The sequence below is a fragment of the Setaria italica genome, chromosome I (assembly GCF_000263155.2).
Source record: "Setaria italica strain Yugu1 chromosome I, Setaria_italica_v2.0, whole genome shotgun sequence".
Lineage (NCBI taxonomy): Eukaryota > Viridiplantae > Streptophyta > Magnoliopsida > Poales > Poaceae > Setaria > Setaria italica.
Window position 1 is genome coordinate 26,758,856 of NC_028450.1, and position 72,089 is coordinate 26,830,944.

The 72,089-nt window shown below is 46.8% G+C and overlaps 2 protein-coding genes and 1 long non-coding RNA gene across 7 annotated transcripts; 1 reads left to right on the forward strand and 2 right to left on the reverse strand.

Annotated features, from left to right (window-relative positions):
* Positions 1-23,197: 23,197 nt before the first annotated feature.
* LOC101762740 (U-box domain-containing protein 27) lies at positions 23,198-24,906 on the forward strand. The gene has a single exon (XM_004952626.2). The coding sequence runs from the start codon at positions 23,335-23,337 to the stop codon at positions 24,655-24,657; it is 1,323 nt and encodes a 440-aa protein (XP_004952683.1). The 5' UTR covers positions 23,198-23,334; the 3' UTR covers positions 24,658-24,906.
* Positions 24,907-25,438: 532 nt separating this feature from the next.
* On the reverse strand, positions 25,439-49,282 carry LOC101763551. Of its 5 annotated transcripts, none has more exons than XR_002678394.1 (6): positions 48,804-49,282; positions 47,884-47,927; positions 46,876-46,993; positions 46,753-46,790; positions 46,466-46,629; positions 25,439-26,397 (listed from the first exon to the last, which is right to left on the reverse strand). It is a non-coding gene; the product is annotated as an uncharacterized LOC101763551 (long non-coding RNA). The 5 variants fall into 5 exon arrangements; XR_002678388.1 differs by lacking the exon at positions 25,439-26,397 and adding exons at positions 26,800-27,002; positions 43,260-43,427 and having other exon boundaries at positions 46,876-47,927; XR_002678386.1 differs by having other exon boundaries at positions 46,876-47,927.
* Positions 49,283-64,508: 15,226 nt separating this feature from the next.
* On the reverse strand, positions 64,509-66,173 carry LOC101763825 (E3 ubiquitin-protein ligase ATL31). The gene has a single exon (XM_004952628.4). The coding sequence runs from the start codon at positions 66,135-66,137 to the stop codon at positions 64,776-64,778; it is 1,362 nt and encodes a 453-aa protein (XP_004952685.1). The 5' UTR covers positions 66,138-66,173; the 3' UTR covers positions 64,509-64,775.
* Between the last annotated feature and the right edge of the window lie 5,916 nt (positions 66,174-72,089).

The following is a 72,089-nucleotide window of genomic DNA, read 5'->3' on the forward strand; positions in this document are numbered from 1 at the left end:
TACCCCCATCGGAATTAAGTAAATAGGAAGGCAACAGAAGGATTTCTAACTTAAAACGGGAGCCTGCATTAGGACGCAAATCAGCAAATGAGAAAACAGTTTCATCAAAAACAACGTCTTGAGATAGATAAACCCAATCACTAGATATGTGTAGGCACTTATAGCCTTTGTGAAGATTACTATAACCTAGAAAAGCACATCGCTTGGAATGAAACTGAAGCTTATGACAATTGTAAGGACATAGGTTGGGCCAACAAGCACAACCAAACACCCTTAGAAAAGAATAGTTCGATTGTTCATCAAAAGACAATGAAACGGAGTTTGGAAGTCTAGAACCCGACTAGGAGTACGATTAATGAGATAGGTAGCCATCAGAAAAAGCTTCGTCCCAAAATTTTAGGGGCTTCGAAGAATGAGCCAAGAGAGATAGACCTACTTCAACAATGTGTCTATGCTTTCATTTAGCAATACCATACTGTTGATGAGCATGAAGGCAAGAAACATGATGGCAATCCCAATTTTCTAAAAAAAGGAGTTCAATTTTTGATATTCCCCACCCACATCAGATTGGATAGTACGAATTTTTCTATTAGAGGTGTGTTCAACCAGTTGTTGAAAGTTAAGAAAAACTTGAAACACATCAGATCGATTTTGAAGAAGATAAATCCATGTAAACTTATGAAAATCATCAATGAAGCTTAAATAATACTGAAACTGCCCAACAAACTTATGAGTAGGACCCCAAACATCAGAAAAGATCAACTCTAAAGGTGTCAACGACACACTACTAGAATTAGGATAAGGTAATTGATGACTTTTTTCTTGTTGACAAGCATCACAGATGCTATTACTAGACTCAGAACTAAAAGGAAGCTTATTGCAATGAAGAACTTGATCAACAATCGTAGAAGATGGATGACCCAAGCGATAATGCCACTGAGTAGAAGTCGGGCAGGAAGCATGATGAACTTCAGCGGAGGAAGACATTAGCATAGGATAAAGCCTGTCACGACATCTACTGTGAAGAAGAGTGTTCACCGTGTCCTAATCCTTAACACAGAAAAAGGCTGGGTGAAACTCAAGAAAAAAATCATTATCAGTAGCAAACTGATGAACAGATAGAAGACTTTTAGAAGCATTGGGGACATGAAGGACACGATTGCAAACAAAATCATGTTGGGGCATATGAACAACAGAATTACCAACATGACAAATAGACATACCTGAGCCGTTAGCCGCTTGAACATGATCATGACTAGAATACCTCTCACTGTTCATGAGATTTTCCAGAGAAGATGTAATATTATCTATGGCCCGGAGTCCATATACCAATTGGTATCTACACCATAGGACGGGGTGACCGAAGATGCAGACTTCTTGGGCTGAAAACCATGCTGTCGTGATGAACCCTGACCACCATCTCGTGGGGCAACATATCTTTTATGAAACTTGTACCAGCAGTCATGTATAGTATGTCCTGTGTGCTCACAAAATTGGCAAACAATTTATTCTTTCTCATCAGATCCACGACCCGGACTTGGATAGGTACCCCGTCCTCTACCAGCGTTGTTGAAGCCGTGACCACGTCCATGATACGAGTCATGTCCATGACCACGTGAGGGTCCAGGCCGATCGGCCTGGCCTGTTTTCAGCCCCAATCGACCTCCCCTTTTACGAGGAGGAAGCCCACAACGTTCCTAGGGTTTTTCTCTAGATACTTCACCTCGAAGGCACCCCAACCGACACCACCAACTATAAATACCAAGGACATTCAACAAGGAGGAGAATCCTGACGAGTTTATACCTTGCCACTGCCACCACAAGATGAGAAATAAGGATTAGATCAAATCATCGCGATGACCAACGCCAGTGGAGGTCTAGAGGCGCGAAGAAGCCCTCAGGCCTATCAGCCTGAGGAGCCCTAAGCCGATCGGCCTAGGGTGTTCCTATGCCCTTTCAGCGCCATCTTCGATGATGACGTTCTCCAGAGTCTCCAACACCACTTTGTGCATCAATCTCTGTAAGATGATGGGGGTAAAGCTTCTGTTCATCCCTAGGGTTGTTTGGATCCTTGATATGTAACTGCTACATGTACATTATGCCTATCAATCCTTTATGGTCTTTGGCATTGCAATGCTTTATTGACATATGTGAGCGCTTTATATGTCCTTAGTAGATTTTGTGGTAATTAGCTTAACTCTGCGGATGCATTGATCTAGATGTGTGAGCGAGGTTTTTTATTATCCCTATGTAGTGATAGTATGCAGGAGGGAAAGAGCTAAGAGATTATGCAGGAGAGAAAGAGCCGAGCGAGCACATAATCTCTATGATAGCGAGTGAAGGCAGCACCCATTTGTATAGTAGATGCATATTCATGTGAACCTAGATCCTAGGGAGGGAACGCATATTTATCTAAGTTATCTATTTTTTATCAACATTTGCTTCTTGTTTAGTTTAGATTAGTTTGTGGCTACACATATCCATCACCTTAATTGACACTCTAACTACCGTCAACAAGCTTTTCTAGTGCTTTTACCGGGGAACAAGTCAGTTTGTTGTGTTTGATCTTTGTATTGATTTTGCTAACCCACTAATAATTAAATTTTGTGAAAATGTTTTTGTTTTTATTTTTCTTTTCAGTGTCTAGAAGGATCTATTCGTCCAACAAATTGATAACGAAGAAATGTCGCTAGGGGAGTTAGCAATACCATCATCAGAGGACTTTGAGATGCAAAAATCAGATTCAGCACTTGCTATAACCCACTATAAATTGAATCATGGAATCATCAAGTTCGTGGCGACAAACCCTTTCAGACGATTGGAGGATGACAACCCATATAGATATATTGAGCAATTCACGATGATATGAAACGTGGTGCAAAAAGAAGGAGTTCCGAACGAGTGGTTCAAGTGGAATCCTTTTCCATTCTCTCTTGCAGGTGAAGCACGAAGATGGTATACACTTGTTTCTGTTGAAGTGAAGGGAAATTGGGATGAGCTTGTGAAGAAATTTTGCTTAAAATATTTTCCCTTGGAGAAGATTCAAGATTTAAGGAAGCAAGTGATTTATTTCATGCAAGGAGAAGATGAAGGGATCGATGAAGCTTGGAACCAGTTTAATGGACTACTCGAACAAGGGTCAAACCTAGGAATTTCTGGTGATATGATGTTGCATTCATTTTATTTTTAACTAACCCCTAAATCTGCAGAATATGTAAGAATATGTGCAGGAGGTGATTTGATGGAGAAGATGCTAAGAGAAGCTGCACAGATCTTACAAAGGATAAGCAATGGGGTAGCAGTGAATCGAGACTAGGAAAAATGTTGTCAGAAGGAACAAAATGACAAAAGCAAGCCCGAGATTCTTTCTGAAATTTTTGAAAAAGATGAACCAAGGCTCAAGGAAGATGAACTGGTCACACTAAAAATCAAAGAACCACATGCTGAGGTAATGAGGTAACAGAAATCGTTACACATATTAAAACTGCTAAAACTACCATGAAAGCAGGCCGAAGTTTTGAGAATGCTAGACCATTGGCAGAATTCGAACAACTTGATTGGATTCCGATTGATTTTGGCCATTTAATCAGCAATGTACGACATGATAAATACCGAAGCAAAGCCAAAAGAATTGATGATATATTTGATCAAGAGATGAGTGGAGAATCGATCCAGAAAATGTTTGAAGAAGATGAAGGTTGGATCAATCGAGATGATATTTCAAAAATAGATGATGAAGCCCAAGAAAAATAGAATCGTGATGAGCCTAAAAGATCTCTCTCTACAGGATCATGCACACTAGTTGAAGAAGAAAAATTAGAATCACTAGAAGAACTTGATTGGTTGTTGTCTATGGAGAGAGAAAGAGAATGAAGAGAAGAGCTAATGAGATGGGAATTACTCATGTAACACCCCGTCCTCCAAAGCCGCACTGCCTAGCCCTTCCGAGGGGCGGGCACGCATACACATAGCACCCTACTTACACTTTCGTCCTTGCTTCGTGTAAAAAGGTTAACTTGAAGATGCTATTGTTGTTGGACAAAGCCTTATAAGTTGGTTCTACCCTTGCTCAACTAGCAAGGTGGTACTAAACATGCGCATCTGCGCTCATGAGCCACTATTGGGCTATCCAAATTGGGCTGGGTGTCACATACACCCGCCCTCAAAGAACCCGATGTCCTAGTCAGTCCAATTCACACACACTTGGGCAAATATCCAGGAATGTTCCCTCTTAGCAACCGTACGTCCAGTGCTGGCGCCATATGCCATGCCGTGTATCCCATCCAAAGCACCCACACGCCATGCGTCATATGCCCGCACACTGACCCGTACGCACAACCGCAAGGGTTAGCTCTAATACCACTCATGACACCCCGTCCTCCAAAGCCGTACTACCCAACCCTTTCGAGAGGCGGGCACACGTACACATAGCTCCTTACTTACACTTTAGTCCTCGCTTCGTGTAAATGGGTTAACCCGAAGGTGCTATGACTGTTGGACAAAGGCTTATAAGTTGGTTTCACACTTGCTCAACTAGCAAGGTAGTACTACACATGCGGACATGCGCTCATGGGCCACTAATGGGTCATCCAAATTGGGCTGGATGTCACAACTCCCGGCTTAAAGAAACTGCAAAAATATTTCAAGATCTCTCCTCTAATAATTCTGGTGATATGGCTAAAGTTTCAGGGGACATAATTCAGAAAACAAGAGCACGCAGTGTGAAGAATGAGTGGGAGAAAGATGACATAGAGAAGAGGCAGAAACAGGCCAGGCCGATCGACCTGGCGTGTTCATGCCGATCGGCCAGAGCACATTTTGCACACCTGGAATCCCCCTCTGCATAAGTTTATAGCTTGTGTGCTATTGAAGCTAGAACACCAGAGAATCAGGACATTGTAGTACTCAAAGATGAAGAAAAGAGTGAGTTTACAAAAATGATCTTAATGACATGTGGCACATGGAAGATAATGAAGGCAATACACAGGACTTTGAAGATGAAGATGTGGGTGAGATCCCAAATAATGAAGACTTTGAAGAAGAGATGACTGGTAATATTGCTAATGAATTGCATGTTCCGCATGATGGAGAGAAGATGGAATTGCAAGATGATGATGAAGAACCACCTCTAATTTTTGAGATCAATATGCTTTCAACTCCAGTAGATAAACCAAAAATTACTCTTGATTAAATAGCTCCAAGCTTAAGATACACATTAAACTCTCAAGGAACTATTGGTTTTGATGATGATATCTTGAAATGTCTATGTTCGACCAATAGTATGGATGATGGATTAAATTCTATGCCTTGCACCTATGTTTATCATGTTGATAGACTAGAGTTTCTTGAGAATGAAAACGAGGCAATGCTTTTATTTGAACCTATTGATTTTATACCTTCAGAACCTTTTCCTTGTGGAGATCTTAGTGTTATGCAAGAAACATACGCTATATTTAATTGTGCCATGATATTCTTTTGCAAATTAATTTTGGTTGTGATTATGGATCCTTATGTTTACAATAAGTTTTGCAAATCTCGATCTTGCTTTGCACTTGGTCAAGCTAATGACCTTAAATGAGCACTTCCCGGGTGATTGCTCGAATTTCCCTAACCATGTAGGAGCATGAGATCCAAATGATGTGGAGAAGCCATGACAAAATAGTTGTAAGTTGTGTCATCAACATCTCAGGATAAACATTGCTGTTGCTATCTATTTTCAGCCCATGAACAGAGATGTACAATAAAGGAAAATTGAATATTCAGAAGCTCCATCAAGTCTTATTTCCAATGCATCAAGAATTGTTAATTTTGGAGATCCGTATGAGGAGTTATGATAAAATATTTTAACACTGTACGTTCTGAAATCAGCTCGGGATAGAACATAGTGCCAGAGTAAAATGGGTGTAACTCTTTCATCCGGAATCCATTTTGGATGAATGACCATATGTTGGAAAGGGAATTTGATGCACTTTGTAATGGAGTGGAAACTTGGTACATATTCTGTTCTGGACGCAGAGGAACAGCTATGAAAAAGAGGCAGCAATGAAGATCCATAAAGAAGGGGATGATGATCTGAGAGAAAATAGCTTATGCAAGTCTTCCATTGAGGCTAAATGATCATGTATAGTATGGAAAGTAAATGAAAGCTGCATGAATGCCTTTAACTCTTGCATAAAGGACCATGGCTTTGCGACAATGAGAAGGTATGTGAGAAAGTCTAGCTCTATGACTTTAAAAAAACGCTTCTCGGGAGGCAAACCATTCATTAACTTTTTGTTTCTTTTAGAGAATAAAATGCATGACACCACCTTATGATGATTAACTTCTAGCTAATTATTCTAGGTTTGTTTAATCTTTAGACCATCATCATATTCATATTCATATTTACTTTTCTGCATGCATTGCATTTTCACCATAATGTGTACATCCTAAATGTTCTTTTGCACCTTCTTTGCATTCCAGTCATGCTTCGCATAAAGTTGGCTTGGTTGTTATATACGATTTATGATGAATTCTTTCATATCCATGTTAGTGCTTCATATGGGCATTTTCCTTTAGCAATCTTGTGTAAACATGGTGTTTAAACTTGTTTGCAGACCATCAACATTTAGTTTAATAAACCATGCTAGCTATTCATCTTGTTTTAATGCTGCATTGGTTGGTTCATAAGCTTTGCAATTCGCTTTTCTTTGTTGTGCTATAAGAATTATTGATCTTGGGATAGACATGGTGTTTTGACCTTGGTTAATTAATCTCTATAGCTATGGAGAAATTCAGCAACCTATTTGTAAATATGGTGTTTAGAACTATGCGTAAACATTGTCTTTGCTTATATGTCTTCCTCTCATATGCATATACACATTGCACTCACATACACCCATTAGGTTTTGATCTTTCTTTTCACTAGACTAATTATGCCACAAGTTAAGAATCTTAGGATGTGTTGTTGGTTTGTTGGCAATTGTTTCTACTCACAATCGTCACCCTAGGGTAGCATGTGCACTTGAATTGTTTTGCAGGCATGATGAGGATACTCTCACGATAAAAAGATGATAAATAAGAGGGATATAATTCAATGGTAATCAGATTTGGAGGCAACAAAATTCGAAGCACCGTGGCACCACCAATCTTTTCCTGCGAGATGTTCATGAAGTTCTATGGTGATTGAGAGGTGCAACCAAGGAAGAAAGCCATCCAGATCGTCGACACAAAGTGCAGAAGCCTACTATAATCCCATCACTTCGGTAAAAGCAAGAATTATGCAGAAGAAGCACATTTGCCACCATGCTAGTTGCTGGTGCAGCAACGGTGATGACCTTGAAGCTGAAGGATGCACGACATTGTGCCCTAAAAGATCACAAGATCAAGATCATCAACATCTCCACAGAGAAGCCCTCGAAGCTATCGTTGTCATGAAAATTTTGCATCACCTCAGAGGCAAACAATAAATTTTTAGATATTTAGAAGCCCTACAAAGTCTTATTTCCAACGAATCAAGCGGCAAGGCATTAGGAGGTTCCTAAAAGCGGTTATGGCCAAATCATCAAACATCGCATATCCTGAAATCAGTTCTGGATAGCACGCATTGCTGAAAAAAATGGGAATAACTCTCTCATTTGAACTCCATTTTTGATGAATGATTACTCATTGGAAAGATAATTTCAAACACATTTCAATAAATCTATACTTTGGTATATGTTTTGTTCTAGACGTAGGGAAGAATCCATGAAGAAAAGGTGGTTGCGATGATGATAGCTAAACAAAGGAGATGAAGATGGCGGCCATGAAGAGAAGCTTGGGCGATGGTTCCATTGAGCGTACACGATGAAATTTTGAAGCTTAGGACAGAATCACGCCCTCCGGAGCATTGTCACATGAAAACAAAGACATGAAACCTTTAATAGATGAAGTTGTTAGAAGGGAACCACAATGGACTATAAAAGACAGCATCAAGGATGATCACAAGATGCTCTATCTTCATCTTCCATGCCTAGCACAATGCTAAACATAGGGGAGGACTTGCTGGATAAAAATAAAAATGACACGTGAATTACATGGATTATGACTGCTAAAAGATGCTCATTATTCTTCTTCCATGCTAAGCACAACGCTTAAGCATGGGGGAGGCTTCGCCTACGCTTCATCACAAGCATCAACAAGATGGTAAATTTTTCTTGCACATTCTCTTTTCCATATCTTTCTATATGCCTGTATATATAAGCCTTCAACCTTCGACTTGGTGCAACCTTTGTGTGATAATAACATGGCTCCTAGGAGGACAACCTAGATTCGTTTTTATTTTCGATAAATAGGCATGACCATGTGCTCACCTTGATGTTCTATATTGTCTTTGCTTATGGAAAAATGATGAAGTTGTCGCTTTGTTTTACCCACACAATGTTGTATGTGCCTTGATTAATTGCTCTCTAAAAAATTGATCTTAAATTGATTTAAATACAAGCTCTTTTAATTGCAGAGTTTAAATGACTATATTCTAGACCCAAATTCATTCAGTTGCTCTCTAATTTAAGTTTGTTGATGCCTTGATAACTTGTGTTGCTTTTATTAAACTTAATTCTTATGCTATCTACATTCGTGAATCTCTTACAAAGTTCTACCCAACCAAAGCCTATATATATGCATGTCCTTTCATGATGAAACTCTTAGATTGCAAACTTATATTCTGATGAGATGGATTAGAATTGATTTCTGTGGTATGACACTTAGAAACTGACCATTTCTTTGTGTTACCTTTGCTTTGCTAGACTATACTATCCATGCGTTGTGATTTTATTCACTAGAAAATTTGCAAACCTCGCTGGATATCCACCAAAACCCATACATGTTTTTGTGATTATCTTCCTTATCCACAACCTATTAAGCTGACTATGATTAACTTTTTCGAAGGTCATTTCTATAAACACCAGCAGCAAAATTTTTACTCACTTTTCATGCTCAAGGGTGAGCATCGTTCAAGCATGGGGAAGAGTCGGTGCGCAATCTTTCCCTGACAGCTATTGGTTGGATCAAGATTTGTTGTGACACAATTTGAGAAGAAAAGAAAGAAAAAGAAAGAAGACTAAAGAAGAATAAATAATAGGGAAGAAAAATAATGAAAAAAAAGGGAGAAACAAAGAAGAAAAAAAGAAAAAAAAAGAGAAAGAAAGAAAAAAAAGCTCCTCGTCTTATGAAGCATCATTGATTGGCTCGACAAGATTACCATTGTTATATCATACTCATCATTTTCCAACCATATCCAATCCGATAATGAGGATTTCATTTATGCCTCGAGATCATTCATTTGCCACTTGCACATGTCCACCTATCTAAATGTGTGTGTTTCATCTCTCTCCCTCTCCAACATTATTTTCCATGGCCTTTTTGATAAGTCTCAGTCTTATACTAACCCGCCACATGGCATCTGAAACAACCCCATATTTGCATATGTGTTGTGTGTTTGGACCATATTGCAAAATCATAGAAAATACGACATAAATAAAGGATTTTTCTATAAGTTGGACTTGGGCCCGAGGCCCAAACATGAACATTGAATTGCAGGCCCGCTAGAGGAGCTGAACTTGCATAGGCCATATATTCCTCATCCGAACTCCAATTGGGGCGAATTTATAGGGAATATTGCGTGGCTTGACAAGATCTACAACTTTTGTATGAAGCACTCAGGCATTGAAGGTCAATATAGGGTAGGCCGATCGGCCCATAGGGATCCATGCTCGATCGACCTGGCCCGTTTTCAGCCCCGATTGACCTCCCATTTCACCAGGAGGAAGCCCACGACGTTCCTAGGGTTTTTCTCCAGATACTTCACCTTGAAGGTACCCCAACCGACACCGCCAACTATAAATACAAAAAAATATTCAATAAGAAGGAGAATCCCGACAAGTTTAGACCTAGCCATTGCCACCACAAGATGAGAAACAGGGATTAGGTCAGATCACCGAGACAACCAACGCCGGTGGAGGTCAGGAGGCGCGAAGAAGCCCTCAGGCCGATCGTCCTGAGGAGTCTCTGTGAGATGATGGGGCTTTGTTCATCCCTATTGTTGTTTGGATCCTTGATATGTAACTGCTACATGTACATTATGCCTATCAATGCTTCATGATCTATGTCATTGCAATGTTTTATTTACATATGTGAGTGCTTCATATGTCCTTAGTAGAGTTTTGATTATCCTGGTGTAGTGACGGTATGCAGGAGGGAAAGAGCCGAGCAAGCACATGATCTCGGTGATAGCTAGTGAAAGCATTTGTGTAGTAGATGCATATTCATGTGAACCTAGATCCTAGGGAGGGAACGCATATCTATCTTTGTTATCTATCTTATATCAACATTTGCTTCTTGTTTAGTTTAGATTAGTTTGTGTCTACACATATCCATCACCTCAGTTTTGTTAGTAAGATTAGTATAAAGTGAGAGCCAACATCCCACTTGTTCCACGGATTGATAAACCTTGGGGGAATACTCTAAGGGTCAGTTTGGATGTAGATATTGGAGACCTTGGTATTGAATTGAGTTCAATACCAAATCAGAGTAGTATTGGAAATGAGTTACAATACCAAATCTGTTGTTTGAGTGTAGATGGAATTCCTAGTTGAAATTGAATAGGGTGGCAAATACCAATTCAAGTTTGGACGTATATGATATGAAATTGAGAATTTACGTCTTCTCTGTCTCTTCACCCTAATTTGAGAGAGAGAGGCATCGAACAGGAAGGGGGATCTCAACGAGCGGGCAGGCATCCGCTGCCGGCAGCCGCTCCACCTAGACACGCGGGCCTCTGATAGAGAGGGAGTGGAGGGCGGCGCAGCTCGCCGGTAGATGGAAGGGAGCTAGCGCGGCCCATCGACGGAGGGAGGGAGGAAGGGAGGCCGGCACGGCCTGCCAATAGAGTGAGGGGGCAGCCTGCCCTGCCGACGGAGGGAGGTGAGAGGCCGGCGCGGCCCGCTGGCGAAGGGAGGAAGCGGTGGCGGCACGGCTCACCAGCTGAGGGAGGAGAGGCCGGAGCGGCCCGCCGGCGGAGGGCGGTCAGAAGGGAAAGGTCACAGTTACGGCATAGAGTGGAGCCACACCACCGCACGCGCTGCAAGCGAAGCACACGACGTCGACGCCTCTCTCGCAACGCAGGACGAGGGAGACAAACAAACAAAGCATCTTATATTTTCTTACTGCACGGAAGCGGAAACAGATACGTATAATGCAGGAGTAATCCTCTACTCCAAAAAAGTATCGATCGATTGGTTCATTCCTTCTTTAAACTTTTTGGGTTTAAGCCCATGATCAGATTAGTGAACGCCCATGCGTGAGAGACGATGGACGATAAAGATGCAAAGAGAGACATGTTTGTACGGACCGAGAGAACCATATATACGCGACCCAGCTGAGTGCCTGAATTCAGTAGCTAATGATACCTGCTTGTCAACGTATACTCCCTTTTGGTGCAGCGTGTAACATACTGTGTGTACATTATACAATTGATAAATGATGGGTACGAACTGAAGACATGATCATTTTGACGTGGTTGGCAATTGAGGTAGCTGCTTTCGACAACACTTTCAGGTCAAAGATTGCAAGAGGAAAAAAAAAGATTAGTTGGACCGAACTGCAATCGACAGGATGGATATCCTCAACCAACCAAAAGCAGTGCTGCCTGCGCTACTCCATCGCGCAGAGTCCATCACTTATTTTCTGCAGAGGAAGGTGAAGAAGATAGTAGCGTAGGTCAAAGTCAGAACCGAAATGATTAGTACAGGGTGCAAGCAGCTAGCGTCGCATTAACTGAAACGTGATATTACACGGAGTGCAAATGGGACTTGTGAATCATCAGGTCTCCCCGAGGTGTGGTGTGCAGCGCACTCCTGTCTGATCGTGTAATAGTAGAGCGTGATCAGCAGTGATAGCACTACCTAATTGCCTGTAGACGATGGAGACATCATGATTATTCATACAACATGCATAGCGTTGCGGCCATTTCTTTTTCGTTACGCTAATTAGCTGCAACAAGTAACCACAATTATAAGGGACTAGTCTATCGACCGTGATCGGGCTAATAATTTTAGAAATCATTGTATTAAAAAGCTATTAAAAATTAGACTCATAGTTAATAATCAAAATTGTTTATCTATAACCCTCTCATTTATTTAATATTCTTGTATTGTATAGATGGGTGTTGTAATTGACTTTTAATCAGTAATTACACTATACACCTTTTCATTTATATTTATACTTTTTTCACTTTGCATCTCACCTTCAAACATTGTACTTAACATGAAAATCAATATTTTTCATCACTTCATCCCATACATGTATAAATAGTCTACATGGTGATACACACCATGCGTATATAAATATTCTCAAAAAATCAGAAACATCCGAGCACCAATCATATAGACTCTAATAATCATAGCCATTGATTGATTATGTTTTCTAAAAAATATCCATCACTATCATTATAAAAATATTCTAAAGTAAACACATGAACTTATATCTAGATTACCAACCTATAGCATTATAAATAATCTATAGGATTTGATGCTAGAATGTTTTTGATTTTTGTGAGAATATTTAGGATTAATCTTTTTTCTTAGCATGTCTTATAAGAATTAATGCACAGTCTCACTCAAAAAATAAGGGCATATAGCTAACAATCAAAACTGATACCTTGAACTCTCTTTTATTTGTTAAATATTCTAACACAATACTTATATCGATATATACTTATTATCTTCATCTGATTATGATAGATTTTAATTAGTAATTACTCTATAACATTTTCATCCATGTCTATAATATCTTTTTGCACTTTGCATCACATGTATACTCTTAAATTTTTTAATGGACTCTAAGTTTAAGTTATATTTTTAACATGAAAATCTATATTCTCAACTCTTTTTATTTATATTTATAAATGGTGACGTACCTCATGCGTATATACCTTAATTATTATTTTCTACACCAAGATTTTAGTAAATAGATCATTAGAATCATAAATGATGTACTTCGGGTATATATTAATAATGGAACGAACGTGTGAGTAATTTAGATGAGTTATTTTATATGATGTTAGTAGTGGGCAATTTGGAAACAAATTTAGGAATTATTTTAAATTGACTTCTATAATGACATAAGTGGGTAATTTAGATCAAGATTAGGGGGTTATTTTAGTCTATTTTATGATGGCAGAGGTGGGTAATTTCGATATAGATTTAAAGAGTTACTTTAAGCTATTTTCATAATGGCATAAGTGGGTAATTTTTTAGAAAACATAATAAATCCAATGGCTATGATGATTTGAGTATGGGAATAGATGGCCAATTTTTTTTTGCTTTTTTAGAATTTTTAGGATTTCTCTCTTTTTCTAAAGTGTCCACCTAAGATCTCAACCTCCAGTTAGTAATAATAAGATTGTGGATATATTAGGAATCTTCACTCGGTTTCAAAAATACCATACTACCTCCATCCAAAAGAACAAGATGTGAATACTGGATATGACTATTCTACAATAAGATGAAAAATTAGAAGGAAACCACCAATAATGCCTATGTATATATTGTTGGGATAATCTCACTAACGCAGCGGGTTAGTGACAATGTAGGAGCAAGCACAGGATCTCAACTTATGCACGAAGGGAAACATATGCATCACATATATTTGGATGAAATCGCAGTAGGAACACATCAACTAAAGAAACATCAGATTTAATATGGAAAACCTCAAACTGGGAAAAATCACGGGACCAAGCTAACCAAATCTTCGTCCACATTATGCTTGTGGGATTATAACAAGTTCTTCTCTAGATTGCACTAGAGACTCACATACATCAAGATTTCACCATTTTAGACAGCAACAACAAGATTTAAGGCTACAAGTTAGGGTGGGTGTGGAAGGATCTCACCAAAGAGTGGTGGAACAACGGATTGGAGGTATCAAGGATGAGGATCTATGGTTTCTAAACCTTGAGGACGAATCCCTCTTGTTTTCTTGCAAATTCTCCTCGCTCTCCAATCTCCCATTCTTCTCCCACTCTTCTCTTCTCCTTACGGAGGTTCTGTTCTGAAATTTTCGTGGGTCTCCTCTCTAGTTCCAGAAGCTTCTACCTTCTCTTGTAAGGCAGCATAAATACTAAAACCACCTAAGGTTAATCCACACCCTGACTATATATCCCATACATATGAGGTCGCTTACTAGGAACAGTTACTCTACTCACTTGTCCATAGCATGAGAAGGATTACCCAACGTATATATGTCTGTTCAACTTGGTAGGAACTTCATTTGTCTTGTATTCACGTAGATGCCGAGTATGTATGTACTTATCCAGTGCAAAAATGAATCACTTGAGCTGGATGCCTAAGCCCAAACGATGCAGGGATTCATTGTTCTTTCAGGTGAGAATGTGAGATCGTTCTCCCAACTCCTAAGCAAACGATCGGCAGACGATAGGAGCCACGATAAAAACAGAGAAGCGAGGAAGGAGAACGTCTCCGGAGCTGCATATCACCACGCGCGCTCCGGTCCAGACGACGTCGACACCTCGCTCTCGTCCGCAACCTCGCTCATATAGAACTTTCTTTTTTCCACTACGATCTAGGACCTTCTTGCCGATCGAGGATCAGAGCGTCGGCATCACTATCTCACCGGTGTCCCAGCCGGTCTAGAACCTTCGTTTCAAAAATCGGAGGTCGTCGCGTGTGGTTCCCCTTCCTCGCGCGCGCAGTCCACACGTCGCGCGCGGCCGCTCGAGGCCAAGCAACGAGCGCGCGGTCGTCGCCGTCGGCCGATGGATTGTAGTGGAGGCGGAGCTAGCGCGCGCCTCGACGTCCGGCCGGCACTTACTATTTTACCGAGTCCGAGGCTCCGATCGGTGACGCGGCGGGCAAATACGCGCACGCGTGGCGAAGCTTTGTCGTCGCGAGGCCGGGTTGTAGCGTCCTTGCATTGGCTGCTTGCTGGGCAGGATCCTGGTGGCCGCCGCCGAGCAACGAGCCAACGAGAACACCCACCTCGGCGCCTCCGATACTCCAGCTAGGCTGCGGTTGATCACAAGGTCACGCCTTACGACCGACCTTTTGCCTAAGCCCCTCTTGCCGTGTGTGCCGACTGGCTTGCATGATTGCTATGTACTCCATATGTACCCTCTCAAAAAAAAAAAGCCAAATGTTTTTTTTTTTGGTGGTGGGAGTGAATTTTAGACGGAGCGCTTCTCATTACACTTCTTAACTAGGAAAACTTGTCAAGTTCCAAGGAGATGGCCAAAAGCAGCGTGGAAATTAAAGCGACCTCCCTCATGATGAGCCGGGTGGTTTGCATGATTTGGGAGACAAACGAACGACTGGTTCGTTGGACCAAACTAGCTGTACACACAAGCAGGGGATTCGTATGGTATATGGAGCTCCTCTACCAAAAAGTGCACTTGCAGCTGCAGGTCGAGTTGATACGATCACACGTACGATTATCACGCTATCCACTACTTTCTCTTAATTTTCGTCACAGAAAGCTCCGTAGTACCAGTAGCGTAGGTCAAAGCAAAAATCGAAATGATTGTAGTCGAAGAGGCGTATTAAGGGATACACCCTGCTAAATTTTAGCACCTATCACATCGGATGTTTGATACTAATTAGGAGTATTAAACATAGTCTAATCACAAAACTAATTACACAGATGGAGTCTAATTCGTGGGACGAATCTATTAAGCCTAATTAATCCATGATTTGACAATATGGTGCTACAGTAACCATTTGTTAATAATGGATTAATTAGCCTTAATAGATTCATCTCGCGAATTAGACTCCATCTGTGCAATTAGTTTTGTGATTAGACTATGTTTAATACTCCTAATTAGTATCCGAACATCCGATGTGACCCTGCTAAAGTTTAGTGTCTCATATCCAAATACCCCCTAAATACAAACGCAATACTTTTGACATGATTCAGGTTGCCCGGTAGACAAGTATGTTCGGTAGTGCTTGCTGCAACTGTGGCACCTGTGATCAGCAGTAATCCAACTACCTAATTTCCTATAGAGGATATATGGAGTCATGGTCATGGAGTTATAATGTATCTTTTATCTTTTCATGGAACCATATACCATTGTGTGTCTCTTGTACGCAGTGGCGGGCCCACTTAGATTCAATGGTATTCAATTGAATACCCATTATTTTTGAAAAAAATTCATATACGTAGTGTATTTTAGATATATGTATGAAAAAAACAAAAATACAGAAGCTAGCATAGATATTTCACTCAAAAAGGCCCACCGGAAGCCAACCTCGCTCTCCCTCGACTGGCCCATCCGGCCCATCCGGCCACTCGATTGCCCCCCCCACCCCCACGCGTGAGCACGCACACGCCAGAATCACGCACCACGGCCAGCGTGCTCGAACCCTAGGCGGCGTCCGGCGGCGGCAGCGGCGGATCGGCGATGGCGGCGCCCGGTGGCTGGCGGGCTGGGACTGGGAGGGCGCCCGGCGGTAAGCGGCGGCGGACGGCCTGCGCGACTGCGTGGTTGGCGCCTGCGCGGCGCGGTCGCGCGGAGCCGGAGCGGCGGCGGCCGACGGGCCGGCGGCAGCGGGCGGCCTGCGCGCTATTGGGCGGCGGTAAACGGTGGCGGGCGGCCTGCGCAGCGCGGAGCCGGAGCGGCGGCGCCGCGGCGGGCGCGCAACGCGCTATCGGCCGCCGTGGGCGGCTAGGCGCGCCAGGCTTCGGCGCCGCGACTCGCCGGCTCCGCCCTCCGCGAGTCCAGTCGGCCGACGCGGGCATGCGGCGACGGCCGGCCCCAAGCCCCCAAGGCCCCTACTGTCTACTGATTTGAGGATTTTGTGAGCTGTTATTCCTGATTGTTTGTGAAATTGAGGTGAAAATTTTCAATTGTTTGTCAAATTGGGATAGCACATCAACTTGCAAAATGTGGATGCTCATGAATTTAGTTCAATGTGAAATTGTAAATATTCGATAACTTGAAATTGTGTAACTTTTAGGTTTGAATCAGGAAGAGGAAGGGTAGTGCCGCTACTGATTTGAGGATTTTCATGGCGAGGGCTGCTGCAAAGAAGAGACAACCTGAACCGGAGAATGTTAATCAATCTTGCAATGAAAGCCAAATGCAACTAGTGTTATTCCAAGGACATCATCGCTCATTTTCAAAGCATTGCAGAACGGAAAGTTGTCCTATAGCTTGTAAGTTGTAATCTTTATTACCATTTTGCTGTTTTAGCCTCTATTTATTTCACATGTTGCCAGTTTGATATGTTGATCATTAGTAGCTGGACAATTTCAATTTATGATCAATTTTATTAATCAATGATGCTACCACTTTAATTCTGTGTTATAAAACTATAATTTATTCTGTCAAAAAAAATTTCTTGCCATCTCCAATTTTGAATACCCATACTCCAGATCCTGCGCCCGCCACTGCTTGTACGTACCCTGATACCCTGATACATCGTTGAGCAATTAATTTTAGGATTAACGTCCGGATGCAGATGCTGACGGATACATGGTTCACAAGCTTGAATGGCAGTTGCCATTTAATGGTTGACGGCTGATGCCGAGATGGAGGAAAATAAATAGAACAGAAGAGTAAAATACACCGGCAGTCCTAAAACTTGTCTTGTGGTTTTATCTGGGTCTCTAAACTCTTAAATGCATTTTCAAGTTTCCAAATTTATCTCAAGGTGTCACTATTTAGGCCCCCAAACTTGTACTCATTTTTCATATGGGTCCTAAATTCTCAAAACACATTTTCAAATCTTAAAACTTGTCACCTGTCGCTAATGGCTATACTTCCTCCTCATTCGTTGTTTTCACAACCACCTTATGCTAGTGTGTTGTTTGGCGCTTCATTGGAGATCTTAAAATGCACTTTGAGAGTTTAGAAACTTGAATAACACCCTGAGACAAGTTGGGTATCTAAAAATGTATTTTGAAGAGCTTAGGGACCTAGCTGGCATGTTGAGATAAGTTCATGGACCTGAAAATGCATTTTGAAAGTTTAGGACTAGATGACACCTCATGGCAAGTTTAGGGATCACCTGTGTATTTCACTCTAAATAGAATGATTTTTTTTTTTTGCGAGGAGCGTGATTGGGTATCATTGGTTATCAAGTAAGGTTAGTTCAGTGGTATACATGAATTTTTCCGATGAAAAAGAAACACACGACAAATGAGCATGGAAAATGGTGCTCGATCAGGCACAGAATAATGTTTTAAAAAAAAACACACATTTTTGAACGATTTCCAGTGAGTTGTGAACTTGTGATAGTTCAGCAAGTGGGGAAGGACAATGGCTAATTATATGACCACGTAGGTACAACCATCATCGTCCAGAATTATGATATTCTTTTTTTTATTTCAGGTGATCCCTTTCTCTTTTCGTTTTTCTTTCGCATGAAACGATGGGGTGGCAGCTGATCGCCAGCCACGACAAAACGGCAGTGAGAGAGAAAGTCATGGCGCAGAGCGGCGGCAGCCCTAGCACACGACGTCGACGCCTCTCGTCGGCGTCCCGCGTCCCTGCTGCACGTCTAGAACCTTCCTTTCCAGAACCCATCGTTTCGTGCTCGCTGACATCAGAAGCGAGCACGCGTCGCTCGCAGAAGCACGCACGCTGCACGCAGCTTAATTAACCCCCAGCGTTAGCTGTAAGTTTTTGTTGCGTAGCGCCGCCGGCAGGTTCCTCCCACGCGCGCGCCCACGCGTCGGCCGAGCCGGTTCGCGGCCGTCGCCGTCGACCGATGGAGCGGAGCTTGCGCCAGCGTCTCCGTCCGGGCGCCGCCGTACCAGGTACAGAGTCCGAGGCCGGGAACACGCGCAATCGTGGCGGACTCGCAGTCGCAGAGCTGAATGCCTGCTTGGCTGCTTGCGGCAGCGAACGGCGGAAAGGTCAGAGCAGGCTAAGGCAAGGCAATCCTAGCTGGCTAAGTGCGATCGAGTAAACGGCCGGTGGCGCGTGTGGCGAAGCCGCCGGCGCCACACGCCAGGCAACGAGAATACCCGCCACGCCGCTTGTCCGCCAGCTGGGCTGCGGTTGCCCACGCGGTCGTCACGCCGGCGGTGGCGTACGGGCTTTGTGGCGTCGCCTGTTGGCACGCGGGCCGAGTGCGGTTGCCTAGCTTGACTACTTCGAGGACGCCGCCGCACCGCCCCCCCGCCCCCCCACAAACACACACACCGAGATATGGGCTGGCTGCTCTGGCCGGTGATTTGTAAATTTGGAACATGTGCAGTGTGTTCCTATTTTTATTCTGTTTTAGGGGAAAATGGTTTGATCTGAATTTGAAGGCCATTGTAACGACCTGTTAGGATCAAGTCCAATGTACCAACACCTGACATCGTGTCTTGAGATTGTACCAAGACAATTGAGCAACGTCCAAGCCTTATTTAGAGTTAATTAAATATGAGTCACTATAAATTTAGTGGTTTTCAAATAAACCACTACGTTTCATGTAGTTGGAATCAATGCCATCCCAAATTTGATGATGGTTAGCTATGAACCGATGAGGGGTGGATCGTTTTGGTATGAATTGGAATCGGGATCAATTAAGTTAGCTACAAATTTTTTCAGGTTAAAATGGGCATCTCCACACGTACTGATATGTATGTGATGCGTATACCAAGGGGGTGACTGAACCGCAAAGATTGCCACTACATAATGCAGAGGCCCCCAACCGAAAATACAATTACAACACTATTTATTCCTTTTCTTAGTTTCTCCTGATAAGAAGATCTAAGAGTATGTCAAAGTCAAAATCCAAACAATTATGGTCCAAGCAAAGTGCGCATTATTAAACGAAACTAATATGGAGGGTACCTTGCGATAAGGTCGTCTAGCCTAATCCTAGTAGGTGTGTAGTGCACTTCTATCCCATGAGCGAATCCATTGGATTATGGGGAGGAGGGGCTCAAGCCCCCTTCCTCCCGACAAACAATGGATGGCACCTTGATGAAGGAAAGGAATTGGACGAGGAAGGGAAGGAAGAAAAAAAAATCCCTAAACTCTTAGGTTAGATCCACCACTACTCTCTATTGATCGTGTAATATATGAAAAGCACGGACATCATCCAGCCTGTTCAGATGGTGGATGCTACTGCTACCCACTGCCTGTTGCTGCTGCAGCTGCGCCACTCTCTGTCGAGCAGCAACAGGCAGCTGCAAAGCAGCGCTCCGAACAGGCTGATCAATTCATATGGCATGGAATTGTGACAATGAAATGGGCGATTAGTCCATGTCTGATCTATGCACCTATTTTATTTTCTGGCAAATGGTAATAAACCGAGAACTTTGTGCCTTGCAACCGTGGACGCGTGCAATTCAACGTGTGAAGGGGCATGTGAGCTCAGGTTTTTTTTTATCTCATGTGAGCTCAGGTTGCACCAACTTGGACGGAGATTTTTCTTCTTCTTCTTCGTTTCACTTTCAGGGAACAATAGTAACAGCAGGGGTCGTAGGGCTGCCTGGTGTGTGCCCTAGCCCATAGGCACGGCGGCTGAGAAAGGAAAAAATCTCGGAGCAGAGCGGCCCCTCCCGGCGCCCCGCACGCGATGCGGGCCAAGCAGAAGCAGGCGGACGTCGACGCTTCTCATCGGCGTCCCTGCCCGTCTCTAGAACCTTCGTTTCTAGAATCCTTCGTCTCGCTCGCAGACAACAGACGCCAGTGGCAGCAAGCGCGCGCGGCAGCGCCGCAGGCAGCATGACCCCAAGCGCTAGCTGTAGACCTTGTTGCCTAGCGGCGGTGCGCGGCGCCGGATGGTTCCCCGCGGGCGCGCGGCCACACATCCGCCGGGCCAGCCTCGGCCGCGGCCGTCGCCGTCGATCGACAACGGGTCGGAAGCCAGCCAGCGCGCGTCGCCGTCCTCCGGCGGGTGCAGCGTCCGAGGCCGCGACGGGAACACGCTTCCGTGGCCAAGTCCTACTCGCTCGGGGGTAGCGATATATTCCTAGGTGGCTTGTACAACGAGCGCGATCGGGTAAACGGTCGGTGCCGCGTGTGCAAGTGGCCAAGCCGCCGGGCAACGAGAATACCCGCCGCGCCCCTTGTCGTCTCCTCCAGCTAGCTAGGCTGCGCGGGCTCCGGGCGTGGTCGTCACGGCGGCGTGGCTCCGCCGAGTGGCAGCTGACACGCAGGCGGTGCCGACTGGCTTTGCTACCTTTGACTTCGTGAGCAAAAGTCACACCGTGGCATGTGCTGTCAGCTCTAGAACAGTGAAGTTTTTTTCCTCCTCCCCTTCCGGTGGTCCGTACGGGCGACTGGTGAACTGGCAGCTTAGACTTCCGTTGGCGTATTTTCGAGGGTGGTCGATCGTAATTCTGCTCTGGAGTACATTTTATTGGATTGTGCTAATTTCTTTATCTAGAAGAATTCAACTTGAGTTCACAATAAGAGTTCGAAAGGATTTTCCTTTTTAGACCGTAAAGGCCAGTGCTAGAATGAGATATCAAAATGGATAACTTGTCACGTAACGGTTGCCTACCTTCATGATTGTGCCATCGTGGTTCCCAAAAACTAATGCATGCCGAATTTGACTACACGTCAGAAAGCTGAAACCCAACAAACAATCGATCCATACAACAGATTGTTGACTGGGATACCGAAGCAAGCTGGTCATTTTAAAGGATGTTTGGAAGGAGGGGGTCAAACTTTAGTCCTATCACATCGGATGTTCGGATACTCATTAGGAGTACTTAACATAAGCTAATTACAAAACTAATTCCAAAACCCCTAGGCTAAATCGCGAGACGAATCTATTAAGCCTAATTAATCCATCATTAATGAATGGTTACTGTAGAACCACATTGTTAAATCATGGACTAATTAGGCTTAATAGATTCGTCTCGCGATTTAGCCTAGGAATTGTGTAATTAGTTTTGTAATTAGTCTAGGTTTAATACTCCTAATTAGTGTCCAAATATTCAATGTGACGGGGTTAAAATTTAACCCCCTCCTCTCAAACACCTCCTTAATCTACTCCGATGCTATGGAGGAATAAAGAGCGAAGAACTTGGGCACCTCGCCAATTGGCAACAAAAACAACTGGAAAGAGGAAAAAACAGGTCTGAAGGGGGCGACCAAAAGCAAAGCAGGGAGCAGCAGCATCGAGCGAAAGCGACCCGGCGCCCGGTCCATACGTCATCTCAATTCGCATCCTTTGACTCTCCTACCCTTTCCACGCCCCCTGCTTCTCTTCTTCCTCTTTGTGTGTTTTTTCCCTTATTTCGTTTCGCACCCTCGGAGACTGAATATTTGCACTTCCCATGGTGTTTGTGAGGTTTGAATTTAGCTTCAGCTCCGATCTTCTTCTATAGCTGTGTCCCCGGTGGCCACAGTCCCTGTCATTCCAGCAATGTCGTGTAGTTTCGCATTGACACTGGCTTGGCGTGGTGTGTTTGTTCAAACTTGTTGCGTGGCTTTCTATGCTTGTGGCACGTTTTGCTCAGAGTATGAAAATTGTGTCTATACTAATACTATGATTTAACAATGCCTTGTATGAACCCAGGAAAGGGTTGGTGCAAATTTGGCTGTTATCTGTATTGCATACCTTCGATGAGGAACACTAAAATGTTTTCTTTTGCTACTTTCCTATTTACAAGAATGACGAACTTTTATGCTATAGTTGAGAGATACATACACCTACTCATAATACAAGTAGTTGATTTAAGACCAAGTAGGGCCAATTTGGAAGAGCTTTTGCCAGCTCCGGCTAATCCTAACAAAACATTGTAGCGACGTTGTTCACGGGAACCGGTCTTCTCTCTCCTCTTCCTCCCTTTCACAGCTAAAGGAGGAGCCGGTGGAGCCACAAATTATGGCTCCTCCGGCTCTGGCTCCTCTGACGCTATAGTATCACGTAAGTAGGAGGAGCCGGAGCCCCTGAAGTATGACCAAACTGGCCCGTAGAGTGGGCTAAGTTGGAAGGGAGAAAGTATATATTAAGGCACACTTGGTTATTGTGTTTGTTGCAAGGGGATTTATTTTCTTTTTTAATGTTGATGAACTGTACAAGTCATTCGTAGCTTAAATTTTTTTCCAAATCACCAAGGCTTGAAATAGGCAAATGGTAGTATGGTGTTATGGACTGGTACTGGTACAGAGGGAGGAGGCCACCAATGACCAATGGGGCCCTTTATAGAATAGATCCGTAATCCAGGGTGTAAAACGAAAAGGCCACCGCTGCCTATAATACCAGACTCCCCCTTTCCCTGCTTTCCTCAACTCTTTCCCTTCAATTCTTCTCCATTCTCTCGCCTCCACTTCTCCCTGCATCCAACGCTATTGCGGACAGCACCAAGGCAAGGAAGCTAATCAAATCAAAGAACACCGATTGATCCATGGGAAGGCGGGAGATGAGCGGGCGGCTGTCGGCCGAGTACCAGGGCCTGGAGGTGAAGGTGCCCAGCCTCTTCCGGTGCCCCATCTCGCTGGACGTCATGCGGTCGCCGGTGAGCCTCTGCACCGGCGTCACCTACGAGCGCACCTCCATCCAGCGCTGGCTCGACTCCGGGAACACCACCTGCCCGGCTACCATGCTCCCGCTCCCCTCCACCGACCTCGTCCCAAACCTCACCCTGCGCCGCCTCATCGCGCTCTGGGCGTCCACGGCCGCTCCCGCTTCTCCTTCATCGTCCTCGCCACCCGCGCCGTCAGCCGTCGGGCCCACGCCGGCCGCCGCCGCTTCCGAGCTCCTCCGCCGAGTCGCCGCGCCCGGCGCCGACCCCTGTCCCCCGCTCCGGAAGCTCGCGTCTTTCCTAAACGACGACGACGTGGACGAGTTCGACAAGAACGCGTTCGCGAGGGCCGCCGGCGCCGCGGAGACCGTGGCGTCCGTGCTCCGGCGGGCGGGGAAGGATGGGGAGGGCCTCGAGGCCGCGGAGGCCGCCGTGCGCGTGCTGGCCGCGATCGCGGCATCCGACTGCATCGAGGAGGAGAACAAGAAGCGCGTGGCCGCGGCGCTCGCCGCCGACGCGCCGTCCGCGGCTGCGTCCCTGGCGCGCGTGCTGCGGGGCGCGGCCGCGCTGGAGGCCCGCGTGGACGCGGCGAGGCTGGTGGAGTCACTGCTCCGCAATGCGGCGGCGCGCGCGGCGGTCGCCGAGTCCGAGCCGCTGCTCGCGGAGCTGATCCGCCTCGTGGGCCCCGCTGACGAGAAGGGCGGGCTGGACAGGAGCGCCGTGGCGGCGGGGCTCTCGTGCCTCGCGGCCATCGCGGCGACGCGGCGGGCGCGCGCCGAGATGGTCCGTCTGGGCGCCGTGCCCGCTGCCGTGCGCGTCCTGACCGCCGACGCCGGGTGCCCGGTGCAGGCGCTCCGCGTGCTGGAGGCCGCGGCGGGGTGCGCCGAGGGCCGCGCCGCGATCTGCGAGTCCGCGGAGACGGCCGTCCCGGCGGTGGTGTCCCGGATGATGAAGGGCGGGACGGGCGGCGGCGAGGCGGCCGTGTCGGTGCTGTGGGCGGTGTGCCACCGGTACCGCGACCGGCGCGCTGTGGCGGCCGCGGCGGGGTGCGAGGGCGGGCTGGCGCGGCTGCTGCTGCTGATGCAGAGCGGGTGCTCGGCGGCGGCGCGGCAGATGGCGTCGGAGCTGCTCAAGATCTTCAAGGTGAGCGGCAAGAGCTGCCTCGCCGGGTACGACTCCAAGAACAGCCACATCATGCCGTTCTGACCGCCCGGTGGGTGGAGTGACTATGCGAAGCGGTTGCATGGGTTGGGTAGGAATGGAACAGAGGAATTCCTCTGTTTTCCCTTCATTTTTAACAATGTTCATTTCTTGGTTGGGTGGAAAGTCGATAGAGGAGAAAAGAAATTGGTTCTCTGGGAGGAAGACAAACCTGTACATGGGTAGAGAATTTTGGTAGAAGAAAGAAATTAATTAACGGATGAGAGAAATTCAGCTCCATGGTAGTTCGATTCAGCCCAGTTCTTGTTTGTTGTTGGCCGAACAAATCACCTGTTTGTTGCTCATTCGAATTACGGTCAACGAAAATCTGCAAGATCACCGGGTCGGCAATGAAACTTGAAGACCACGACTGCATGTATCACGTCCGTGGCATAGCCGCCGTTGGAACTAGGAAAGCAACTACTACTACTTCCTAGTACTACGATTAGTCAAACAACGGGGAAACAAAACAATTGCAGACGGGGCACGGCGGTGCGTGGTTCTTGAGGCATGCATGTTCACTCCTACACCTACTCCGTACTAGACTACTACTACTTACCCAGTAGTTAGGATTAGGATAAGAGGGAATATGAGTCCAGCATGGCACATGGTATATGAGATTATGTTGCCGGTGGGGATCGGAGCATCGTATCCGAGTCCTAATGATCACCGATCCCAATCATCCATCAGAGTGCTCGACAAACCCCACCTCTCGAGGGCAGGTCAACTTCGCCATGCACAGGCTGCTGAACCTGCTGCACGCGATGCAGAAAACGGCGTGGCAGGAGCCTGTTTCAGGAACGGAGAGCGTCCTTGTCAACGTCTACTCTTCTAGCCAATTTGGTGGCAAGCACCGCTACTGAATGAAGAGTGAACCTAAAAGCGCAATACCTCGAGCACACCACCACTAGCTGCGTTAGCACGAACGAATATGAATGCTCCGTTTGTTTGATAAAAGAGGTGAGGATCCAGCTGCCGAGCACCTAACAAAGCGTGATGAAAAAAGCGGCAAATCAAGCGTGGCAGGTCACCCAACTCATGCGGCGGAATCACGCATGCGGCGCGCCTCCTCTTCCCCATTCCCTTTCACTGCTCCAATTCTTCTTCTCCAAATCTTCAATTTCTTTTTCATTTTCTCGTTCCAAATTACTACATGATCAAAGATTTGTGCTCCATGCATGCCATGCCATTCGGCAGAGCTACTGATCAAAGTATAGGACAGTAATCTGTGGATCGAGTGTGACTGGGTAGCCGATCTTTCTTGGCCAATTGTTTATCTGTACTGCCACGAGATACGGCTTCCGAGACGACTTGACCACGGCGATACGACGCTACCAGTGTACAGTTGAAAGGCAGGAAGGAAAGCAAGAATGGAAGTTGGGTGGAGGGGTGGTGGCACCTTACATTATTAATGGGGGCTTTTGACCGTCCCCTCCAATCCTTCTCGTGCAACTTGGCCACTGTTGTTTGCCCGCCGCCCGGATTCGGACCGAATCGGCGTCCTGCTCTCTGCCCGGCTCGCACGCTGGGCCTCCATCTTCTTCGCGTGGTGGTGACTCTGGTGGTGGTGTGACCAGACTTGATACTCCGAGGATGAACGCAACGCGCACTTGATCGGTGGAAAAGAAAACCATTCGATGGATGGGCCTATGGAATCTCTTGCGTTCCTATCAAAAGACCACACAGCAACGCACTTGATCCAACACGTACGGATGTATTATTAGAAGAACGTCGGGGCAGTGCAACCTGCAAGGGTAAAGGAAAAGTTGAGTTAGGCAATGCATGCTGCACTGAATGACGGGGCAATGCATAGTACTACGTGGACCTCAACGCCGTAACAGGAACCTACCACTAGAGGCAACTGAGAGGTGCATTATCGCGACGGCTCTAGCTGAGGCCCGTTTGGTCCCTTTGCTTATTTTAATCCCTATCCCATCGAATGTTTAGATACTAATTAGGATTATTAAATATAGACTAATTACAAAAATCATTGCACAGATGGAGGCTAATTCGTGAGACGAATCTATTAAGCCTAATTAGTTCATGATTTGACAATGTGCTGCTACAGTAACCATTTGCTAATCATGGATTAATTAGGCTTAATAGATTCGTCTCGCGAATTAGTCTCCATCTGTGTAATTAGTTTTATAATTAACTCATATTTAGTCCTCCTAATTAGCCTTCAAAGATTCGATGTGACATAGACTAAACTTTAGCTCAAGGATCCAAACACCCCCATGCTGCAACCCGCTTGCATGCCCCTAGCCTGACGCACGCCACGCCAGCAAGCCGGGTAGCGGGTCCGGGCTCATCAATCCCGGCCGCCGTTGAGATTGCCATTCGTTTAAGGCCTGGAAAGTAAAGGGGAGAGAAAAATGATAAGAGTGAAATCTCTATTTATTGCATCGATCTGTTTGTACATGTATATACAGAATGAATGGTCATGGTGAAAGGGTGTGTGGCCCTTTCGGTGAGTAACCGCCAGTGACAGTTATTGGTATTGATCACCAATAAATGGTTCACAACCCTCCCCCTTCATCAACTCCATCAATGAGATCAACGTATTGGTTAATTCCTCCAAAAATCCTATGGGAAAATATGAGGAATATACATATGGATATGCCATTAAAACTCCTTCAAAATTCAGTGGAAAAAATAAGGAGAAAATGATATGGCATATATGATCATTGCTCAATCACAAACCCATAAGAGTTTACGGAGCAATGCATGACTTTGATATCTTCTCAAAATCCCCTTCAAGGGAGAAGATATGAGATGATATGTCTTGGATACCACCTTTAAAAACCCCGATCGAGAAAATAGAAGATATGACATATATTTTTGTATTGATATTGCCTTATTAAAAACTTTTATATGAGAAACCTTGAGAGGAAAACTCATAAAAAGAAAAGAGTACAATATGATGCATGGATAGGTTATAATTCATGAGGAGACTCTGTCGGTGTTTAGACCCGGCAACCTATCGAGGGGAGTGCCCGAGATAGTGTTTGTGCGTGGGCTCGTCAGGATCAAGAACTCGAAGGTGAACTTAAACACATGATTTAGACAGGCTCGGACCGCTAGATTGCATAATACCCTACGTCCTGTCTGTTGGTTGGATTGAATTGATTTGGAGGGGGTCCCTACCTCGCCTTATATTGTCGGAAGCAGGGTTACAGGTCGGTTGTTTACAATAATACTAGTCGGATTTGACTAGATGAGTCCTACTCTAATTGCTACGAGTAGTTTTCCTAATCCTTGACTAGTTCCTGTCTTGCCACGTAGACTATACCGTCCTACACCATAGTCTCCATGTCTAACCCATCTCGGTGTCCAGCTCTGTATCTAGGACTGTCCAAACCTTTTGGTGGGTCCATAGATGTATGTACGACAAGCCCCCGAGAACTTTTTAGTCAAATGCAGCAGTTCCAAGTACTTTTGTAGATCTTTCCGACTTGTTTTGGTGCTATTCAAGTACTTCATCGTGTTGAGTCTTCAAACGTACTCGAGCACTGCCATGGGGTTAGAATGTGCTCAAATCTCATTTAACTTGGTTTTGAATCTTCAATCTTCAATTTTTTATATATTCCATAAGGAGTAGCCCCCGAGCCTTAGGTTGAATCGAAGAATCAGGCTGAGGGTCTGTAATTTGATCTCATTTTCCTTAAACCCAAAAAAACTTTTTAGCCGATGGGCACGTGACACACAGCCTCTGAGCCGTTACACGACTAGGTGGGTATAAGGGTCAACCTTCGGTCAACGTGACCACCCATCAACATTAACCTTATCTTTTCCGAAAATAATGGAAACTGCCAATCAGGTGCGAAATCTTCGGGCCATTAAACCAGAATATTCCCTTTAATCCTGCTGCTGTCACTGTGGTTACAAATAACGGAGGAAAATATCACTTTTGCTTACCCTTGCCATTTGCTCTTTCATCTTCTGCACTGTAGCCCTAGCGCCGCCGCTGCCCGATCCTCGAGCTTTAGCGCCGCCATCCCCCACCACTGAGCCCCCGAGTGAATGTGAAGGAAGACCCTCGTGGCAACAAGGATGGGGAAGAAAGCGACTGCATCCAAGGCAGTGGAAGGCGGGAAGAAGAAGGCGGACAAGAAGGAGATCCAACTATCGGCTCCCAAGTATGGAAAGACTGACCAGACCGCTCCACCGTTCCCTGCGTGTGTATGGAAGTGATCATCGCTCAAGGAAGAGGACATCAAGACACTTGTAGCGGCCAACCTCCTCTAGGAGAAAGATGTCATCAACTGGAGATCTGCATTCACCAACTCATGGCCACCGGAGACATACGTGGATGGGACGGTAATCTTCTCGCATTTTATGAGTGCGGACTTGCATTGCCTGCTTCCGACTTCTTTCGCAGCCTCTTGGACTACTACAAGATTGAACTTGTCCACCTCAACCCCAACAACATTTTGCATGCCGCTATTTTTGTGCATCTTTGCGAAGCATTCTTGGGGATCTAGCCACATTTCCAGCTCTTCTGTAAATTTTTCCGCGTCAAGCCTCAGCCCAAGAGAGAACACACGGAAGTAGTCGGAGGGGCTGGTATCTAGATAAGGGAGAAGGTGAAGGGTTTGTACTTAGACTACAAGTTGATTAACTCGCATATGGGATGGAAGGAGAAGTGGTGCTACATCGGCAACCACGAGCCCAAGCTCCCAAAGTTAAAAGGCTACCGCCCAACTTGGAACAATAAGTGGCTAGATGACCCTTCCCACGGAGGCTACCTGCAGCTACCTGAGCTCCTGGACAAAATTTCCCAACTCAAACAACAAGGGCTAACAGGAGTTGGGGTAGCCTTCAGCTTCATGAAGAGGCAAGTTCAACCCCTGTCACTTCGGTGTACATGGGGATATGACTACTCAAGCGTCAATGACCCGTCCAGGATGTTGCTGGAGGAGCTCAGTGTTGATGAAGTCATAGCATGGTTGAGGCTCCTATTCAAGAATGCAAGCGAAATCCCGACGATCGTGCGGGAATTCTGCGCCGCCAACCCGCCAAGCAGTGTAAGTACCCATGGAAGCAGCCCCCGAGTACTGATTGTGGTAATTTTTGATGTACTGACTTGTCTGCCTATGTTGGAAGACATACACTTGTACTATTTCGCTCCTCCTCCTCCCGGATCAGAAGATTCCAATGCAGCTCCTCACGTACATATGGCTGCGATCGTACAAAGTGAAGCTGAGGAGGGGGAAGAAGATGAAATTGAGTCCTTTAGCAGGTTGGACTCTGAAGCTGTGGAGGAATTCGTGCTCAAGGCCCGGTCATCCGACAAGGCTAGGTCATCCTTCGGGTCATCAAAGCGCGTGGCTGAAGATGATCTAGAGGCTGGACTAGTGCCACTGTCGAAGAAGAAATAGACCGTCGCAGGGAAGCATGCGGCGAAGAAGCCTCTCACTGTCGAAGACGTGCCTCCACCAGTAATAACCTTCAAAGAAGGGAAAGATCCTAAGGATCGAGTACTAGTAAGTCTACTCAATATGGCATTGGTGGTTTGCAGGTAGTCGAGGAGCTGACTGAGGTAGAGAGGACAACTACTGAAGTCGTGCTGCAGCAACTGCCAGCAATTGAGGAGGTCATCGAGATTGAAGATGACCTAGAACCCCTCGTTGCTAGGGCGAACCCTACCAGCGCACAGACTACTCGAGAGACAGGGATGGCAACGAAGGCTAGCGAGGATCGCACTGCGACCCAACAAGCCGCATCAAGGAAGCCGTCTCCGACCATCAAGCCAATGCGCTTGTCAAGGGAGCCCTCTTTGAAGCTGAGGAGATCCTCAAAGTAAGTACTGGTACTCCATTTGAGTACTAATTGTAGCTTGTTATTGACTTGTAGTATGTCTTCTAACAACTTGTCTTAGGTCCACGCTTGAAGCCAGTGACCGATGGCAATAGCCACTCGGCCCAGGACATCGTCCCGGCTCCAACAAGTCTGCCGCCAGAGGAACAACTTGCTCCGGCAACAAATCCAGGTGTCGTATCACTTGTAGCTGCATTGATGCAGGACGTGATTTCTTCATTAACTGATGTTGTAGTGCCAGCCCCCGAGCCACCAGTGCCTGAGGTTGCAGTAGTGACTACCTCTGGCGTCGTGGCTACACTTGTAGCCCCCGAGATAGAGGTAGAGACCAAAGCTGCTGAAGTGCTGGAAGTGTTGCAGCCATCCCACCTTTCGAGCGAGCCTGTCGACCAGCCGTGCCTTGGTTCCACTGGGCGCATCGGATGCTGAAGCGCACGAGGAGCCATTGCTGGCTAAACGAGTCAATCTTGAAGATATTCAGTTAATTGATGACCTTCTGCTCAATATAGAGTTGGAGATGGGGATGATGGAAATGTATTGCCGTGTAGGCAAATATGCAGTGGTAAGCTTTTGATCCCATTGATTCCATAACTTTGAAATTGGTACCCGTATCTTGACACAAGTACTTGCTCTATTTTCCAGGACGTAATCAAGCGCTCCCGCTGGAAGTCCCGGATGCTCCAGGGCTATGGAGACACAATAATCTGTGTTGAGGCCCTCGCCCAGGAGTTTGCCAAGGAGCAGGAGTACTCCTCCCAGCTACTGATGAAGTACGACAGTCAAGCCGCCGAGTATAGGAATACCGTCCAACAGTTCGAGGAGGAGAAGGGTTGCCTCCAGAAATGCAACAAATCTCTAAAGTAGCAACTGAAAGGTAATTGGTCTTCTCCCTTTGGTCTTTGAGTACTGATTCTATTTGGTGATACTAAATTCCTTTTGTGTTATTCCTGTAGTGCTCGAGAAAACAAAGGAAGATCTCCAAGGCCGAGCTGTTGACTGGCAGAACTCCTACTACCGGGTGACGGACCAGCATGACAAGATGTCTGCATTGTACGAGAACTTGGAGCATCACCTGGAGAAGGAGAAGAAGATGTGCATGGACGGGGAGGTCAACTTGGTCAACACCATGAAGACCCCCCAAGAGCGCGAGGCTGAGCTTGAGGCTACAAAGCTTGCTCTGAAGGAGCTAATCGAAGCAGCTCAGCCCGTTGCAAACATGGTGGAGCCCTTAGCTGAAGGAGTGGAGCCCCACCCTTTGTCTGAGGTACTTAAGGAGGTGCCAGCAAAGTTCATTGGCTACGTCCAGAACATAGCGGAGTTGGTCTCAAAGCAGCGGCTAGCCTTTGTGAAGTCCTTTTATCCGCAGGCGGACCTAGCTCCTGTTGCAGAAGTAGCTAGACATTTAGACCTTGAGTAGTCTCTGTAAAAAGTGAACATCAATCCTTTGTAATATAAATATGATATGAATGAAGTGTGAATAATTATAAGTCTTGTTGTTGTTGTTATTGCTATCGACTTGTTTTTTTGGTGCATCTTACGAACTACCCTGATAGTTGCTCGTACGGTAGTCGTAAGTGTCTACGCACAAGGCTACTCTGATGAGCCTCTTCAGATACACGGTTAGAATACTTTAGGATGTGACTCATTTCTATGGAGTGCGAGTACTCAGGGCATCTGGGTAGTCATACTTCTTAGGTGAGTAGACTCTTCAGGATTTCATTGACTAGAGCCTGTCTTTGCAACCTCTCTGAGTTGTTCAGATGTTGTGCTCTCGAAAAGCCTGGAACTGCCAGCTTCTTATTATAAGCCGCGACTAGACAAACTTGTTTAGGTAGGAACCCGGGTAGTTTAAATAACTTCAAAATTGCTAACGACTTCTTTTTCTGAAGGCCACCGAGGGACAGACTTTTCCAGGGAGTTGATTAACTCACGAATTTGATTGCGGACTTGTCTTTGCAAGCCGCTTTTGGATAATTTTGTCCGATGAGTTGAATAACTCAAAAAAATTTCTTTTGTGGACTTGTTATTACAAGCCATATGTAGGCAAATTTGCCCTAAAAGCTGAAGAGCTTGGTACAGACTTGTTATTACAAGCTGCGGATTGTGAGATATAGCCCAAAGAGCTGAATAGCTCCGCAAACTTGCTTTTGCAAGCCGTAATCACACAGAAATAAGTAGTTGTTTTATGATGAAAAATAAATCTGCTTTATTGAATTGTAATTATACACCTAAGGCTGAAGGCCAATTTACATGAATATGTAAACTAAGGATAAAATCGACAAAGTTGCTGGATGTTCCACGAGTTGTCGACGTCTTCACTAGAGAGATGTTGGAGCCTATGTGTCCTAGGTCCAATGACCTAACAGATGATGAACAGTCCCTCCCATGACGAATTTAGCTTGTGCAGACCCTTGGTGTCTTGGATACACTTGAGGATCATATCGCCTGTATTGAACGAACGTTATTTAATGTTGCGATCATGATATCGGCGGATTCCTTCAAGGTACCTTGCAGACTGGATGAGTGCTGCACAGCGAGATTCTTCGAGGTTGTCTAAGTCTATACGCCTTGTTTCTTCTGCTGCGCCTTCCTCGTACTGCTCAACTACTGGAGATTTCCACATGACGTCGGTGGGAAGGACAACTTCTGATTCATAGATCAGGAAGTAGGGAGAATGCCCTATAGGTTTGCACGGCTGGGTACGAAGCCCTGAGAAGACATTGGGTAGTTTCTTGAGCCACTTGCCCCCTTTAGTGTTTCCGATGTCACTTTTCTTGAGAGTTTCCAGTACAATCCCGTTGGCACGCTCAACCTGGCTGTTGGCCCTCGAATGAGCGATAGAGACGTACCGGACGTCAATCTCACTATTCTCGCAATATTCCCAGAACTCGTGGTTGTTGAAATTGGAGCCCAGGTCTGTTATAATATGATTGGGGAAGCCGTAGCGGTGGTCAATTTTTTCAAGGAAGTCAAGTACTCTATCTGCCTTTGGGCAGGTTACTAGCTTTACCTCAATCCACTTGGTAAACTTGTCGATCGCTACCAGTACTTGGTTGAATCCTCCAGGCATCGTAGGCAGTGGGGCAATCATGTCTAGCCCCCAGCATGCGAGGGGCCAAGAAGGTGGTATGGTGATCAGCTTGTAGGCAGGGACGTGTTGTTGCTTGGCGAAGAATTGACACCCTTTGCATTGGTGGACTAGTCCCTTGATGTCAGTGAGAGCTGTAGGCCAATAGAACCATGCTCTAAAAGTTTTGCCCACGATAGTTCATGAGGATGCGTGATTGCCGCAGATGCCTTTGTGAATTTCCTCCAGTATGTCCTTGCCGTCTTATCGTGAGACGCACTTCATGAGTACTCCTGATGATGCGCCTCTTCTGTAGAGCTTGTCTTCGACTAGAACATAGTTCTTGCCATGTTGTGAGACTTGTTTTGTTTCTGTTTTATCTGGAGGTAATTTGTGCTCTTTGATGTAGTCAATAAAGGGGGTTCTTCAGTCTACATTGATCATCATAACCTCCCAGTCTGGTGTGTCGTGACCTCGATCGGTGGTTTTTGATAGCGCCAGCTTTGTTATGGATGGCTTGTGTAGCTCATGGACGAAAACCCCAGCTGGAACCTGAGGACGAGTAGATCCAAGCTTTAATAAGATGGCTGAGGCTACGTTGTTGCGAGCCACGTGGTGGAACTCCAGACCGAAGAACTTGTTTTCTAACTTGCGTACTTTTAGGCAGTATGCATCCATGTTGTCTTTATGGCGATCCCATTTGTCGTTGACTTGATTGATTACCACCAGTGAGTCACCGTAAACCAACAATTGCTTGATTCCTAATGAAATTGCCAGGCGAAGCCCATGCAGAAGCGCCTCATATTAAGCTTCATTGTTAGATACCTCCCAAAAGATTTTGCAAGACATATTTGAGTTGTTCGCTCTTGATAGATATTAAGAGTACCCCTGCGCCGGCGCCCTCGAGCTTGAGTGATCCGTCAAAGTACATGACCCAATGCTCTGGACGCTCTGCTGGCGTTGGTAGTTGATTTTCTCGCCATTCTGCCAAGACTAGTGCCTAGGATTTGATGGCAGTCCTTGACTTGAATTCTAGGGATAGTACTCCGAGTTCTACTGCCCACTTAGATAGTCTTCCTGTTGCGTCCCGATTATGGAGAATTTCTCCTAAGGAGAAGTCTGTGACAACAGAGATTTTGTGCTCCTGAAAGTAGTGTCATAGTTTTCGCAAAGCGAGTAGTATTGCATATAGCAATTTCTGAATTGGTGGCTACCTAGCTTTAGAATCTGACAACACCTCGCTGATGAAGTAGACGGACCTCTGTACTTTGTATACATGGCCTGGTTCTAGTCTTTCAACCACGATCTTCGTACTGATGACATTAGTAGTCGTGGTGATGTAAAGCAGCAAGTCTTCATTAGGCTTTGGCGCCATGAGGACCGGTGGTTTTGATAAGAAGTCCTTTAGTTGTTGCAGGACTTGATCCGCCTCGTTGGTCCACTGGAATTTGTCTTGCCGCTTGAGTAGTTTGAAGAAAGGTAGTCCCCATTCTCCAAGCCTTGAGATGAATCTGTTGAGGGCTGACATGCATCCAGTCAGCTTCTGGACGTCCTTGATGCATGATGGAGCATGCATATCGGTGATGGCGGAGATCTTCTCGAGGTTGGCTTCAATTCCTTGGTGACTGATGATGAACCCGAGTAGTTTTTCGGAGGGTACGTCAAAAACACACTTTGTTGGGTTTAGCTTCCATTGGAATTCTCCCAAGCTTGCGAAGGTTCCTTTCAAATCTGCAATCAAGTCGTCGGGATTTCTGGTCTTTACAACCACGACATCCACGTACACCTCTACATTGTGGTGTAGCTGCTTCTTGAAGCACTCCTGGATTGCCCGTTGATTGGTAGCGCCTGCATTCTTCAACCCGAATGACATTGTAGTGTAGCAAAACGCTTCGTATGGGGTGATGAACATGGTCTTGATTTGGTCTTCTTCCTTGAGAGCTATCTAGTGATATACCGAGTAGCAATCGAGGAAGCAGAGTAGGGTGCATCAAGCTGTCGAGTCGATGACTTGATCAATCTTAGGGTGCCCGAAGGGATCCTTTGGACAGTGCTTGTTGAGATCCGTGTAGTCGACACACATCATCCACTCGTTGTTGTTTTTCTTTCGCACTAGGACGGGATTGGCCAGCCACTCTGTATGATAGACTTCTTTTATGAAGCATGCCACGAGCAGTTTGGCCAACTCTTTCTTGATGACTTCCCTTCTGTCTTAGGCGAAATGGCGTAAGCGTTGTCTTTTTGGTGTAGCTTTTGGATCCACATTCAATGAGTGCTCGATCAACTCCTTGGTCACCCCGGCATATTTGATGGCTTCCACGCGAAGATGTCATGGTTGGTCCGGAGGAAGCTGACGAGCGCGCTTTCCTATTTAGATCCAGCCCTAAACCAATCAAGGCTGCCTTGGAGTTATAACTAGTTTCAAGGTCAATGGCTTTGATGTCTACTTCACTTGCCGGCTTGACCTTGGTTGCCCCCGACTTCTTTTCTGGGATCTCGAGTTCTGACGGGGGCAGTTTCTTAGAAGCGGCGAAGATTTACATTATCGAATTTGGCACTTGAGTACTCGCTACTAGCTCCACGGCTTCCGTGTCGCAATCGTGTGATCTTTTCAAGTCTCCGCGCAAGGAGAGTACTCCCTTGGGTCCTGGCATCTTGAGTACTAGGTACACGTAGTGCGGGATGGCCATGAATTTGGCTAATGTAGGTTTTTCAAGGATAGCGTGATACGATGTTTCAAAGTCTGCCACCTAGAATCGGATGTACTCTGTCCGGTAGTGTTCTTTGATCCCAAAGGTAACTAGCAAAACCACTTGTCCAAGAGGTACAGTCGCGTTGTCGAGGACAATCCCATAGAACGGAGAGTTTGTTGGGGTGAGCATGTCAGTAATGTCGAGGCCCATCTTCCTCAAAGTCTTGGCAAAGAGTACATTGAGACCGCTACCGCCATCAATGAGTACTTTGGTGAGTCTGGAGCCCGCAACTACTAGATCCAGGACACGAGGATATCGTCCTAGGTCTGAGAAACTAGTCCATTGGTCCTTCCTGGAGAAGGTAATTGGCACCTCGGACCATTTGAGGAATGTTGGTGTTGCTGGTTCAATGGACATGATCTCTAGAAGGGCGAGCTTCTAGGACCGCTTAGTGGTGGTACCCAATGTGCCGCCAAAAGATGACGCTGATGGTGTTCAAAGGGTTCTAGAATTTGCCGTTGTCACCATTGTCATCATCTTCCTTGTCCTTGCCCTTGTCTTTAGTACCAGAAGGTTTCGGCAGGTCTTTCATTACTTTGTGTAGACTGTAGCAATCCATCGCAGAGTGCTTATGGTACGGATGCCATAGGCACTGCTTCTTCAAGAGCTTGCTGAACGGGATCCTATCTGGCTTTCTCTTGCGATTCTGACATCCCGAGTAGTTATTTCGGTTGTCATTGTTGGAGAGATCGTTGCGGTTCTTATCATTGCGCTGGCCATTATTTTGATTATTGTTGTTCTAGCCTTTGTTGCGGTTAGAGTCAAACCTCTCAATCTTCTTGTATTTTTCATCTACCCACGCCTGTATCATGATCTTAAGGGATTTGATATCATCGGGGTGCCGCCTGCCAAAATCCTAGAACATCTGACGGTCATAGAGACCGTTCTGGAAGCAATCTATGGAGTCGCGCTCCGTGATGTCCATGATTGTGGCCTTCTTGTCGAATAAACGACGTAGGTAACTGCGCAGGGTCTCGCCTTGTTGTTGTTTGACTTGAGACATGCCAATCCTGTTGCCAGAACGCTGCATTGCCCCTACAAAGTTGTTGGTGAATGCCACCTTGAGGTCCTTCCATGTGTCGATGGAGTTCTTGTCTAATGATTCGAGCCATGTAAATGGCGCCGCCTCCATGCAAATGGGGAAGTAGATGATCTTTGTGTCGTCGTTCCCTCCTGCCGCCTGTACTGACAGTGAGTGACACCGCAGCCATTGGACTGGGTCCTGCTTGCCATCGTACTTGGTGATTCCCGAAAGTTTGAATTTCTTGGGTTGAATTGTCCTCTTTACTCATCTTGAGAAGGTAGGGAATCCGTCAGAATCCTCTCCTGGGTACTCAACTTCTTGCTCGCGCTCGCGGCGGAGTCTGTCAATGATTGTACGGGAGTCACGGCCGGTGTTGATCTTGTGACAGAGATCCTATACTGTGCATTCAGGCTCTGGGTTGGGTCCACAGTGGTCACGGCCTCTCGAGGGTCCTGCCCAACTACCCTCTGCTCCAGCTTGGCTTGGTCTGGCGCCTCTAATTTGACTTGGTTTGGATGGAGTGCGCCTATGGCTACTGCCATGCTGGGATGGGGGTGTGTGGAATTGAATGTATTGAGTTTTTTGATCGAGTTGCTCGTACAGGTGCTCCGCCAGTTCAGCCAATTGCCTAGTGTACTTGTCTTGTGGTATTGCGCGGGTAATAAGATCAATGGATGCGATGGTGGCAACATGAGTATGATGTTGATGCGATTGAACTGCCTCAAACGCGCTGTCCAGGTTCATGATTGGCAGGTTTGCTACAAGGCGGTGGCGGCGCTCTGCCCTTGCGGCGTTTCTTGCTCTTTGTCGAGTTCTTTGAGCTTCAGTTTCTTCTCCGACAACGTTGGCGGTGAGCTCATCATGCGAGACATCATCCCGATGATGTTCGTGCCGCGGATTTCTCTCTGGTTGCTCTTCTTCTTCACCTTCTTGTGTAGCAATAAGAGCGAAGAGTTCTCATTCCGGAGAATAGCTTCCCGAACTTAAAGTGATGACCTCCGTGGAGCCGCCTTCTTCGTAGATGGGCGACAGAGGAGTTTCCTCCTGGTACGGGAGAGTATCAAGGTAGGCAATAAGGCGCGAGTCGTCGTTCTTGGTGAGAGCAGGTGGCTTCATGTTGGACCAATAGATGAATCTACCATGTGAAGTTGATGTAATTACAAGGCCCTGCTGTAGTCCTGATAAAGAGGTCTCCTCGCCCAGGTCCGAGTAGTAGTCGAGGTCCTCGATCATATCCATGTTGGATTGTGATCTGGACAGGGTAGCTTGGTAAATAGTGTTGGAGGTATGCCCTAGAGGCAATCATAGAGATGATGATATTCCATTGTATCCATGTTTTATATTGTGTTCCTTGAATATCCATTAAAGGCTACTTGAATAGATTTGCAATTATGTGAATTGTCTGTGAAACTCTTTACTTGTATGGTTATTCTAAAAGTTGTCCCTAGTCGGAGTTCATGTGAGGACACACATGAATATTAGACTAGCACATGTATTAGTTGATGACTATGTTTCACAAGTCATGGACATGGAGATGTCAAACTAATAATATGGGCACGTGTAGAGACATGTGCTAGGACTGACCCAACGCGAGTTACATAGTTCTCTCTTTACACAATGTGTACGCTTTGTCCTTAGACCTGATATTGTCGCATGTACTCAAGATGTGGATCGACTTACTTAGGGGCTATCAAACGCTACACCGTAACTGGGTAGTTATAAAGGTAGCTTTCGAGTTTGTTAAGAAGCATGTTGTGAGGCATGGTTAGTCAAGATGGAATTTGCCCCTCTCTATTTGAGAGAGATATCTCTGGGCCCCTCGAGTGATTGGATCTGGAAATGCATGGCCATGCTACGTGAGGTTAAGAGTTAACCTAGAAAGGGATTCCGAATCACAGCATCGAGAAAAGTGGTCGGCTTGGAGCTAGACCAAATATCGTGAGGCAAAGGGAATAGCATGTACATGATGTTGTGATGGTTCGTCTGATATGATCTTTGTGTGTGTGTAGGAGTTGGCACGTCTTGCTAGAGGTTGCTACCAACTATTGGGTGAGTAGGAGTACTCGCGCCATGTCTATACGTATACGAACCTATAGGGTGTCACACACTTAAGGGGTTGGAAGCCTAATGAGGATTTGATCCGAATGGACCAGGTTTAGGAGTACTAATGGGCCTCAGACCCAGAGGCCCATTAGGGACCCCTATATATATATTGAGGGGTGGGGGCGGCTTAGGGTTTCATCCCTTTTCGCACGAGCAGCAGCCGCGCCTCCCACGCCCTCGCCTTGTTGCACTCGTGGATCTAGCAATCCGGCTTGCAACGCTTCCTCCCCACACGTGTGGATACCTTGGAGGTGTTGCATCTGCAACACTTGGACGAGCTACCGCACGAGAGCCTGATGAGTTGACGAGGAGCTTGACGAGCCACCACGCGAGGAGGACGGCGCTGCACGTGGATGAGCTGCTGAGGAGCTGCTGGACGTGGACGTGTTCGACTACACTGCATCGACGTGTGATCGTTTACACTACCCCACGTGCTTCATCAACTTCCGCATCTGCGCGTCTAGTGGTAATCCCGTGATCCATATACGACAGTTTCCTGGTTTACGCGGTAATTTTTGTTTTGCGCTAGCGTAGCCTACCTCGTATCCCTTCAAATAGCACCCATGTTTCGGAGTCCGAATGGGAATCGACTTGATTTGTAGTTTGATTCGCATGATGGCTTAAGTGCCTGCTCGTGAAAACCAGTCCGACTAGTGGGAGAAGTCGAGTTGTACTCGGACTCATCCCCCCAGCCTCTGACTAAGTCAGAAATTGAAAATTCGCCGAATTTCTCGATGAGATCCTCCAGAGCTTAACGCTGGAGTTTCATGGGGTGCTGTTTCTTCTCCGGGGCTGGCGCAATATGGCGATGGAAGTATCCAGCGCCTTCTGCGACGCAAACCGAGGAGCCAAAGATGAACGTCATGCCCACTTCGAACGTGACGATTGGCTTGATGATGACTTGGGCCTTCGAGTTCACCAATGGATTCTTCGCGAGATCCCCCTACCTGGCGCGCCAGCTATTGGTGTTTAGACCTAGCAACCTACCGAGGGGCGTGCCCGAGGTAGTGTTTGTGCGTGGGGCTTGCCGAGATCAAGAACTCAAAGGTGAACTCGAAGACACTATTTAGACAGGTTCGAGCAGCTAGATTGCGTAATACCCTACGTCCTGTGTGTTGGTTGGGTTGAATTGATTTGGAGGGGTTCCTGCCTCGCTTTATATTGCAGGGGGTAGGGTTACAGATCGGTTGTTTACAAGAATACTAGTCGGATTCGACTAGATGAGTCCTACTCTAATTGCTACGAGAAGTTTTCCTAATCCTCGACTAGTTCCTGTTTTGCCACGTAGAACATGCCTTTCTACACCGTAGTCTCCATCTCTAACACATCCCAGTGTCCATCACTGTATCTAGGATTGTCCAAACCTTTTTGTGGGCCCATAGATGTATGTACGGCAGACTCCCCCTAAACCTTGCAAACCTCAAAGCCATCGCATACCAATCCAACAAACACTTTTGAACTGTGAAAGTTGGTAGAGACTTCGTGAGTAAACATGCAAAGTATTCGCATGTTGAATTTGCAATAGGGTTATTCCTCAAATGTATTACAATACATGAGGAAAAACCGTTTTGCGGACAATATAGTAATATTGCTCTCACATAACATGTTTGCATCCAAGCAATACAAGCACCATTATCTTGATAGATAATAGTTATGATTCAATGGAATCACAATTGATCACTCAACGAAGTCATACAAGTACATCTTAGATTTTGGAATGATATATGGGAATAATCATTAGAGTCTATGACGACTCCCATGAGAATTCTACCACAAAGGGATCGGTCTATGGTCTGGCATATAATATGGGGATGTTGGCTAGTTTCTTCATATCCCACTATGATCATATCTCAACTTATCTAATGACAAGTCAAGGTCCTTTAGTACAATATAGATATCAATGGATATCTTTCTCCAACCAAATGGTGTTATTAGAGATGCATTATTTTAAGCTAGCAAGTATCTGCAAATGCAATATCAGGCCTGTTGCGATTTGCAAGATACATATGCGCTTTGATAGCACAAAGGTTTAATCACAGGGTCGAAATGGATATCAATCCACTTTAGGGATTAAATGACCAGTGTTGATGGATACAATGTCCAATATCATTGGATATTGGTAGACCAATGTATATACTTAAGTTGCAGACTTAAGCATGATTTGGTTTTATCCAAATCATCATCTCATAATCTATCTTAAGATGACTACATGATTTATTGTGTGTGATTGGAGATGATAGAAAATCCAATTAAGATTTTGATGCAAACACACATATGCAATTATTGTGGTTGGGAGTAACCCTTCCAAGGAAGGAACTCACCCAGTCAGTGTACCACAATCAACTGACTGTTTGTTTCAAGTCATGTATTGACTTGAGTTGTACACAACGTATGTTGCAATTTTGATTCATAACACAAAGTCCATTGGGACTTGTATATTTGAATCTATCAGATTCACAAGATCTGCCAATGATCAAATATAGGAACATAATTTTCACACATACCGGAGGTATGCTAGCTAGGTCTCTATGTGAAACCATATGCTACAAGCTCTTGCTATCTCACCACCTTGCTTCCTTAGAGAAAGCATTATGAGAGTAAGATATTACTCAATCATTGTTTAGTGAGAGCAATTCTCCTCAATTGCCACCTTTGATTTGACCTAAAATGAGTGTAGAAACACTCTTTCCTAGGACTTTTGGTCTGGATCCAGTAGGTGTAGGGCAATATGAGATGGAGAAATGTGGACATTTGTAAACTTTGTATGATTGACTCAGTAGAACCAATATTGCTTGTGAAAATATTGACCCTTGAACTATATGTCAATTCCCACAATGACAGAGTTAGGACGTTCCAATGACCAGCGCTTGAATATGTGTACACATATGCTAGGCTTTTGGACGTAGAACATCCATAGGCTTTGGATAGTAAATATCCATGAGGTATCAATCAACTAGATGTAGATTTAGCATTTACTCTTCGTTTCCATATAAGCTTGCAAGAAGCTATAACCCTCATGACCATACTTCTCCCCCTCTTATTGGGAGTTAAGTGGTTTTGAAAAGGTACCTCCACTCTTTCTAGCACAATGAGAATGTAAATCAGATGACACATTTAGTGAGTAAATGCGTTTGGCAAATTATTTGCAATGATTTGCAAACATAAGATTCCGAACTAATAGTCCAAATTCTCTAGTACATGGATACTTGTGAGGGAGGAATGTCAACATGTAACATCCACTCCTGATTCTTGGCATTCTATGTGTGGTATAAATCTCCCCCCCTAATAACTGGAATCATCCTCAAAGTGATCAGCATACGAGCTATGAATAAATCCCCTATGAATGATCCGAGGTATGCTAGGAATGACGAATAATGATACCTCTAGGATCTTCAATGCCCATAAATGTATGCTAAGGTGGTGATATTGGTATGTGCAAGACATAACCAACATGCAGGTGGGATAAAAATTTTGACTGAAAGTTAAATATCCACGTACTTAGATTGCAACGGAGAGAGCCGTATGATTGCAGTTTGATGAATTTGAAATGAATGCGATGTGTACATCCACATTCCACCAACTGATGTTGGTAATTTGCAATTCTATTTTGGTCATGCAAATAGTAAGAATTCTCTTACTGAAGATTCAACTAGACCATTATGGACATAAGTACTTAATGGTATAGTTGCCAAAGGCCAAACCATTCCAAGTTAATGGATGTGATCCCGCGTCCAGGATCATTTGCTCCAAAATTGAATAATTTGAGCAAAGAGTTTGAAAAAAAATTGTATCACCTCAGGGGACACACATGGGTGTCGTACGTGCTTTTGTAATGGGTTACCTGTCGCAAACTCTGCAGTGCCTCCTGTGTACTACGCCCATCTTATGGCATCGCGGGGTCGCGTGTACATGGAATCCACGACACCTGAGACGAGAGGTGAAGGATATGCTCCCTCCTCTTCTGGAGCTTCAAGCAGTGGAGCCAATAGTGTCACAGTTAGGCGTATTCCTGTGGTGAAGGACAATGTGAAGCGCGTCATGTTTTATTGCTAAGTTTCAGCTCCAGGGCTTAGTAGGGATTGAAACAACTAATGCTGGTGTCTCGGGGACCTAACTGGCGAGACCTATCCGTCTCAATATGTAAAGTTGTTAATCGCCATTAAGTGTCCTTTGGATCGGTTTCGTTCAACGTTGTTCTTTTTTTTTCCGGCCGGCATCATCTCGTACCTTATGCAAATAATTCGCGTGATCTTCAGCGTGCCAGGGAGTGGAGTCTCATCGTTAACGAACGTGCCTGGGTGAATTGAACAGACCGGATCGGAGCAGCTCCAGCCTCCAGATCTCCATTTTCTTTCTTTATATCTACTGCTCCCTGAGCCCGAGGGGAACATAACAAGAGACTTGTGCTAGAGAGCTTTGCATAGCGGAAAATAAAGCAGGGTATCTACAGCAGGCTAAGTAGAGAAGTATACGAATTAAAATAGTGTCTTTGTTTTAACCAGCTATTGGGTCATGCGACATAATCTGCATGATACTAAGGCCCTGTTTGGTTATTCTTACTAAAGTTTAGCAGCTAAAATTTGCTAAACTTTACTTGCTAAACTTTAGCAAAAGCTGTTTGGATACTGTTGCTAAAAGGCATTTAATGAGCTGTAAAAAGACCTATCTACCCTTATTAATGGTACGCAGGAGGGGGGAGACAAGCAATAAATGAGAGGTATAGGTTGTCCAACCCACCTTTTAGCAAGTTTTAGCAACCAAAAACTTGCTAAAGTGCTAAACTTTAGCAACTCAACTTTAGCAAGTTTTAGCAAGGGTGTTTGACAGTTTAGCACCTAAAAGTTGCTAAACTTTAACAACTAAAGTTTAGCAAGCTGGAACCAAACACCCCCTAAGATTATTTTCTACGATCCGGACCCATGCATTTGAGGTTCAAAACTGAAAAGGTAAAAAATTTATCATGCCATTAAAAGCAGAGGGGGACCATCAATATTAGAGCTTAAAAACGGCAAGTATACTTCCCTCCGCATCTTTTTTTTTTCACTATGGACTATACTCGAATTTCATTACTCAGGAGCAACCAAATTAGAGAGTTTTAGAAGTCTTTCAAATTTAGTTTAAAACTACCACTACTGATAGCCAAATTTAACCAGAACCACTTATTTCAGGTGCCAAGTGGCGGGTTAGTATAAGAATATGTATGAAAATACCACTTAAATGGCACTAAAAGTATGTTAATAACGAGCGTCAACACACTAGCGGAGCGGCCCGTGAAAGATCCCGCCAAAACGACCGGCAGTGAATTCGAACATGGGATGGAGGCCGCCGCCGCCGCCTTGTCGGGGAAGAAGTGGACAACGCAGCGGCCCTGGTGAAGCTCGCCGAGGGTGACGATGAAGCCCGCCATGGACGGTCGCGAGACCATAACGTGGAATAGGAATGGCAAGACCTCCACCAGCGGGACCGCCGGAGTCGCGCCGTCCAGCCAGAAGTTCAGGGTGTTGCGCATCCAAGAAGAATCACAAGACGGATGACGCGAATAGGAGCAGACCCAAAGAGTGGAGGGGTCAGCAAGGGGGAAGGCTGAGAAACCTGGCTGAAGACGACGGTGTGGAAGTTCCTCAGAACATACTCACGGAAGGCTTCCCCCGGTGAGAGGCTAGGGAAGGAGAGGTCATCCCGTCGGGGCCTACGGGGAGAACCCGGCGGAGAAGTGTGGCGGCCTGCCAATAGCATGGAAACGGAGGCTCCCGAGGATGTGGCGCCACGGGCAAGCGTGGGGAGCGTGGGGAGCAGGCTGAGCGGCCGAATCCGCGCAGCCCACGGGGGCGGCGCGGAGGCATGGGGAATGGCGGCAATGGCCGGGGTGGCCGAGTCACCGGCGGAGTCACCCTCGGGGGCGGGCGGGTAGTACCAGAAAATCGAAAATTCTTGTCGGTTTGAACCTTTCCCCTCGGTTTTAAGAAAACCGACAGGAACCTTCACCCAATCCCGTCGGATGGGGAAAACCAACAGGAAACAGCCTACTAAATCCTGACGGCTTAGTAGAACCGTCAGGATAGCAAGAAACCGACAGGAATGGTTTAGCGGTTCTTGACGGTGCGTATAGAACTGCCAGGAAAGAGTTCCTGTTGGTGAAAAAACCGATGGGAAATCTTTCGCCACGGGGCGCGCGCACAAAACCCGGGCAAAAAAATTCACTCGAGCGTGAAAAATTGATCGGCGCGCTCTATCCCGCGCTAATGCATACTCGGGCCCACATACTGACGACCCATCCAACAAAATATCCACCCTTCCCTCCCCTCCGAACCCTATCCCATTCGCCACCGCCACCTCGCGCCTTGGCCGCTCGGCCAACACGCGCACCCCTCCACGCCCACCGCTCCCCCGACACCCCCCCTCCCCACCCACACACAACCGACGCTCCGACACCCTCCGCCGCCGTCCTCCCCACAACTGACGCTCATCCCCCACTCTCAACCCCTCTCTTCTTCAGTCTTTAGCTACCTTCAACTAGCAAGAGTGACGGGTTTGTGAGGGCATAGTAGCTGACTACTGACCGGCGTGCCTCCGTAGTTCCAATTAATGGTTCATTTCCAGGTTGGAATGGGAGTAGTTTTTCACTTTTTTTGGCTGGTGTTGACCAAATCTCTCAGCAAATTTCCTTTTTATGACCTGCCGTGTGCCGTGCCAAGAAACAGAAGACCCGAACCGAAGTTGTTGCTAGCTGGCCCGTGGATTTTGAGTTCTGGGGGGCTTCGAGGCCGCTGGATTTCATTCGGCAACGCACAGAATGAAACTGGGCCTATTTATCATTCGAATCCAATCCGTCAGGCCTTGTCCCCCAAGCCTGGCAACCGTTTCTCCTTTTTTTTTTTTCAGAACTAGGATCATGCCCATGCATTGCTACGGGCAACAAAATTTTTATATTGCAAGATATTGGATTCAATGGGATAATAAAAATATAAAACATGTATAAATATGAAATAAGTATATCATATAAGATTGGATCCAGTTAACTTAGGAAAATGCACAACTAAAACTCACCATCTGTTTGGTCTTTTGAAGTTCAACAGTATCAACTTGCTTCTTTGCTAGTCCCAATTCAATACACCGAACACAGCTGGCGAAGTTTAATGAACTCAAGGTTTCTGATACATCACTATCGGATGGGCTAATTTGCACAAACATCAATGCTTTAGAGTTTCCTCCTATTATCAGTGTCAAAAGGAACAGAGAAAATTAATCATATGGCTAAGTGAAAAAATAAATATAGGAAAATGTTAGACTTTAATCATGGAAATGGTTTTCCTTGAGCAAGCAGATCATCTTACCTAGAGAATCTTGCAGCAAGTGTGTCAACTTGGGATTTCTGACCAGAAAAGGCACAAAAATAGTGAGCGATAAAAACAAATGGGTTACATACTTACACATGCAGTTATATGAATACCACGAACCTGTAGGGTATATGGCTGCTTTTCGTAGCAAGAGTTGAAATGAAGTCACCCAATGCAGAAAGTGATTTGTTAATATTTTGTGCTTCCTTAAGCCGTTCACATGATACTTCAGCTCCTCCTGCATTTTACTATTTAGCCACAAAACATAATGATAGCACCGAATCTGGTTCCACTAAACTCCATTGAAGATTTGTGCTACTATGCTTGCTGAAAAAATGAATTGCAGAAACCAAGCAATATTGTAGCAGTGGAGTAGTGTGTGTGAGATACAACAGGCTCTCGACGTGTGGTGGATACAACTTTGACTCAAGTCTATGTGTACAACAAACAAAGAGGTAATTATGCAATATAGATGCAATCTCGATGATTTCTCTAAAGCATTCAGATTCTGAAATTGAATTGAAGCATTTATTGTTAATGCTACATTCAGCAGTGTCTATCCAATTTCCCTGAAATCATCAGTTCCTCTCTTCACAAACATTGCATAAAACTGACCATATCTGAATAGGATTTTTTCTTTTACACTTTTAACTATGACTGGAATGAAACCCTCAACACGTATTTGTCATTTGCATGGATGAAGTCAATTTCATTAGCTGATTTAACCATTGCATGTATAACACATGGGACAGAGCTATCAAGGAGGGAATTCAGACATTCTCCATAGAACCACTGAATGAAATTCCATCTTCACATCTCAGTGCTATCAAGTGGAGACTTTATTTCAGAAACATAAATGGAAACTGAAAAATCAAATGGTCCAGGATCTCTAAAAATAAAATGGTCCAAAACTGTAGCTGAATATGCTAACTTTGGTGCAAGGGAATTGCAAAGTATAAAAAAAGTCAGTAGCACAAATAGATTTAATTTTCAAAACCAGGTGCAAGAAAATGGCTGGTTAGCAATTCATAAATAGTGCAAATAAAAGCTGGCCAATAGTCATCAAACGAATTGCATATTGCAGGATGGTATGGGCACATTGAAGTTAGAAAATCAGTGTCAACTCACCTCTTTCTTCTTGTCATGCTTGCTCTTTACCTCTTGAAAAGTATCTGAAAAGAAAATATGTAGTGGTAAATTATCAATGTCCATAGATGAGCTCGACCCATTGACAAATTGGATTGGTTAAATGATATACTTATTTCATGATTATACATGTTTTATATTTTTCTTATCCCGTTGAATCTAATATCTTGCATTATAAAATTTTTATTGCCCGTAGCAACGCACGGGCACGATCCTAGTTATTCTGCAATTCATATTTCTGGCATAACACAATTTCAGAATATATCCAGCAACTTTCTAGGAAATCACACATAAACCAAAGAAGCAAATGTTACATTCCCAGGAAACAAACAATGATCTCGAACCAAGAAAATCTGCCTTTTCATTTGAAGAATTATTTCTATTCTATATCTATACACGTGTAGGATTGGTTTTGAGCTTAGCCCAGAAATAGTGGAATGTCTCATCCAGAAGAATCAGGTAGGTGTCACTAATGATGCAGAAATCCACACTGACTGAAAACACACTTTGCATCCATCTGTAACTCCCAGAAATCACAGCTAAGTAGGATATTACTTTGCATCTATCTGAAACCCCCAGAAATCGCATCTACTTATGCTGGCAATGAGGATACTACTTTCAAGCATGGCAATACAAATTGGATCAAATTGGATTGGTTAAATGGAATGGACATCACATTTGGAACTATTTTGTAGAGAGTTTGATCAGGGTCCGGCCAGTATATATCCAAAACTTCAGGCACACCATAGATAAGTGATAGACTGAAAGGTCACTGAAATGGAAGATATAGTTACCAGGACTATGCGATTGAGTTGTAGGGACTAACTTTGTGGTAGCAGTGATGTGTTGTGTTGGCAGGAAAGTGTCTGTTGGTGAATCAAAACTTTGCCAGACGGTGTTACCTCTTGAATCCTCGATGATGAGACTCCCAATGTTCAACCGGATCTGACCGCCCTTCGCCTTGGCCTCCTGCGCCTCGCGGATCTTCTCACCTAAATCAACCGGATCGGACCGGGGCCGGATCAGGCGAGCTTTGCGGTGGCCGGGATGAGGCCAATGGAGGCGCCGCCCTTCACCTTGGCCTCCTGCGCCTCGGACTCGCACTTCCAGGGGAGGTACAACTCGACGACACGGCACTTGTTGAGCGGGATGAGGAGTTGCGGCGCTGGGCGTGCGAGAATAGGTGGCGGCGGCGGAGGAGCAGGGCGAGCGATGTCGAGTATGCGGGCAAGGCAGGGCGATGATCTGACGGAGGTGCGGGAAGCGCGGGAGCGGAGGACGGGAAGCGGACGGTGCGCGGTCGCTGCCGACGTCGGTTCCATCGGAGGGTCGCGCGAGATGCGCGGAGGAACCCAGGTGGGAGCGGACGGTAGAATGGAGCGGAAGGCGCACGACGTACGAAATTCTATCTCGGTTTTGCTTTTTTTAGGAGTAGAGAAAAGAGGGAAAATGTTCAATTCACAGAAAAAAGGGGAAAATGTTGCTCACGTTTCTGCAGGATTTTCTGTATCTTCTCTTTTTTGTTGGGTCCTTTTGCCAAGAACTTAATCTGACCCGTATTCTATTTGTTTACCTTTGCTAATGAACACCGGATACACCTATAAAGAGCGTAGTGACACGGATCTTCTAAAACAAAGAGCCCATCCAATCCATAGACATGCATTGCGGTACAACGTACATTTGCCATGGACAAATCGCTGGGGATGCAAGTTATATGTGTTTCTTCCCATCAACAGTTGAGCATGGTGTTGTAACCAGCTGTATTAACTGGCACTGGGTGTTGTTTCAACTTTCAAGAAGCTTGACGCCTTGACCGACCGCGCGCTGCCTTTGTGTTTCTGTCTAGAGCGCGTGCATGTCCGAGTCTTGTCGATACCCATTTTCCTGCCTGCCCTGCGTGCACGTAAAAGTCTGGCCAAAGGTCATCCTCCGTTTTTTGGACTCGAAAAAACGAGGTCCAGAAATGGAAACAGAACATCAACGTTTAAAGTTTACTTTGATCAATTGCTGCACACCACGTTCTGAGGTGGAGCGCATGTGAATTTCTTCACACCACTGCATATACTTCCTCTATTCCAAATTATATGTCATTTTGATTTTTTAGGTGCATGGATGTTTGTATTTACCTAAATATGGTGTAGGTCTAAATGCATACAAACATCTATAAATCTAGAAAAGCCAAAACGACCTACAATTTGAAACGGAAGGAGTACACTGTATACTGCACCATCCATTCAAAATTATATGTCGTGCAAATTTTGACTAAGTTTATAAACAAATACTTCTATATTAACATCTATAATACCAAATAAATGCTCTATGCAAATGTACTTTATGTTCTATCTAGCGAAACTAGTTTCATATCATACATATTCATGAATCTTTCAATAAAATTGGTCGATCTAAAGAAGTTTGTTTTAAAAAAAAGGCTAACGACTTAATTTGAAATGGAGGTAGTACCAAAACTCAGAGATGACAAAGACGCCTAATATGTGGTCCGAAATCACACACTCAGTTTGCTGCAAGCTATGGCGCGAATTAGAATATAGTGGCGTCATTAATTCGCTAAACCCTTGTTATCAAGGAAAAAACACACTCGATTCGCTGCTAGCTGTGGCGCGAATTAGCAGGCAGTGAATATGGCGGCGATATTGGATGTGTTTGGTTGCATGTATCTTATGATGTATGCATGGATAATTCTAAATGGTGTTGTTCAATCAATTTGTTTGTACCAGATGGTTAGAATAATATATTAAGTGGGATGGTTTTCACCTAACCAAATAAAAAGGATCATTATTATTTTGAACCATTTGAACTATTTCATAAAAAAAACCAAATGCACCTAATTCGAAAGTCCTAGTTCCCAAGGGAAATATAGGGGTGTTTGGTTCCACGGACTAAAGTTTAGTCTCTATCACATCGAATATTTAGATACTAATTTGAAGTTGTTGGCGCTAGAAATCGGCTGATCGAATCCCCAGCGTCGGACACACGACCCGGGAGAATCTGCTTAACTCCTGTTCGGGTGATCGCCCTGGTGCGGTTCGCGCGGCGTGCCAGCCAATCTGACCTGTTGATTGGCAAGGAAAGAAACGTGTCAGATACCAGAGGTTGCGATCGGCTAAGGTTCCGATCTCGAGATAGCTTATCAGCGAATCGGTCGATTTGCTGTAATAAAGAAATCGGCTATAATGCAGCCGATTACCAGGCAACGTTAATAAAGAAAACTGCTAGAGTAATCTAAACAACGCTACATTAACAACACCAAGAATAGATCTAAATCGGCTATGCGTGAAACAATAGATTGAGTAACGAAGCACAAGAAAGCCGAAAGTTTCAATTCCTAGCTGGATAACTGGTGATAAAACTAGAACAACAGGTAAAACCTAGAATTCTAGTAAATATTGATAACTAGTGAATAAATCTAAACGAAACGACAACGATGCGCCCGAAGTTAAAGCTTAGATATTACTCGATAAACGGAACTTACAGAATCGGCTGGAGATCAAGTTGATGCAGCCCCGCCAACCCGTATGAACTCGTGGAAAGAAGAAAAGTATTGGCGAAGTCGCCTGCTCGAAAGTAAGTACGAGGAAATAGTAGTTTGTTGTATTGATTTGGTGATGGTTACAGATCTATGAAGGTGGCTATTTATAGCCTGTTACAAACGATTTCCTAACCGACTAGAACTCTATCTCTAATTTTAAATGAAAACAAATATTTACAAGTACGATTCGTATTGGAGTTGATCATCATGCTCTCACGGGCTGACCCCCCCTTTTAATCTTCATAGTTCACTTTAAGCCCATACCGGCCCAATTGCTCCAGCCTCCTAATCGGCCGATTCCTACCAACTCCATCAACAAGGGGGGCTCCGACCACTCCGACCCTGGGACCTATGATCGGGCGAGGCGGAGTTCCACCCTCAAAGGGCAATCGGCCGATCCTCGACTGTAGCACCAATCGGCCGATTTCCAACTGTGACTTCTGTGTCTCGCCGCATCTCCTGATTTCTTCCTTTCCTGACGCCGATTTCATACGTGTCAAAATCTGGCGTCAACACATGCCCCCCAGTTTCGGAGTAAAACATAGTCTTTACTTCGAAATTCTTTTCAACTTCCCCCCCGAAACAAACGCATTGAAAATATCCTTCCGTTTCGCGGTCTCCAGCCTGATGATTGCAATCTTTTCGAAACGGGCACCCACGACAACCACTCCTCCCGAAAAAATCGAAACGCCGGCGCGGTAAAAATTCCGCTTTTACCCCTTCTCAGACCACCTTTAAATATCAGCACGTCCCGTACTCCCCTTACGAGCTCACGTCTTCCTTCTTTAGCGCACGGGTCTTCTTCTTCCTCCGGCGCCTTCCTTAGCTTCCAGTTTTCCCCGGCGTCTCCTTCCATCTACATTTCTCCCTACTTCTCCAATGGCGGCACCTTCAGGCACTTCACCAACGCCCAAAGCCCCGGAGATGACCCCACCGGCGGAAGTTCCAGCGGCAACGGCGGCGGCTCCATCGACGGGAGAAGGAGCTCCATCAGCAGGAGTTGGGGCTTCAACCGAAATCCCATCGGTGGCTTCAGCATCTGCAGCTCTACCAGCGATCCCGCCAACTACGATGAGCTTCATCCCGGAGGTCATTACCGAAACTTTCCTTAATAATGCATTTACTTTTAGATCCGTTCTTACTCCCGCACCCTCTTTTTTCCTTTTTAGGCGGTTAGGCATCAGATTACCATTCGTCTCACAGAAACTCCCGGCCTTATCTGTCTTGGTCCCATGGGAAACCCGGATCCAACTGACCTAATCAATCTGGAAACTCATAGGATCCCTTTTAAGCAATCAACCATGGACTTAGATCACTGGTCAGGTACCTTCAGGTCATGGCCGAATGAAACCCCCGGCTGGAGAGAATGGTACCAATGGATAGCCGCCTTCAAGAGAGTCCAATGGGATGAGCGCAAAATCGGCCAGTGCATCGATCTATCTTTATCCCAAATGGAAAGAAACGAGCCATTAGTGATAGCAGCCTCTTATTTCTGGTCCGGCGCTCTCAATGCATTCCTCTTCGGACACGGACCTATGACTCCCACCTTGGCCGATGTGGTCATGTTGACCGCCCTTGACATCTCCTCTCCAGATACCCCTTTTCGCCTTTTGGCCACGACATCTCATCGGCTGGACACAAAGGGAATCGGCGGATGGAAGGGATTCATCAGATGCAATAGAAGGGCCGGATCAGTCGAGAACAGAGAGCACACGGCCTTCTTGATGATGTGGCTAGAGAAATATTTTTTCTGTGGGAGAGCAGCCGGTCCATCCACCAACACGCAAGCTCTGGCCGAGGCATTATCGACAGGGGCCTCTGTTCCCCTTGGAAAGCACCTATTGGGAGCAGCCTATCATATGCTGCACCAAATCGGCGTTAAACTATCCCAAGGGGAGCCGATTGGAAACCCCGGTGGACCCTGGTGGTTTATCAACTTGTGGCTTAACCTGTACATGAGCAAGATCTCTCAGTAGCGAGTGGAGCACATGACATTCCCCAACATCGAATCGGCAGAGAACCCCACTGTCCGACGCCGATGTACATCCTTCGGCGAAGCGGCATCGGCCTTTTCCGGTTCCTCATATTCTGCTACCAAGGAGGCCAAATACTTCAGGTGCTTTTATAATGGCTTCAGCGAAGACGCAACCAGCTGGTTCCCTTATCAGAGGGAGGACCCAATCTTTGAACTCCCTTCTTGTTTCGACTCAACCACTAGCTGATTCGATGAAGACCTCACAGATGAACTAATCAAACCGGGGATCTTACTGGCAAACTTTTTCTCGGGGAAAGATGCCCCCACTTATGAGTTCTACAATCCTTCCATCGCAGCACGGCAATTCGGCCTAGGTCAATTGCCGATTTATGCATACTTCGCCGGCCGGGCAAAGTTCAGAGATGAACTCACCAAGGGTCTTGACTATAACCGGCTGCGTGATCGGATCCCAGACTCCAGCACCATAGATCTGACCGGTTGGATAGTAGCTCCTTTCGCCGTTCAGCAGTTCAAGCTATGGTGGGCCGAATGGAAACAGTACCTGTTCTGCGCTTCTGCAGCAGTATACTACAATCTCCTGGATCCAGCCAACATTGATCTGAACGCCGAGGTACTCTTCTTTTGCCCAGCCGATTTTCATTTCCCCTTATTTTTTACACATATATACTGACTCTTGCTGTTGACTCAGTCTGAAAGCCGCGCTCCCCCAAAACGCAGCCGGAGTGGTCGGCCGATAGAGGACCGTTATCCATACACAACATTCCCACTCATCGGCTATCATGCCCCTTCTGTAGACGACATCGACGGCCGAGTGAAATAGGCGCAGAAGAAAGTTGTCAAGAAAACCAGTCGCCAAGTGCGTGCCCGTACAGAATCGGCCGATCCACCCATGATCGCATCGGCAGAAACTTCGGCCGTGCCAACCCTTCCGACTGCTGAAGAGGTAGACGTTCAAGTCGCCACAGAAGCCGGAGCAGCCGCCGCGTCATTATTGGTGGAGGCTATATAGGTAAACTCACTGTCCGATTTTCCCAATTGCTATTTCCATACTAATTCCTCTTATACTAGGCTGCACAGATTGCCCTCGTAAATCCTCAGAAATCGGCAGCGTCTGAAGCAGCTGTTGAAATGCCAGCACCCCCTCCTGATCAACCAACGGTCACCCTTCAAGAAGCCGGCCCGAGTAGAGCACTGATTGTTGTTGAGTCCTCTTCTTCCGATGAGCCAATGGTGCCAGTCCCAGAGTCGAGGATGGCAGTCTCACAGATGCCGATGGAAGAAATCCGCTTCAAAGAAGTAAGCAATCTTTCAATCTTTATTGGCCGATTTGCTACCACCATCGGCTGACTTGTTTTTATTTTCATCTACCATTTTACAGGAACAGGACTCCCCTAATAACAACCTCTTCTCGTTTGCGGTCGCGCTTTCTGATGATGAGGAGATCGCTTCCCGTCAGGTTACTTTGAGCTCCATCCCTGATGATGTCCGTGCCAAGCTCGAAAGCATACGATCCCTTCTTCAAGAGGACATCGGGCGATTGGTAGAGGATGCTTCGCCGATTCGGCAGCTCTTTGGTGACGTCAGCGGGCGAGTCCCAGAGGAAGCAGAAGAAGCTTTGGTGCCGGCCGCTTACATCGAGTCAATGCGTATTCCGGTCTTCAGGGCTCTGCGTCACATGGCCAATCGCGCCAAACTGACCAAAACTCGTGAAGAAGAAGATTCGTACAAGCGTTAGGCTCAAGAGGTACATCAACGGATTCATTTTCTGGACGACTCCCGCCCCGAACTCGTCGGCACGATAGATCGCCTCAAACACCGAAGAGCAGAACTTGCCAAGGAGATGGAGCAAGTGACCAAGGAAATAGCCGCCGAAGAGAAGAGGCTTCAGGAGCTCCCTTCCGTCATCGCCGATTTAAAGCGGGAGAGGCAGCATCTGGCTCACGAAGCCCTTAGACTCCACCGCCACATGTTAGAAGTCCCGGGGTCGGCAGAGGATGACCAATAGGTCCTGGACTCGGCCGATCAGATTCGGCATCGAGCGATTGCGGCCATCAACGCTCTTCTGGGCGATCTGTAAAAGTACTGGTAGTTTTGTACGAACATTAATGCCTCTTTTGACCGTCCTTCGCGGCGCTCTCTTATTTATTGCCCTTTTTACTTCTGATGGGACGCGTCTTACCAAACATCCACGTTTTCTCCACTTATAATTACAGGCCTTGGTTTCGCTTTTGAGAGCACCTGCTTGACTTGGTTCTCTCTTTCCCTGACTTGTTTCCGTCGGCGCGTTCTACGGTCATGTCTTCTTCGTCCTCTTCTTTTTCCACTGTTAACCAGGTAAGAGATTTGCCTCCGCCTTCTTTCAGTTCGATTCCTCTGAAACACCTCATCTTCGGCGGTTATATATTGTCTCTTTTCCCAGCCACGGCGCCTTAGTCCTGAACTCGAACGAGCCATCGGGCTCGTGTATTCTGACGAACCATTATCACAAGAAGACAAGGATCTAATTAGGGCTCATCGTGAAGAACTCAAGGAACACGTCCCTGCCGACGTGCAACGGATCTAGGACTTCCTCGACGGTAACGACCACAGGCGACCTCGAGTTGACAGGAGCCACCCGCTTCCTCGTCAAGTTGCTCTTGAAGATGTGGTGGCAGGGACATCACACCCGGCAGTGGACCGGAGTCATCCTCTTCCCCGTCAAGTTGAAGCGGAGGCCGCGATGAAAGATATAGAAGAACGACACATCCGTCTTCTGATAGAACTAGGCCGGGTTGAGAGAGAACTCAAGAAAAGGCGTGGTTGATTATTTTTTGTTCTAAGGGCGACTTGTACTGCGTCGGCCGTGTAACCTATCGTCCGTACTGAATGATAAATCGGCCGATTTGGACGATTATGTTTTCTCTTTAGGCGATTTTCTCTTGTATCGGCTGTGTGTTTGTTTATCATATTCTGCGGTCGATCCTTATGCTCCGACCCATATACTAGGGTAGTACCTTTTCAGGTATCTCCCGTTCAAAGCCCTAGTAAACTCTTCTCCTTCGATCGTTTCCAAAATGTAAGCATTTCCCGGGGCACATCGGCCGATTTTATACGGCCCTTCCCACGTAGGAGACCACTTACCAAATTTAGGATCCTTTGACCCAATCGGCAGCACTAACTTCCATACTAGGTCCCCCGGAGAGAACTGCTTGACCTTGACCTTCTTGTCATACCATCTGGCCACTTTCTTCTTGTTTACCTCGATGCTGATCAAAGCTCTCAATCGTTGGCCTGCCAAGTCATCAAGTTCCCTTTTCATGAGTGAGGAGTAATCATCGGCCGTCAGCTTATCCTAGAGCGACGTGCGTCTCAATCCTGTCCTCAATTCCCACGGCAGTACTGCCTCGTGACCATACACCAACTGATAAGGAGACATCTTGGTGGCCCCGTGGCAAGCCATCCTGTATGCCCATAGAGCCTCGGTCAGACATAAATGCCACTTTTTCGGCTATTCTTCTATCTTCCTTTTGATTAACTTAATTATCCCTTTATATGAAGATTCAGCCTGACCATTAGCTTGGGCATAGTATGGACAGGAGTTTAGCAGTTTGATTCCCATATCGGCCGCGAACTCTTCGAATTCTCCTGATGTAAACATCGTTCCTTGATCGGTTGTGATAGTCTGGGGAATGCCGAAACGATAGACGATATGGTCCCTTACGAAATCAACCATGGCGGCCGATGTTACAGCCTTTAACGGAATCGCCTCCACCCACTTGGTGAAATAATCTGTGGCTACTAGAATGAATTTATGTCCTTTGCTTGACGGAGGATAAACTTGTCCGATGAGGTCTATTCCCCAACCTCTGAACGGCCACGGTTTGATAATAGGATTCATGGCCGATGCAGGCGCACGCTGAACATTCCTGTATTTCTGACAATCCTGGCATCCTTTATAATATTTGAAGCAGTCTTCGAGGATTGTCGGCCAATAGTACCCATTATTCCTAATCATCCATTTCATTTTATGTGCCGATTGGTGGGCTCCACACACTCCTTCATGGATTTCTCCCATCAGAGTCTTCGCCTCCTCTGTTCCTAGGCACTTGAGTAGGATGCCATCAATCGTCCGGTAGAACAAGTCGTCTTTTAGTAACACATATTTTGTGGCCTGAAATCGTATCCGCCGATCCACTTTCTTGGACGGATCTTTCAGATAATCGGCGATCTCTTTTCGCCAGTCGTCGGCCGCGAACTCTAGAGCCATAGCGCCCTGAATCGGCCGATATCCGGATGCATGTTGGGCAAGCCTGTTGGCATCCTCGTTATGATTCCTAGGGATGTGCTCAACAACCGCGGACTTGAATTCTTTCAGAAGTTGAAGGCAATCCTCGTAATAAATCCTTAATACGTCATCCTTGCATTCGGACTTTCCTGTCAATTGGTCCACGATAAGCATGGAATCCCCAAAAATTTCGACGGCGTTGGCCTTGATCTCCCTCAACAACTGTAACCCCTTTAACACGGCCCGATACTCTACTTGGTTATTAGTGGCGGATGCTTCTGTTGGCAGAGAGAAATCATAGCTTGCCCCCCGAGGCGATATGAGAACGATGTCGATTCCTGATCCGGCTCCACATGACGAACCATCAAAATATAAGGTCCATGGCACTGGTTCCACGACGGTGGTCTCTGGTCCGCAGTGCTGGGCAACGAAATCGGCCATAATCTGTCCTTTGACGGCCTTCGCCGATTCATATCGTAGATCAAACTCCGATAAAGCCAAGATCCATTTTCCCATTCGTCCTTTTAAGATCGGCAACGACAGCATGTATTTTACCACATCATCTTTGCATACCACTACACACTCTGCCAATAACAAATAGTGCCTGAGTTTGGTGCATGAGAAGTAAAGGCATAGGCATAGCCGCTCTACCGGGGGATACCTTGTCTCGGCGTTCAGAAGTCTTCTGCTAACATAATATATTACCCGTTCCTTTCCCTCAAATTCCTGAACCAGAGCTGACCCGATAGCTCGTTCATCGGCTGATAAATACAGTTTGAATGGCTTACCGGTTTGAGGTGGGACCAATACTGGTGGCGAGACCAAGTACTGCTTGATATCTTCTAGTGCCTTGCGTTGCTCTTCTCCCCATACGAACTCTTGGTCGGGCTTCAACTTTAACAATGGTGTGAAGGCTTAGATACACCTGAATAGATTAGATATGAATCTTCTGATGAAATTTACCTTGCCGATTAGGGACTGCAACTCAGTCTTATTTTGCGGGGCCACGACTTTATTGATGGCCGCTATGGTCTTTCAGTTGATTTCTATCCCACGTTCGTGAACCATGAATCCCAAGAATTGTCCGGCGGATACACCGAAAGCACACTTGTTCGGGTTCATCTTCAGCCCATGTTTCTTTGTGCATTCCAGTACCTGCCGCAAATCAGTTAGATGTTCCTGGTGTCCTTTTGATTTTACTACGACATCGTCGATGTAAATTTCCACCAGGATGCCGATAAGTTTGTGAAATATGTAATTCATGGCTCGCTGATACGTAGCGCCGGCTTTCTTCAAACCGAAAGCCATTACCACCCACTCGAATAAACCAAGGTGACCCGGGCATCTGAAGGCCATTTTGGATATGTCTTCTTCGGCTATTAGTATCTGATTATATCCAGCGTTTCCATCCATGAAACTAATAACTTTGTGTCCCGCGGCGGCATCTATCAGCACATCGGCCGTCGGCATTGGGTATCCGTCCATCGGCGTGGCCTGATTGAGATTCCTGAAATCGACGCATACGCGGAGCTTTCCGTTCTTCTTGTATACGGGTATAATGTTGGAGATCCATTCGGCATAACGGCATTGCCGAATAAATTTTGCTTCGATTAGCCTCGTTATTTCGACTTTTATATCGGGTAGGATTTTAGGATTACACCGCCGTGCAGGTTGCTGATATGGCCGATATCCCGGCTTTATGGGTAACCGATGTTCGACAATAGATCGGTCTAATCCGGGCATCTCATGGTATTCCCAAGCAAAGCAATCCTTAAACTCTCTTAATAAATTTGTCAATTTACATTTGTATTCTGGATCCAAATTCGCACTAATATACGTCGGCCTTGGCTTGGTGCCATCGCCTAAATCTATCATTTCTAATGAATCGGCCGACATGAACCCGTGTCCTAGCTTTCCATCTTCCCGGGCGAACTGATCCATTTAGTTTGAATCTTCGAAGCTGACTGCTCGGATCGGCTGTAGACCGAAATCGGACACCTCCAGGAAATCAGTGTCCCATGCCCTCCCGGATATGCACTTGACATTCTCGCAGCTCCATTGCTGCGTATCGGCTGTCGCGACGCTGTATGCAGAATCGGCCGTGACTACTTCGATGTTGTTGCCGACCCACTGTATGAGGCATTGGTGCATCGTAGACGGGATGCAGCAATTTGCATGTATCCAGTCTCGGCCGAGTAGCATGTTGTAGGACCCTTTGCCATTAATAATAAAGAAAGTAGTAGGAAGGGTCTTACTGTCGATGGTGAGGTCGACGCAGAGTGCGCCGCGGGTGGGAGACACGTTGCCTTCGAAGTCTTTGAGCATCATGTCTGTCATAGTCAGGTCATCATCACTTTTCCCTAGCTTCCGAAACATGGCGTATGGCATGATGTTAACAGCAGCTCCTCCGTCTACTAGTAATCTGGTGATGGGTCGGCCGTTGACATGCCCCTTGAGGAACAGTGCCTTTAGGTGTTGTCGTTTGTTGTCTTCGGGTTTCTCGAACGTGGCTGTCATTGGCTCTAAAGCCAATTGTGCCATCTGCTCTTCTATTGCTGACATGTTCTGTCGGTTGGCAGGAGTCATGAATTCCATCAGCAGTATGAAAACCATGCTGATGTCGGCCGCCGATTCATCGTCCCCCCTGTCATTTCTTTTGGGGCGCCAGACTCGAGGCCTGCCGTTTTTCCCGTCCATCGTATGTTGTTGCTCTTCTTCCTGTTGTTCCCACTGGCGGAGACGTTGGATTCTTCATTTTTGAGACTTAGTCAATCCATCAGGGCACCACCTGGGGTTCACTGGTTTAATCGGTGGCCTGGCGCGTTCCCATTCTGGTTCGCGTCCTAAGGGGTTCTCATCTGATACCCAGGCATCGGCCATCTCTTCTAGCCGATCGTGAATGCTGACCTTGTTTTCTGGTTGGCTGTGCCAATCGAATCTGCCCCCTGGCCTATCTTTTCGTTCGCGCCTGTCTTCCAACCGGTCATATCGGCCACTTCTACCCCCCAGCCGATCACGCACTGGAGGGCGCCGGTCTTCTTGTTCGCGCCAGTTCCTGCTGATCGGCTCTGGTCTTCCATCTCTGGAGCGAGACCTCCTGAATGGCCGATTGTTACGATACGGGCCGTTGCACTCAGGGCAATTATCGGCTGACGGCAACCTAAGGTTGCTTTCCCAGCAGTGGATGAAGAATGGGCATCGCCAGTGATCTTCATGTCATCGCATCGCCTCTTCCTGTGATCTTGAGCGTTCTTGTTGCCGTTGATATTTGTTGAGCAAAAATTGGGAAGTGACGGGCCTGCGTGGTTCTCCCGATCCGTCGTCTTCATCCTCCATCCGCCGTTTCCCCTTGGCGTCTTCGGGTGCCGCTTGGTTTCTGGGGTCCACGGCGCTGCTTTTCTTAGCCGATTTAGATGTCAGCACTTTGGTCTGGAGCGAATTCTTCCCCGTGTCAACCATGTTGGTGGGGAAAGGGTACTGATCAATCTTCATCGGCTTGGTCAGCTTTGTTGGGACTTCGAATTTGAGCCTGCCTTGTTCGATGGCTGATTGTATCTGCTGTCGGAAGATTTTGCATTCATTTGTATCGTGGGAAGTAGCGTTATGCCACTTGCAATATTTCATCTTTTTTAGTTGTTCGGCTGATGGGATGGTGTGGTATGGCGAGAGCTTGATCTGTCCTTCCTGGAGGAGAAGATCAAAAATTTTGTCGGCCTTTGTTGTGTCGAAACCGAATGCTTCAGGCTCCTTTTTCTCGAACGGACACGATATCGGCTTTTTCCCTTTAATCCATTCCGCTAGGCCGATCTCCGTTTCTTCTTCGGATTCAACCTCCTCTAAGTATGCCACCTTCTTCTGGAAGTTCCTTCGTGGATCAAAAGGGCGTACTTCCTGACCGGACAATCGATGAACGATTTGGCTCAAGCTCTCAAACTCCTGCGAAGCATATTTCTCTTTGATATGAGGCAGGAGACCCTGGAAGGCTATGTCGGCCAGTTGTGCATCGGTCAAGGCTAGGGAGTAGCACTTGTTCCTGATCACCTTGAACCTCTGCACATACGAGGATATCGGTTCGTCGCTTCTCTGTCTGAGGCTGGTTAGATCAGAAAGCTTCATCTCATGTACCCCCGCGTAGAAGTATTTGTGAAACTGCCTCTCTAGATCAGCCCACGTAATTATAGAGTTGGGTGGTAGTGTAGTGAACCATTGGAAGGCCGACCCAGATAGGGATGATGAGAAAAGGCGCACCCGTAGAGCATCTTGCGCCACTGCCTCTCCGCATTGGATGATGAATCTGTTCACGTGCTCCACAGTTGAGGTGTCATCCAACCCCGAAAACTTGGTGAAATCGGGAACTTTGTACCGATGGGGAAATGGCAGTAAGTCATAAGTAGGTGGGTATGGTGTCTTGTACGTGTAGGTTTGCATCTTCGGTTTTAAACCGAATTGCTCTTGAATCACCTCCGCTATGCGTGCCGTCCAGTCTGGTTGTTGTTGATGGACTATTGGCTGGGGAACCGGCACGTGTTGGTAGACTGGTGGTGGGATGACTGGGTGGTGAGCAAAAGCGTGCGGCGCTTGATGTGACGTGGCCGACTGCGTAGTCGGGATCGGCTGTCTGAGTGAATCGGCCGCTTCGTCATATAGCATGATCGGCGCAGCGCCCCGAAGTACTTCCGTTGCCTCTGCCCCCCTGCTCATCTCCGGTGCGACTGGCTGATATTGTGGCATCGTCGGCCTTGCGGCTGATTGGAAAGGTGCCTAGATTGGAGAACCTCCATGGCTGGCCGATTGATCCTGGGCGGCTGTTACCGATGGTGCCCCCTAAGGCATTGTATTCAAAGGAGAGAACTGCGCGGAGGACAACTGAACGGATTGCGGCCGGAGATATGGCGCGCCGTTAGGCCCCAGAGAAATTGACGATAAAAAGGCGCCGGGACCTCCAATTGGAGCCTGGATCGGCTGAGGAGCCGAGCAGGATATACTTGTATAAATCCTGGTTGGGGCCGTAATAGGTGGGGCATACGCCAGCCCCTGGTACCCTTGGGACACGCCATTGGCCAAGGAGCTGATGACGGCATTGTATACCGTATTAGAAATCACCGGGGACTGATCAATGAAAGCTTGATAGACAGATTGTTGAACCATCTCGGACATCTTGCCCGAGTCCTCGGCGATTGTGATCTGGCGGGGAGTTGGAAACGGAGTCTTTTTGACAGTTTCCCCGCTCCTGGTACGACTGAAGGATTGCAGACACGTCTTCCGGTAGTATGCCATCTGCTTTTCCAATTCTTCCTTCTGGTCATCCCTGAGGTCTACTTCCGTCACTTCGATGACGTTGTCTTCCGAGACTTCGGCAGCTTTCGACATAGTGGCGGTTGTATTAGTCCCACCGGGCGTGCCAAAAGTGTGTTGGCGCTAGAAATCGGCTGATCGAATCCCCAGCATCGAACACACGACCCGGGAGAATCTGCTTAACTCCTGTTCGGGTGATCGCCCTGGTGCGGTTCGCGCGGCGTGCCAGCCAATCTGACCTGTTGATTGGCAAGGAAAGAAACGTGTCAGATACCAGAGGTTGCGATCGGCTAAGGTTCCGATCTCGAGATAGCTTATCAGCAAATCGGCCGATTTGCTGTAATAAAGAAATCGGCTATAATGCAGCCGATTACCAGGCAACGTTAATAAAGAAAAACTGCTAGAGTAATCTAAACAGCGCTACAGTAATAACACCAAGAATAGATCTAAATCGGCTATGCGTGAAACAATAGATTGAGTAACGAAGCACGAGAAAGCCGAAAGTTTCAATTCCTAGCTGGATAACTGGTGATAAAACTAGAACAACAGGTAAAACCTAGAATTCTAGTAAATATCGATAACTAGTGAATAAATCTAAACGAAACGACAGCGATGCGCCCGAAGTTAAAGCTTAGATATTACTCGATAAACGGAACTTACAGAATCGGCCGGAGATCAAGTTGATGCAGCCCCGCCAACCCGTATGAACTCGTGGAAAGAAGAAAAGTATTGGCGAAGTCGCCTGCTCGAAAGTAAGTACGAGGAAATAGTAGTTTATTGTATTGATTTGGTGATGGTTACAGATCTATGAAGGTGGCTATTTATAGCCTGTTACAAACGATTTCCTAACCGACTAGAACTCTATCTCTAATTTTAAACGAAAACGAATATTTACAAGTACGATTCGTATTGGAGTTGATCATCATGCTCTCACGGGCTAACCCCCCCTTTTAATCTTCATAGTTCACTTTAAGCCCATACCGGCCCAATTGCTCCAGCCTCCTAATCGGCCGATTCCTACCAACTCCATCAACAAGGGACAGCCGATTACGGCCTACATGTCGGGGGGGCTCCGACCACTCCGACCCTGGGACCTATGGTCGGGCGAGGCGAAGTTCCACCCTCAAAGGGCAATCGGCCGATCCTCGACTGTAGCACCAATCGGCCAATTTCCAACTGTGACTTCTGTGTCTCGCCGCATCTCCTGATTTCTTCCTTTCCTGACGCCGATTTCATACGTGTCAAAATCTGGCGTCAACAGAAGTATTAAACATAGACTAAATACAAAATCAATTGCACAGATGGAGGCTAATTCGCGAGACGGATCTATTAAACCTAATTAATTCATGATTAGCACATATTTACTATAGCATCGTATCATCAAATCATGAACTAATTAGGTTTAATAGATTCGTCTCACGAATTAGTCTCCATCTGTGCAATTAGTTTTATAATTAATTAGTATCTAAATATTTAATGTGACAGGGACTGCTTTAATCCGTGGAACCAAATACCCGAAGTCTTCTAAAATGCATACCATCAGAACGGATGGGACTGCAAATTAAAATTCAACTTTTTCCAGACGATCTCCACTTGCAGCGCGCCTCACGTGGTTCTGCTCCAGTAACACAAAATTGTAATTACACTTTCTATATCCCTAGTTTTCGACGACTACCACGTTGCTATTACAGCACGAAATCAGCAACTTGACAGCACTTTCAAGGTTCTACTACGTACACTTGTACAGTACTTTCAAAGCTTCCGTTCCCATGCTACGTCCGAAGCTGCTTTTTAACTTCCTTCTCGTTCGCTGCTGCCGCCACCTCCTCGGGGGTCGCTTTTGCACTTGCACAGGACCCGCTGCCTCCAACTCCAATGCTGTCAAGGCAGATGCTCCCCTCAGCTGGAACGTCGTCGGCGACATCAACGGCGGCGACGCGCTTCCCTCTCAGCCTCGCGTAAGAGTAAGACGACGAGGACGACACTTCTCCGCCGCCGGAGCCTACCGTCACCCTCGACGCGGAGAAGAAGGACAGCCTCCCGGAGAAGGTCCTCCCGAGAAGCGACTGCCACCTGCCCAGCTGCCCTACGAGGGGCGCGCTGCGGGCGCCGCCTCCTTCCGCGGTGGCTCTCCTCCGCCCGCGGCGCAGCTGCGAGCTGCGCTCGGCCGCGGCGGCGACCATCTCCCTGCGAACTTGCTCCGGCAGCCGCAGCGTGAACAGCTCCAGGTCGCGGTCGAGCCTGGCGGCGAGGGAGTGGGAGTGGCCCGTGGAGTGCCACCGGGCGAGCTTTGCCGCCGTCGGCGGCTGGGTCCCCGACCGCGACCGCATGGCCCGCCGGTGGGTCCCGATCCGCTGCAGCTCTAGGGCCTCCTGCCTCCGCTCCTCTTCCTCCTCCTCGGTGACCACGTCGATCACCACAGCCACCGGTAGCGGGCCAGCGTATTGCAGTGCCACCGCTGTGTCGCTGGAGATGCTGCTCGCTAACGGAATCGTCGGCGGGAAGCTCGTCGGCTCCCCGTCGTCGCTGGTGGTGTCCTTGTGATCAGGTTCGAGGTTGCAGCGGCATACGGGGCAGGTGACGTGGCCGGCGAGCCACTCGCCGATGCAGTCCGGGTGGAAGGCGTGACTGCACTTGGGCAGCAGCAGGCGGAGCCGGTCCCCGCCCTCGAACTCGCTAAGGCACACCGCGCACTCGAGCGCGCCGCCGCCCTTTCCGACTCGCAGCGCCTTGGCTTCGGTGTACGTCATGGTGGGGAACGCCTCGACGACCTCGGCGTCGAGCCCGCGCGACCTACGCCGCCTCTGCCACCGCGACCGCGAGGCGAAGAAGGCGTCGAGGCTGCTTGGGGCGCCGGCCGCGCGTCCGCCATCGCCCGACGTCGACCTGGTGCTGACGGCGTAGCCGCTGCAGTGGCGGAGGTAAACGGTGGAGGCGGCGATGAAGACGAACACCGCGACGACGGCGGCGAGGAGCGCGACCATGGCCGTGCTGACTTGGTCCGGGCCGCCGGAGCCTGACGACGCGTCACCGCCCTGCGCCTGCTGCGCGCGGGCTGCCGCGAGCATGGACGCGAGGACGACCGCGGCGAGCAGCGCCGCGCGGTGGCCGCCGTGGCGAGGCGTGGAGGACATCCTGCTTGCGCGGGTTGAGCTGACTAGTCGGCTGTCTTCCGAACGCAGCATGCAGTGTGGATCGGGAACCGGGCTATATAGAGGGTCGTCGCCTCGTCGGGGCGAAGCAGTTGGAGAGCGGCCAAAGCGGCCGCGATCCTGCAGGGGCCAGGTGTGCGCTTTGATTGGCAGTTTTGACCGGCCGACCAACCATGTCCACCCAGGTGTTGACATTTTAGATGCCGAGACCGCGCGCGGTCGTCCTCGGGGTTGGGGTGCTCGTGTTCTGTGTCTCGGAAACAGCACACGTACTGACCGGGGTCGCCGTCGGCCACGCCCCGGCCGGCGGCCGTGTACTACATCCCCGTCTACGCGCATGCCAGCTTGCCGCTACTGGCCAGTGGGCTAGTGGCAGACTGGCAGCGGCCGCGTGCACAGGCACGGGCCACGGCCGAGAACGCACGCCACGGCGACCTGGTCGACGAAAGGGACGCGACCCTCCTCGGCTCCTCCCGCATGCGTGCGTGGCGTACCGGTACCAGGGCGCACGGTGCATGCCCACTTGTGCTAGTGGATCGCGCCTGCGAGGCTGAGATTCCAAGGGATGGGATCTGCCACGCCTGACGCCACGTATTGTTTTCCACGCCATCTGTGCATGCTGTCGCCTCACGAGAGGACGGTGCTCCGAGATACTACTATCGCCAGCCGCTCCAGGGGCGTGTTTGTTTCTCCCGGAGCTCCTAATGTTTAGATACTAATTAGAATTAAATATATAGTAATTACAAAACCAATTGCATATATGGAGGTTAATTTGCAAGGCGAATCTATTAAACCTAATTAGTTTATGATTTGACAATGTGATGTTACAGTAAACACGTGCTAATGATGGATTAATTAGACTTAATAACTTCGTCTCGTGAATTAGCCTTCATCTGTGTAACTAGTTTTATAATTAGCTCATGTTTAATCCGGACTAGATCCAAACGTCCCCTCAACTCCGTTGTACAGCTTGATCTCGGAGGCGACGGCACCTGAGCGATTTGGTGCGCCTGAGAACACAAATGAGAACAGCTAACCTCCTTCCTCGAAATCGCCTCCTTCCAGCAGCCCGGAGCCTCCCGCTGCGCCACCCGCCGGCGGCCGTGCCGTCCAAATCCACGCCCGCCGCCTTCCAATTGCCGTGCCCGTTGGCTGCTGCACCGCACGGCCGACAGCAGATCGAGCCTCCAGAGGACCCCCGTCGGTTGCCGCACGGGCCGATTCTGCACTCCGCAGTACGAGATTGAAGATGGAGTCTTTTTTATGTGAGAGAGATAGGAGATCGAGTTGATTTGGGAGAGGATAAGAACGAACAAGAGTACAAGACATAGACATGACTAAAATCACGTGAGGCCTAGCGTATCTACAAATTGGCCCTTACCATTTTGCATTAGAACCCCTTTCTACAGATTGTTTTCAAAAGACAATCCTCTAGACGGGTAAGAAGGATACAAACAAAATAGAAATTAATATTTCAATCATTTCGATATGATTGTGTTCTCATAAACGGTAAAACCATGCATTATGTTAAAAAAGCCACAAAATGGCATACAAAGATCGAATTTATGTTTGATCACCATGATCTATAAAATCCAGTTAGTTTGTAGATAGCTTAACAGACACACTATTGTATAAATTATCTGTGTTGCTGTCTGTGTGACATTGCATGCTCTTACAGACAGTAGCTGTCTGAACTGTTGAACATGCCTAAAAAGCTACGGGTGGAGACGATCGGGCTGTCAGTTGTGGCGAGGCAGCATACATGAGCCGAGGCTTTGGCATATGGTTGCGGGGGTAGAGGGCCCACGAGCATTTGCGGTGAAGCCGAGGGTGAGTGAGGCCATGGATGGAAGTGGGCTCGAGCTTAGCGACATTCCGAGAAGCTAAGATAGATGGAGTTTGAGGATGAACTCCATGTCTTCTTCCTCCTCCACCCTCTTTGGAACTACTCCTACCGCTATTCCGCTAATATAATAGAGTGCTCTTGTATGGACCATTTCTTTTAAATCTTTCTTGCTAGCATGGGTCAAATCCTCGCAGGCCCGTTACAAAAAAAATTAGGTTTCTAAAACAGGTATGTTAGCACAACTGAGCTCAAAACCAACTAGAATATGTGTTAGCTGTCAGATTTTGATCTAATTAACGGTTCATATGGCCTGAAGAAACATTATTTTCATGCACCTGAAATATATTGTTTCTATGTCGCCTATGTCAAGCATATTAGCACAGCTTTTTCTGAGCTTTTGACTTTCTAGAAGTTGTATGAAAAGTTTGCTATTTATTTGACCTTCTAGCTTTAGTTGCAAAATTCCTCAGCATCGAATTCATCAAATTCCTTAGCATCGGTGGGTTCGGCAATTTTGTGGATGCTGGCTCTAAAGAAATCGGTGGGAGCTCGCCGGGCCGGCAAGGCGGCAGATGATGTCCAAATGGGCGGTGGCGTAAAGAAGGTGACCGCCAGCGTCAATGGCTATGGACGGATGGGCTTAAAGAACCGGAAATGGTGGTCCATGTAGAAAGCCTTGACACATGGCCGAGGCTCCAGAACTTCAAAAAAATTAAGAGGTCTCTATAATATCTTGGTTTATTATTCATCTCATATTGGAATGTCCAATATAAAGGGACATGTTTATGTGTTGGTGTTTCACGCATGTCACAACATTCATACATCATGCTTCGCAGTGACGGATCCAGGAATGGGACAAAAGGGTGCTACGCGCTGTTGCCCAAAGATCAAAACCATGGGCCATTGGAGGCTAGGCCAATGGACAGGAACTGAGAAGAAGAGAGTCAAAGAGCAATCACCTTATATGCTAGTTTAATGTTCTACCTACTAGTGCTCTTAGTATTTTTGGCCAAGGGGGTGCTGCAGCCCCTGATGCTTCGTGATGGTAAAATACTGGTGTAGGCTCCGCACGCCGTGCCGTGCCCCGTAAACGCGGTGACAAACAGGTGCGCTCGGCCATCGGCATCGGCATCAGCATCGGGCCACCGCGCGGTTGCCCGGGCGGCGGAAGTGACAAGCGGGGTGAACAGTGCCCTGAAGAGCGACCAGGGTGTGTACGTGTCTGGTGAGGTCCGGAGGCCAGTGAATTATGGAGGATTTTGACGTGTCCGTGCTTGTTAGGTCCTGCGTGCCCGGTCGTGTAACTGTGAGAGACATCTCGCTGCCACGTCGGATTCCCCGGGACCCCTCGTTCCGCGTCTCTGGAGAGTTCCAGAACGATCTGGTGGCTCACGAGGAATTCTCCTATCGGTGAAGTTCTTCTAGTTGAACTTCATCCTCTATTCCTCTGCCAATACGTAGCCGCACGAGCTCAATGGTAAAGGTCCGGCGGGGAAACTAATGAACAGCGTGTAATCAAAACTAATACGGGAGCGCACGGAGAGAAAAACGAACGCATTACTGAAGAAGAGAATAAACGTAACCTTTGGGCCGACCGGATTTCAAGTTATGGATTTCAAGTTATTCGGTAACGCCGCAGCACTGGCAGATTGCTGCTGAGCCCACGGGCTGTACCCGAGGGCGAACGGACAATGGGCCGTTCGTACACGGACTCGGGCCGTTTTTTTACTGCAGACCACACCATTCAGATAGCAGCAAAGCAAAGCAAACGGCAGGAGGAGGAATTCGTGTAAAAAGTTTTTTTGTTTGTTTTCCTTTTTCTCCTGACGAAGCAAAGGAGTTACACGTTGCTGTTGCTCGTACGGTACACGAAGGCAACGTCTCGTTGTCCGGGAGCTGGAGCGAGAACAACGTGGTGGTGCCCGGCGCTGTCCAGGACCACCGCAACAACACCGCGCGCACGGCGATGAAGCGAAACGAAAGCCCAATCATTACACCGCGTGCTGTGAAGTGTGTAGTGAACCCTCCTCTTCACTTCACCGGCGCATCCCCCGATCTCGATCGATCCCGTGCAGAATCTGCCCACCCGGGTACTGCTGGCCCCCCGAGCAGAACATGTGCTGCGCCCGTAGGCCCGCTCACGGGATACCCAATCAATCGCCCATCCTCCACGTACGCACGCCCCCTTTGCTTCTCTTCGCCGCGTCCGAACAAGTACCAAGCTCTTTTCGTAGCCAGCCATCCTAAAGTTTCCATCTCTTTTATTTCAGAAAAAAGAAGTTTACATCAAGCTGCCTCGTGCTTGTGAGGCAGGTGAGCACACGGGGCCTCCGAGATCTCCGAGATAAGTTAAAAGTGTGATTGGTTGCTCCTATAAAATTTGTAAATATTTTTTGCGACCTATTTTTATATTTTATTATTCTAATCCGTTTAATTCGCTTCTGCGGGACTCGAACTCAAACTTGGTGGATGATACTCAAGTGCTCTAACCACTAAACTAGAGATCCTTTAAAAAAACTAAAAACATGCCGGTACATTTTGGATGAAGAGAAGTAGATTGAGCGAGTGCAGGATCGTAGGATCAGGAAATATAAGGATGTTTTGATGATTGGGATAGGCAGATACATTAATCCTGACGGAGATCTTTGGTTGGTTGTATGGATGCACACAAATAATTTTTTATGTGGTATTGATAAGTGGGCCTGCAGCGGATGCAACGTATTTACTGAATCAGGATGAGGACTTATTTTTTTCATCCACTCATGTGGTATACCCTCGCTCATGTAGGCAACCGAAGGCTATTCTCTAAAAGTTTCTACGGATCCACCCCTACACCCCACAGGTAGGACTTATGCGAATAACCAGGAGACAATCAGTTCGTCACCTTTTCTACACCCCACAGGTACGACTCATGCGAACAACCAGGAGACAATCTGTTCGTCACCTTTTCTTTCCGAGGGACACGAAAAATCCAATATGTATACGTGACCATATGGTTTATCTCAATTATTGATTTCTCTCCATTCAATCGTTGATCCACTACTTACCGCATATATTTTCATCTACCTATGATCCATCTTACCATTGATTCAAAAATAAATAATTTGGATAGCTTAGTGGTCACATGTATAGACGATCACTTCTTTTTTTAAAAAAAAAGAGACACGGTCACTTTCGTCTTCGGTAAACAGTAACGGAGGAGTAAAAAAGTGGCAGCCGTTGGCGCGCGGCAAAGGCCAACCGGCCACAGCACCCGGAGAGTGAGTGGCGCGAAAAGATCATCAATTCATCATCCATCCCATTCATCCGCCCAGTTGGCGCCACGTGGGTGGGGCTCGGTTCGTTTGACCTCAAAGGGCAAGCGTGACGTCACTCCGTGGGTCCGGAAAGATTCCCGTGCGTACAGCGTGTCCGCCGGCCGCTGTCACGGGCCGGATTCGGAATCTCGATATTTTGCCTTTCCGGGGGCCCGCACTCGGGACGGGCCCATCCTGTCAGTCTGCGTGCTCTCCGAAGTCGGTCTCCCAAAGGTGCATGCGACGGCGACGCGACGCGAGATGTCGCGCCCGCGAGAAAATGGGAGATGGGGCCCCCACACGACCTCGACGGCACGTGACGCTACCGCTGCTCTACAGTAGCCAGCGAGCGATGGGCATGCGTGAATTTTCAAATTGAGAAAAGTTTTTTTTGATAAGGACAAATTGAGAAAACTTGAGTGCTAGTTGCATAGTACTCCTGCTTGCTTAGCATAATTGACCACTCACACACGTACACGTCAACATGGCATGATTTCGTGAGAAGATCTAATTGCTCACTGTAATTTTATTTTATACTATCCATCGCACACATGGCCACGATCTTGCCTCGAGATCACACTAGATCGTCTCACGTGTGATCGAGCAATCATCTCCCTTACGATTTATTTATAAGATTAGGCAAGGAGCTGAATCTCTTGCAGATAGTGACAATTTATATGGCCATCAACTACAGGATGTGTCGCTGATGAAGCATATGTGAAGGACGTGTTGCCATGTTGCCGTGTTGGGATAACTACGTGCTGGGCTAAATTGTAGTGTACTCCGATGTAA

Excerpts from the sequence above, each read along its gene's own strand:
- LOC101762740 (XM_004952626.2), top strand. The coding sequence starts at position 23,335 with ATGGGAAGGCGGGAGATGAGCGGGCGGCTGTCGGCCGAGTACCAGGGC.
- LOC101763825 (XM_004952628.4), bottom strand. The coding sequence starts at position 66,137 with ATGTCCTCCACGCCTCGCCACGGCGGCCACCGCGCGGCGCTGCTCGCC.